We start from the raw sequence: 72089 nt of genomic DNA on the forward strand, positions 1-72089 counted from the left end.
TAAATGCCTTTATGTTACCTGAAAATCAAGTAGCTATTGGTTTAAATATATATATATGTGTATATATATATATATACACATATATATAAAATGGAGACAATATCTTAGCTCAAAGAGATCTTCTTTATGTATGTAAATTCATCTGCACTGTGACATACCTTATTTGTCAGGGCGATATGATTAACAGGTGAGGATTATATAATGTACGATGGAATACATACAATTTACTCCAAGTCTTGCCCTTTCTGCAGAAATAATATTGGGCCATCAGAGTGCTTGGGTATTTTTTATCTTCTAAGTTTTTTAGTTATTTTAATAAAATATGAATAAAACTTTATTTTGATATATATTTTCTTAAAATATTAATTTGACCCAAAGGGCATAATCATTATAATGGACTTCTACTAACTTGTAAGAATTCAAATGTACTTTGTTATGCAAGAACCCAGGGTAAAATGAGGAAATTTGAGCAACTTGGAAGAAAGAGAAGTCATTAGCATTGTTTTCATATCTTGAATATCATAACTTGCTTTGAATAAAGAGATGCTATGCTTTAAAAGGGTGCTGGGAGCCAGCACACGAGATCCCACCCATGACAAGGTCATGAGGGAGAAAACCTGACGGGCAAGGCGGATCAGGTTTTCAGGGATTCCGAAAAGCTGCCCCCGGCGCTCACCTTAAAGATGATATCTGTCGTTCTGGTGCTTGCTTCAATAGACTACTCCCTAATTTCTGTGACACAGGCAGAAGGCCTTCTCCGATCTCTTCCCAAATAAGAATCAATTTAGAACTTTAACCAATAAGTTTCCCGGGTGGTGGTATTTTATGAAATTATCCAGGGTGAAAGGAGTGTTTTAGTTTAAACTTCTTTGCTGGTATTTTAGTTTGTTTGGCAAATGCGTCTATGCCCTTGGTGCTAATATGCATGATTGCTTATAATACCCTAATCAGAAAACAGCATAAAGAACCTGATCACGTAAAGGCCCTAATAGGCACAGAGCACTTCGAGGGTGAGGAAGCCCTATTAGAGAACATAAAAATATTATTCTAAAAGTGGTTATAGTTAAAGATTTAGAAAAATAAGAGTTTAAAACTGTTAATTTTAACCGGGAATGCTAAACAAGGGCTGCCTCACTGGAGCTGCAGAGTCTTTGTGTGGTAAACCTTTTAGATAAATTTAACTGATAACTCCTGCAAAAGGACTGACCTTTGTGTTCACTAAAGAATAGATTACAGAAAACAGCTTTGCATTCACCTAGGTCATAAAAAGTCAGTAGGCCCCAAGACCAGAAGATAATGTACAAGACCCTCATAAACAAAGAAGTATGCAGAAAACACCCTGGTTTGGTGAAGAACAAGCTCATGTAATGTTAAACTATCTTCCCCTTAGAAATGTACTAATTTAGGGTTTAAAAGCCACGGTAAAAAATAAAGCATTGCCAGACTCTGCCAGAGCCTGCAAACACCCCCGTCTGGTCACTCTCTCTCTCTCTCTCCCTCGCAGACTTGGCCCTATCAAGGCTGGTCTCACGTGTCTTCTCCCTCTCTCTCACCGACGCCGTTCATTCTGAGAGCATCCCCTGGATCCTGCCGAGGCTGGACCCCGGCAAGGGGACTTCCCCGGTGCCTCAGTGTTAAAGAATTTGCCTGCCAATGCAGGAGACATGAGTTCAATCCGTGGGTCAGGAAGATCCCATGGAAAGGAGACAGCAACATACTCCAGTATTCTTGCCTGGAAAGTCCCATGGACAGAGAAGCCTGGCAGGCTACAGTCCGTGGGGTCGCAGTCACCTGGAACTCAGCAACTGAGCACAGCGCCGCTCAGTATGATAAAAACATGTTCAAAGTCCCTATGTGCGTAATAATGTGCTAGGGTGATGGGATAAAATACATACAGAATGGCTACACATGGGTCCTTGCACGCCATTGTAAATTTACATCTTACGCCAAAGAAATTCCTTCAAACTATAATACAAAACATAATTATTTTTATATCATTAAATAAAAATATATCTGAAGGTCCCTAATAATACACACATCAAGAATATAGCAGTGTAAGAAGTGGATGGCAGATTAAGGTAGATAATTGTTAAATTTAAAATATTGTGATCCTGAATGTTTCTTTAAAGAAATAGAAATGATACAGGTTAAAATAAAAATAACAGTGACAGTAATCTCTAAAGGATCTCTATAAGAAAAGGAATAAAAGCACAATTTTATAACATTACATGTAAAAATGATTACATGAAATCTGCATTTAATTCACTCAAAATACTGCTTACAATTTTATGACCTCTTAATCACCAATCTTGACTTGATGCATACACTTTTCTTATATCAGAAATACTGAAATGTGCATCACTAGAGAATAATTTTAGAAAAATATCTTCAATATATTTAATAAGAAGCACGCCAGGCCTCCCTGTCCATCACAAACTCCCAGATAAGACTGAGCGACTGAACTAAACTGGACTGAACTGAATATGAAACTCGTTTTTGTTTCTTTGGTTTGTTTTGTAAATATGAAACAGTGAGAAAATACAAACTTGGCAAATTTCAATTTTCCTGTAAATATGAGAAAAGATAGAAGTGTTTTTTCTTTTCTCTCACGCTTCAGCATTTTACAAAAACCAAATAGTTTTCTCAAAGTTTAATATCTTTGTTGAATACCAATTAATTTTTTAAAGCTAAACCTCATGAGATAATTATATATTTTTTGTCAGCTCTCACTTGAAATCAAAGAACATGTTGATCATTGTACTATTACCGTAAAACTGGCTACTTAAAAGTCTCTTAATATGCGAATAATGTTTTCTATGTCTCAGTGTGAGGTGGGAATTTCATTTTGCCTCATCAAAGGATCTGGAAAGAATTATACTTTTACATGCATTTAAATAATCATTAAATATTAAATTATGTTGAGGGAAGGTCACAAAAAAGCACATGGAGCACTAACTAACTAAGAATTCAGAAAGAGTTAAAAAAGAAAGACAAGACCCCCAGCTTCTGAGTTTTCCCAGTTTCTAAACATTCGCATCTCTTTTGTTGTTTGTCATTTGCTCTGCCCTCCGTTAGAGATATCATCGTTTATGCAAAACAAATATCATGGTAATGTTTCAAAGATGCTTTTCAGCATTTTGCCTGTCATCCTATGGACTAGCATGCAACATATTATTATGAAAAGACAGGAAGAGAGGTCCTATTCCTGCTCAGGAATTATGGAGTAGTGGAAAACAAACAAAACGGTATCAGAAATGGTCTCATTTTGCTTGGGCTTTGCCATTGAGCTAAACTAGAACTTTGAGTATGTCACTGAAACATTGTTGATATTGAAAATGAGGCATCACATGCAATATGCTGTCATTTTACCTGTAAAAGCATCTCTCATGACTCTCACCTGTATTCCTGACATGGCTAAGTGAGAAGAATTTATGGATTTCTTTCACTTTTTGAGATTCTCCCTGAGGAGATGCCAAGCAATTTGTTGATTATCCCTAAAGTATTGAGAGCAAAACAGCATGTCTAGAGATTGTCTTTTAATTGCCTGGGACATTTTTCTTTCCTTCCTTACTTCCTGACTTCCTTCCTCCCACCCCCCCTTCCTTCTTTGCATATATATACATACATTTATATATCTTTTAAATCTTGGTTGACTTTTCTTTTGTAGCACACACGACTCTTGATTAAATCTTGCATCTATAGGGCGTGCAAACCGAGAGTCAGTATTTCCACAGGTTCTTCTCAAATGTATGACTGTGGAGAAATTTTCAACATTGTTTTATTACAGTATTTAATATATTTAGGAAATTGAAATAATATATTATGCTAATATGAGATGTTTCCTCCTTGATTTGTTGCCCATGTGATTGTTTTTACTTATATCTCCGAGACAGAAATTAGTTACTTCTTATTTCTGGAGAAGGAAATGGCAATGCACTCCAGTATTCTTGCCTGGAGAATCCCATGGACAGAGGACCTGGTGTCTACAGTCCAGGGGTCACAAAGAGTCAGACACAACTGAGTGACCAAGCTCACCGCAGCACTTCTTATTTCGTCGTGAGCTTCTGTCACAGGCTGTTTACAACTTCTGCTTTTTTCTTTTTCTTCACTGCATAAACTACCATTTTAGTTATTACAGTCTGTTACCCCATTCCAATAAGGACCTGTGTCATCACAAGCTGCCTGCGCCTGCCTCTTTCCTCCTCTGCCACCATTCCCAACCCTTGGTCATCACTAAGCTTTTCCACTGCTACACTTTTTCATACAGAAAATAGGGATTGGAATTTTCTCTCAACATAAATCTCTTGAGATTCTTTGGCACTTTTGTGTGTATAGATCATCTGTTCCCTACATTGTTGAGTAGTATTCCATGGTATTGATGATAATCTGTTTAAACATTCACTTATGGAAAGACTTATGGGTTCTTTCACTTTTCTACTATGATGAATACAGCTACCATGAACTCTCACTTAAAATGATTGCATTTTTGGTGTTGAAGGTTTTCCTCTACTCTTCTAGGTTCTTTTGACCTCACATAGATGGACATTTCTGCTGTTTCTGAGCTTTGACCACGACACAAAAATAAATAAATGAATCAATAGCTAAAGGGGAGGAAAAAATCTTCTTTACACAGTAGCTTTTGCTTGGATTAATAATTAGATTGACAAAAGATTAACAGGATCAAACCATATATATTTTATTTAGTAATTGTACATGTAGACGGGAGTCATCATGAGATTAATTAAGATCCATGAAATGGGTAGGCTTAATTGCTTATATGGGCTTCACAGTTGGCCTAGTGGTAAAGAATCTGCCTGCCAATGCAGAAGACAGAAGAGAATTGGGTTCAATTCCTGGATTGGAAAGATTCCATGGAGTAGGAAATGGCAACTCACTGCAGTATTCTTTCCTGGAAAATTCCTTGAATAGAGGAGCCTGGTGTGCTAGTCTATAGGGTCACAAAGAGTCAGACACAATGGAGCAACTGATCACACAAATGTTTACATGCTATTCTGAACCAAAAGTAGCAATTATAGGAAAGTCACTAAATATAAATGGGAAAACTAAAGACAAAGGAACTTAATTCTGAATATTCACTAAAAGGACTGATGTTGAAGTTGAAACTCCAATACTTTGGCCACCTGATACAAAAAGCTGACTCATTGGAAAAGATCTTAATGCTGGGAAAGATTAAGGGCAGGAGAAGAGGGTGACAGAGGATGAGATGGTTGAATGGCATCACTGACTCAATGGACATGAACTTGAACAAACTCCAAGAGATAGTGAAGGACAGGAAAGCCTGACGTGCTGCAGTTCATGGTCACAAAGAGTCAGACATGACTTAGTGACTGAAGAACAACATTTAAAATGAAAAAAATATATATTAGCAAACTGTAAAACTCTACATATTTTGTTCTCTTTCTGGTTTATCTTTTGAGGGACTATACAATGCACAGCAAGATTTAATTTAGAAATGGGATATTGGGATATATATATAGTCACAGTTTATTTTTCTCAAATCCAAATATTAGATTCTTCTACTTTTTTCTGTTATAAAAGTCACACTTATTCACTGAAGATAATTTAGAAAAGTATATATCCAAAAATATTAATTTAAACATTTTCATGTTCTCAGAAGCTATCAATATTAATCATTTTACTGTATCTTTGTCCAACATACATTTTCCAAAAACCAAAATTTTTCTACATTTATATTTGGCATGTTTATATTCAGTACATATTTTTCTTAATAATTAAAAAAATCAACTATATAAATTCCTCACATTTTACCTCACTTGAAAGAGTACCTACAATTATTTTTTTATTCCAATAAATAATTTTAATTTGGATTTAATTGACTATATAAAGAATTTAATCCATGATGGTGGGGAAAAAATGTTTAATCTATGATGCAAATAAAGTTTCATGAGTGTTTAAAATACTAAATATAACCAATGAAAGTGGAAATTTAGAAGGGTTAGAAGAATTCACAAGACATAATATTTATATAGTGGTACTTATCTTACTACACTTTCACTAGAAACATACCATAGAACAAACCATGGAATTACCTTCTTTTGCTTCTTATAAGAAGAATTATCAAATTGATCTTAATAAAAATATATCATAAGCTCTTATGTACCAATATTGAGGAAAGTCACCCCATGAGAGAGATAGCAAGCCTAATTCAGTATAGTATAGACCACTTATGTAAAGATGCACAAATATTAAATAAGAAATATTCTTGATCTTCACAGACATCAGGAAATGCAACAACCTCATGAAATAAAGGTCCGTATAGTCAAAGCTATAGACTTTCCAGTAGTCATGTACAGATGTAAGAGTTGTACCATAAAGAAGGCTGAGAGCTGAAGAATTGATGCTTTCCTATTATAGTGCTGGAGAAGACTCTTGAGAGTCTCTTGGAGTACAAGGATATTAAATGAGTCAATTCTAAAGGAAATCAACCTTGAATATTTATTGGAAGGACTGATACTGAAGCTGAAGCTGCATAATTTGGCCAACTGATGGGAAGAGTAATCTCGTTGGAAAAGACCCTGATGCTGGGAAAGATTGAGGGCAAGAGGAGAAAGGGGTGGCGGAGAATGAGGTGGTTAGTCAGCATCAATGACTCAAATGATATGAGTCTGCTCAAACTCAGGGGGATGGCATAGAACAGGGAAGCTTGGCATGCAGCCATCCATTGGATCTCAAAGAGTCGGACATGACTTACCAGCTGAATAACGTCATTAAACAAAAAGAAACAGTTAGGAATCATAATCTCCAAAAGTTATAAATACAAAGTTGAAAGTGTCCATGGGAGACCTCAAGAGATTTATTTTTTCTGCATCTCTGAGATATAATTGGCTTACAGCATTGTGTAAGTTTGTGGTGTACAATATGTTATCTGATACACTTACACACTGCAGCATGATTACAACTTAGCATGAGGTAATACCTCCATCAGTAGAAGGAGAAGGGAGTGTCAGAGGATAAGATGATTACATAGCATCACTGACTGAATGGACATGAATTTGAGCAAGCTCTAGGATTCCCTGGTGGCTCAGTGGGAAAGAATCTGCCTGCCAATGCAGGAGATGCGGGCTCACTCCCTGGGTCAGGAATATCTCCTGGAGAAGGAAGTGGCAACCCACTCCAGTATTCTTGGCTGGGAAATCCCATGGAGTGGAGCCTGACTGGCTACAGTCCATGGGGTCTCAAATAGCCAGACATGACTTACCAACTAAACAATAAAGATGGGATATAGTGGCGGACAGAGAAGCCTAGAGTGCTGAGATTTATGGGGTTGCAAAGACTTGAACATGACTTTGAGGTTGAACACCACCAACAACAATATCTCCATCAAATTACCGTTTCTTTTGTGATGAAAGCATTTAAGTATTGATTTCTTAATCTTCAGGCATACAGTAGAGATTGCTAACTGTAATCAAGGAAATTGATCTTGATTGGAATGCCCACTGGTACAGAGAATGAACTGGTTGAAATAAAACATTGTGCTGATTTTGTGGGTTACTGAATTGCAAACTGTGCTGAGTTAATGGCTTTCTAGGGCTCATGTATGAGAGCAACTTCACGGATGAGAACAGGTCAGGACTCTAGCCTCCTCCATGCAGTATGGAAACACCTGGGAAAGTTCAGATAATCCCTGAGGTCCGATCATCGCGCTACACTGGGCCTCCTTGAAACCACAGTAAGTTTAAGTTTTGTGCTGTGTTCTCAGTCATGTCCAATTCTCTGTGACCCCGGGGAGTGTAGCCCACCGGGCTTCTCTGTTCATGGAATTTTCTGGCAAGAATACTGGAGTGGGTTGCCATGTCCTTTTCCAGGGAAGTTTAATTTTTCAGATGCCTTCGAAGTGTATGGGGGCTCAAACAGATAGATATCCTTACAAAAAAACATATGCATACGCCCAAATACAGACATAGTCATGGGGAAGTTCATTCTAGTAGCTGAGAATGTATGGCAAAACCAATACAATATGGTAAAGTAATTAGCCTCCAATTAAAACAAATAAATTTATACCAAAGAAAAAGAGAAAAGCAATAATCATTTAAACTCACTTTTTATATCTACCATTCTTCCTTTCTCACACACAGCATACCCACTTTCCTCACCTGCTTGAATATCTGTAGTGTCCTCACTAATTCTTGTGTATAATAACATTTATTTAATTATATTTGTGATTAATCTCTCTTGGTCAAATAAGGCAGATATTTTCTTGTTTTGTGTGCTAGTAAGTACAACACATTAAAGTGCTACTGGCACATAAAAGGCAATCTCTAAAAGTACATTGAACTTATTTGTGTTCACTATTCCATTTAAAGACACATAGAGAATCTAAAGGATAGGAATCTAAGGGAAGCCCAGAACCTAAAGGATAGGAACTGTACGTAGGCTTTAAGAGGAACTGTTACAAAGCTTATTCCACACCTTTTGTAGTGCATATTTTACATCTTTGTTCCTCAAACTGTAGATCAAGGGATTTAACATGGGGATAACAAGGGTGTAAAATATAGATGCCATTTTATCTGTATCAAAGGAGTGTCTAGACTCTGGTTGTGCATACATAAATATCAAAGCCCCAAAGAACACAGTGACCACTGTCAGGTGGGATCCACAGGTAGAAAAAGCCTTGTGCCTGCCTTCAGCAGAGTTCATCCTGAGAATGGCTACAAGGATGAGCAGATAAGACATAAGAATTATTGGAAGGGAGAGGATCCCATTAACACCTGCGAAGATCAGAATGATCAGTTCAATTTCTTGTGTATTTGAACAGAGCAAAGGTATCAAGGGGAGACAGTCACAGTAGAAATGTTTGATGACATTGTAGCCACAGAAGGACAAATTAAAAATCTTTACAGTGATTATAAGAGACACGGATATGCTATAGAGGTAGGGGATTGCCACCAGCACCCGGCACACCCTTTGTGACATGATGACCGTGTAGAGCAGGGGGTGACAGATGGCCACATAGCGGTCACAGGACATTGCAGCCAGAATAAAAAGCTCACTAATCATGAACATGATAAAGAGAGCCAGCTGGGCGGCACACAAGTAATAGGAGATTGAATTTCGATCCATAATAAAACTTGCCAACATTTTGGGTCCTACAGCTGTTGAATAGCCAAGATCAGTAAGAGCCAGGTGTCTGAGAAAGAAGTACATGGGTGTCTGCAGCCTGGAGTCCACCTTAGTGAGGATGACCATGCCCAAGTTGCCCACTGCTGAGGTCACGTAGATGATGAGGAAGAGTCCGAACAGTGGAGCCTGCAGCTCGGGGCGGTCTGTGATTCCCATGAGGATGAATTCATTTGGCACAGTAAGATTTTGTGTTTTCATGCAGTTTTATCAGGATATGTATTCTGGGTGGAGACATCAAGCATAGTAAGCAGATTTCAGGTATTATCACCTGGCAGATTTTTCATATGTGAAGCTTGTATAAGTAAAATACATCCTAACTTCCCAAAACAGGATATTTTTTAAAATCCCTTATCCTATGTATAATAATATGCATAAATAAAGATAGAGACAGAGTCTGAGATATTCATTAGTTCTCAAATAGGAGTTCTTTTACTAAGCAAATAACAGCTGTCAACATCTGAAAGACATACTGGTTATTGCAAGTGGGAGGTGAGCAGTGCGTGCGCATAATGGTCCGTGGTCAGTTATGCTTCTAAACATCTCATAGCACCCTTATCATCCCAAAATCTCAGCAGTGCTAAAGCTGAAAAACAAGAAAGGCATAGATGGTATACCTAGACATAAACACAGAGATAGATCAATATCCTCTGTCCATGGGATTCTCCAGACAAGAATACAGGAGTGGATTGCCATGCCCTCTCCAGGGGACCTTCCTGACCCAGGGACTGAACCTGTGTCTCTTATGTCTCCTGCCTTGGCAGGGAGATTCTTTACCACGAGGGCCACCTGGGAAGCCCCATATAAACATATAGATACACATATAGGTGTGGATACCTATAGACACATGGATAAAGATACAGAAATGTATGCATAGAAGTACATTAGAAATGAAATAAAGTTAAAAGTGTGATTCATCTATAAATTTATATGTATATAAACTTATATGATACACATTTAAAGTTTTCTGCTAGTCATTTATGTAATTCAACCACATTGTGATATTTATAAATTATACTTGATAATACCACTTACATATCGCTTAGCACATGTAAGAATTGTATTATTCAACTATGTGAGAATTATGATAAAAATGTAAAGCCATAAATTCCAAAAGCGTAAAGAACACGGCGGGCTTCCCCGGTGGCTCAAATGGTGAAGAGTCTGCCTGCCAGGCGGGAGACCCGGGATTGGTCCCTGGGTTGGGAGGATCCCCTGGAGAAGGGAACGGCTACCCACTCCGGTATTCTTGCCTGGAGATTTCCACGGACAGAGGAGCCTGGGGGTCGCAAAGAGTTGGACGCTTTCACTTCACTTTCATAGAACCTGTTACTTCAACGCCTAGCCCTCAAAATCCTTTGTTCAGGTGATACAGACTGAAATAGTTAACAGACAACAAATATTGGACAGTTGTATAAATAAGAAAAATATAATAGATTGCAGTGAGAATTACCCCTCTATAAAAATATGTGAGACATATATGTATATAGATATGCTGCAGCTGCTGCTGCTAAGTCGCATCAGTCGGGTCCGACCCTGTGCGACCCCATAGACGGCAGCCCACCAGGCTCCGCCGTCCCTGGGATTCTCCAGGCAAGAACACCAGAGTGGGTTGCCATGTCCTTCTCCAGCGCATGGAAGTGAAAAGTGAAAGTGAAGTCGTGTCAGACTCTTCAGGACCTCATGGACTATAGCCTACTAGGCTCCTCCATCCATGCGATTTTCCAGGCAAGAGCACTGGAGTGGGTTGCCATGTCCTTCTCCAATGCATAAAAGTGAAAAGTGAAAGTGAAGTCGTGTCAAACTCTTCACGACCTCATGGACTATAGCCTACTAGGCTCCTCCATCCATGCGATTTTCCAGGCAAGAGTACTGGAGTGGGTTGCCATTTCCTTCTCCAGTAAATATATATAATCTCTGCTATATTTTCTGTTATATACAAATGATTACTTTGGGCAAATAATTTATCTGAAAATCTTTATTTTCTTATGCAAAATTGATATTTCTTTACAGGGTGGTTGGGAGAGAAAAATGAAGATTAAAGGATTCAATATGTTTAGGCTTACCTGGAAATCAGATAAAAAACAAATATATATATATATTTCATGGTGGCAATAACTTAGCTCAAAGAGAGTTTCTTTATATATTTGTGTGTCAGTTCTTCTGTACTGTGACGTTGTCTTATTTGTCAAGGCTGTGATGTAATGATCAATAGGTGAGGACTAGGTTAAGTAGAATGGAGCACATTTAACTTACTCCAGGCCCTTCATTATTCCCCTCTGCAGGGCTAAAATTGGACCTCTGAAGTCTATAAAGTGGGTTCTTTATGTTCTAGTTTTATTTATTATGTTAGCAAAAATGAAAGTTCATTATGATGCAAATTTTCCTAAAAGATAATCTTTCCCTAGGAACATTTTCACTACAATTGGCATATATTAATTTGTATGTAACAATTCAAATATACATTGTCATGCAAGAACCCAGGAGAATGGGAGGAGATCTAAGCAAATGGAAAGAAAGAGTAGTCATTGTCATTTTTTCCACATAATGAAGATTCATTAAAAACTCCATTTTGAAAAGAAGATGCTGTGCTTTAAAAAAAAAAAATGTGTAAGGTTACTATGTCACACAATGCTACGCTGTTGTTTAGTCACTAACTCCTTTCTGACTCTTTGTGACCCCATGGGCTGTATTCTGCCAGGCTCCTCTGTCCATGAGGTTTCCCAGACAAGATTAGTGGAGAGTGATGCCATTTCCTAACCCAGGGATCGATCCTGCATTGACAGGTGCATTCTTTACCACTGAGCCTCCATGGAAGCCCCACACAATACTGTAGACGTGAATAAAATACATTAAATAGATATACATGGATTAGGGGTGTTACTTAAATTTTTTTGTATTTTAAGGTCACAAAACTCCACCAGATGATAATGTAACACAAAACACAAATCAACATTTTATAAAATCAAATAAAAGTGTATCTGAATATGATAATAATAAACATGGTACAAATATACCAGAATAAGAGGTGGGCTTTCCTGGTGGCTCAGGCGATAAAGAATCTGTCTGCAATGCAGGAGACCTGAATTCGATCCATGGGTTGGGAAGATCCCTTGGAGAATGGCAGGGATACCCACTCCAGTCTTCTTTCATGGAGAATTTCATGGACAGAAGAACCAGCTGGCTACAGTCCATGGGGTCTCAAAGAGTCAGATACATCTAAACAACCAACTCACAAGAGTAGGAGCTAAATGGCAGATCAAGGTAAGAGGATTATTAGGTGCAAAATATTGTCAAGATAAACATCTCCTTTAAAAAATATAAATAACATTGGTTACAATAAATTTTCAGTGAATGCAGTCTCTGAGTGCTTTGTAAGAAAATTAATTAAAAATTTATAACATTAAATATAAAAGTATTTACATGAAATTAGCATTTTGCTCACTTAAAATATTGCTTACAATTTTAAGACCTCCTGATAGCCTACCTGGACTTGATGCAAACAATTTTCTAATATCAGAAACATGAAATGTATATCACTCAACAATTACTGTAGAGGAATATCTTAAATAAATGTAATAAGAAGTAGTATAAATCTTGTTTTCTTGTCTTCGTTTTGCAATTATGAAAAGCTAAAAAAAAAAAAAATCAGACTGTAAATTTCAGTTTCTCTGTAAAGGTAGGAAATGATATAAGTCTTTTTGGTTGTTTTGTCACAAACTTTATCATTCTATGGATAGACCCAAATAGCTATCTCACAGTTTAGCATTTTTTTAAAATCCTGATTGTCAATTTTTTAAAGCTGTGCCCTCTGAGATAATTTTATCTAATTTCCGGTCAGATTCCACTTGAAATTGAAGCAAACGCTGAAAATTGCACCATTGCCATAAAACTAGGTACTTTAAAACCTGCTAATAACCAAATAGCAATTTCCACATCTCATTGTAAGGAGGAAATGCTCTTTTGTCTCATCAAGGGATCCAGAAATAATCATATTCATATACTGAAGTACATAATCATTAAATATTAAATGATATTGAAACAGTCACCAAAAGACACCCAGAGCACTAAATGAATAAGCATTTAGAAGAACATCACAATGAGAGGCTGAATACATGAGGCTTCTTATTTTTGCCAGTTTCTAAATATTCCTGTGTTTTTGGCAGTGGTGGTGTTTCAGTTGCTAAAGCGTGTCTGACTCTTGTAACCCCTGGACTGCAGCCCGCCAGGCTTATCTGTCCATGGGGTTTCTCAGGCAAAAATGCTGCCATGCGTTGCCATTTCTTTCTCTGGGGGTCTTCCTGATCCAGGGAAGGAACCAGGGTTGTTGCAGGCAGATTCTTTACCAGCTGGGCCACCACGGACACCCTCACGCATCTTTAGTTTTGCTTTACTTACTCTTGGTTTTGCCTTCCACTGGAGATATCGTTATTTGTATAAATGGGCATCACGATGACGTTTCAGAAATGCTTTTCAGAGTTTAGTCTGTAAATATGTGAATATTTTCAAATAATTAATATGAAAAGACAGAAGAGGAGTCCTATTCCTGAGAGAACTGAATCAGAAATGGTTCATTTTGCTCAGGCGTTGCCAGTGAATTAATGTGAAACTTTGAATTTGTCACTGAACCGCTGTCAGCATATTGGAAACACGGCATCACATGAAACACTCTGTCACTTTACCTGCAGTGAAGTCTGTCGTGACTCCCCCATGTGGCTCGCACATGGCTAAGGGGGACAATTTATGGATCTCCTTCACCTTTTGGTACTCTCCCTGAGGAGGTGTCAGAGAATTTGCTGATCATCCCTAAAGTCCTGAGACCACAGCAAAATATCTGGAGATTGGCTTTTCAGTTTTCTAGGGCAATTATTTCTTTCCTCTTTATTCTTTCCTACCTTTTTTTTTTTTTAAACTCTTGGTTAACTTTCCTTTTGTAGTATACAAGTCTCTTAGTTAAACCTATCTCTAGAGCAGGCCCATTAAGTCTGCAAGTCCACAGTGGTCTTCTCAAATGAATGATGGTATAGAAATATTTAAAAAATTGTCCTATTTAATTATTGAAAAGTAGGGAATTATATATGGGCTTCTTAGGTGGCTCAGTGGTAAAGAATCCGCCTACCTAGCAGGAGACACAGGTTCTATTCCTGGGTCAGAAAGAGCCCCTGGAGAAGGAAATGATAACCCACGCCAGAATTCTTGCCTGGAAAATCTCATGGACAGAGGAACCTGGTGGGCTACAAACCATGGGGTCTGAAAGAGTTGGACACAGCTGAGGGACTGAGCACCTATGCATGCTATGAGCTCTTCACCAGACCTAGATCCTAGATATAGATTCCCCCCTATTGCTTTATCTAAATATTTTATTTGTGGCTGTTATTTAGTTGCCAAGTCATGTCCGACTCTGTTGTGAACCCATGGACCGCAGCCTGCCAGTCTCCTCTGTCCATGGGATTCTCCAGCAAGAATACTGAGTGGATTGCCATTTTCTTCTCCAGGGCATCTTCCCAACCTGGAGTCTCCTGCACCACAGGCAGTTTCTTTACCACTGGGCCACCAGGGAAGCCCCAAGTATTTCATAGTTTAGCATTTGACAGTCAAGTTGTTCTTCATTTTGAGCTAACTATTGTATTAGGTCAACATTATTTATTTGCTTTCTTAGTTTTTCCCCCATATCCCTAACTACCTCTGCACAATGATTTTAAAAGGCTACACCCCTTCTTCTGAATTACCTTTGCAACTTTAGGAAAAATTAGTTGAACTATTTGTAAAAATCTATTTCTGTGTTGTCTATTCTGTTCCATTAATTTATATGTTTGTGTTTCTACCAATATCAAAATCTTGACTATTTGGTTATATAATTAATCCTAACATGAAGGAGTGTTTTTTCCTAGTTATACTAAATTTTAAAATGTGTTTTCATTTATGTTCTGCCCTTAACCTTTCAATAAAATGCAGTATAAAATCACCTCTGCACTAAATCTTGCTGAGATTTTATTTAGGTTTGCATTAAATCTATGGATCAATTTGAGAAGAATTTTATGTTAAATATACAGATCTGAGCTAAATGTAGCTACTAAATTATTCAAATCTCCTTTGATTTTTAAAATTGGGATTTATACTTTTCAGCATACAGATCCTGTGCAAGCTTTGATAGTTTTTATGTACATTTTCATTAGCTATAAAGTGACTATAAATCATCTTGTTTTATTAATACCTATATGTATATATAAATATTTTTATATAATTTTTGTTAATCATATATCTTGTCTTCTTTGTGAATTCATGTTTTCCAGATTGTTTTACTTTCCATAGTTTTGTGGAGATTATCTATTAGAAAGCATATCTTTTGCAAATAGGAATGTTTCATTTCTTTCTTTGAAATTTCTATGAATTTTATTAGTGTTTTTTTTTTCTTTTTCTTTTTTTTCTTACACTTGAACACTACTGAAGCAGTTAACAGTTTCACTTTCACTTTTCTGGGAATATAAAAGCAATAATTTCAATGAGCCCAGTCTCTTGCACATTTCCAGTAATAAAAAGATGCTAATTTATCAATTTGAGACGTCCACTTTTTCTTTAATTTAACAATAATCTGGTAATCTGATGATGTTCCAACTACCCATGTTTTGGTTTAAGTGTCTAGGATAGGATTTTTTAGAACGTTGACTCTAAATTTGAATGTCATCCAATGAGGTATGTGATTTGTTTGAGCCTTCACTGCTTTATCTCAGCAATCAATTTTGTACTGAAAGCTCATTGCAGGTTAAATGCAATATGAAAGTAACACCTAAAGACAAAGTTGGAGTATTCAAACTCATGTTTTAAAGATATATGTCCACTTTAGCATATAAGTGATTGCACTCACTGAGTATTTAAGAATCACACTTTGTTTATTCACCTATTCGTTTGCTCAGTCATTAAGTGGCTCCCACTCTTGCAACCTCATGGATTGTAGTCTGTCAGACTCCTCTGTCCATGAGGTTTTCCAGGCAAGATTATTGGAGTGGGTTGCCATTTTCTTCTCCAGGGGATCTTCTGGACCCAGAGACTGAACCCAGGTCTCCTGCATTGGCAGGAGGATTCTTTACCACTGAGGTACCTGGGAAGGCCCAAGCCTTTTTATTAACTCAAAAGTATTAATAATAGTCCTTTGTATGGCATTTGTATGGGTTTCTCTGATGACTCAGTGGTAAAGAACCCACCTGCTAATGCAAAGGCGCAGGTTCAATCCCTGGGTCGGGAAGATCTCCTAGAGAAAGAAATGGCAACCCACTCCAGTATTCTTGCCTGGGAAATCCCACTAACAGAAGGAGCTTGACAGGCTGTAGTCTATGGGGTCATAAAGAGTAGACACACTTAGTGACTAAACAATGATGACATGGCTTATCTATGGAAGCAAGAGACATTCTAAAAAAAGGTAAAATGTGCAGCTTCCTCTCCCAAGGTCCAAAGTTCTTTCCAAAGATAGCCTAAGAAAGCAAAGTCCTTTGTGTGCCTCCAGCTATGACAACAGGTAGGCAATACTGGGATTGGATTTTTCCAGAACTGGATATTTTCCAGCAATGAAGATAAGAGTGACAAAGTTCTCTTAAGGATTGGAACTTGTTCTTAAGGGTAACTCCCCTGAGAACCGGTATGGCTGGACAAGGGAATGCTGCCTCTCACGTCATGACTCTGGCCCCAGCCAGCTGGCTTGCCTTGATACAAGTCCGACAACCAGCATCTTCAGCCAGCAGAAACCAGAGGGAATGCCCCCACTGGTTACAAGGTCTCAGGACAGAAACAAGATGAAAGGAGAACTTGAAAGTCTATGCTTTCTCCACAAAATGGCTTTTTTCTGTTTTTCTCTTTAACTTATGGAACATTTATTATTCATACACACATGAATCTATTTCTGATCTATCAATATCTCTTCATTGATATATATTGCAAATTTTTATATCAGGAGCAGACTTTTAAAAAAATAACTGTAGCTTTGGAATAAGGCCGTATACCATTACTGTTTGCCTTAATGCTAATATTGCAAGTTTATTCCTGCTTTTAAAGTTAGTTCAGCTATTCTAGATCTTTTGCTCTGTATGGTTTGATTTTAGCTCCTTTATGTATTTTGGTTTCAGCTTCTCAATTCCTATCAAAAAAGAATTTCTGCTTAAATTTTAATTGTGCTTGATTTGAGAAATTGTGATATTTACCTAATATTGAATAAATCAGTAAATAAATATGGTAAGATCTCATTTGTTTATGCCTCCATTAATATATTTCAGGAATATTTTCTAATTTTTACCATACAGGCTTGCATATTTTGTATGTATCTTTAAACATTTCATAATTATGATGAATTTATAACAGGTATTTAACAATTTAACAAGGTTTTCCAGTAGTCATGTATGGATGTGAGAGTTGGACCATAAAGAGCCTAAGAATTGATGCCTTTGCACTGTGGTATTAGAGAAGACTCTTGAGAATCCCTTGGACTGCAAGGAGATCAAACCAGTCCATCCTAAAGGAAATCAACCCTGAATATTCACTGGAAGGACTGATGCTGAAAATGAAGCTCCAAAACTCTGGCCAGCTGATGTGAAGAGCCGACTCATTGGAAAAGACCCTGATGCTGGGAAAAATTGAAGGCAGAAGAAGAAGAGGGTGACAGAGGATAAGATGGTTGGATGGAATCACCAATTCAATGCACATGAGGTTGGCAAACTCCAGGAGATAATGAGGGAGAGAATGGCCTGGCGTCCTGCGGTCCATAGGGTCATGAAGAGTCAGACACGATTTGTTGACAGAACAATAACAACATTTAACAATCCCATTTCTAATTTTTCATTTGTAGTATATAGAAATAAAAATTATTGTGTGTACTGATCTCTCTTTGAAACATTCTTAATTCACCTTTTAATTCAATGCTTTTTTTTATAGTTTAGATTTCCACTTGTACAATCTCATCATGTACTAATAGACAGTTTAAATTCCTTCTTTCCAATATGGACTGTTTTTTTTTTTTTCTTTACCATATTGAATACCACCTCCATTAAAATGTCAATATCATGGGAAAGATTAGTCCTACTTGCCTTTTTCTTGATTTAGTGAAAATGTTTTTGAGTTTTTAAGGATGATGAACAAAGAACAGTGCAGTCTCTATATGATGTAAATACAGTTTCATAAATGTTAAAAATAAAAAATTAAACAAAAAAGTGACAATTTAGAAGAGGATATTTTTATACATATTATATATATAACAAATTGTTACATATCTTATTACATTCTTCTTAGAAATATTGACCAAATCATGGAATTTTGTCTTGTGTTTACTACAAAGAGATGATCAAATCATGGCAATCAAACAATAGAATAAAAGTTATAGAATATAATAAAATATATTAAATACAATGTATAATAGAGTACACATATATGCATACATATATAGTAAAGGAGTTTTTACACACTCTTATGAACCAATACTGAAGAAGGTTATCCCATAACAAAGGCACAAAGCTAGTTCAGCATAGAGTAGACCTCTGATGCAAAAGTACAAAAATAATTAAAACACCAATTTTAAATAAGCAATATTTTTGCTTTTCAGACAGATAAGGAAATGTAACTATCTTGTTTGATCAAAAAGCAGATAGGAATGAAGATCCCAATAAAATATAAAAATATAACTCAAAGCTTCCATGGCAAACTCTCAAAGAAATTTACCTTTTTTCCCTCTGGGTTTGTTGTGACATAATTGACAGTTAATATGGTATAAATTTAAAGTCTACAACATGTTGATTTGATGAATTTATATAGTTCAATATGGCCACAATTTAGCACTAGCTAACATTTTCATGCTACATGATTACCGTTCCTTTCTCTGAGGTGAAAATACTTAAGGCCCACTCTCTTAGTGACTTTCAAGTATAGAATATTGTGAAAACAATTAAGAAAATGTATCTGGTTCAGAGAGTACTTTGGCCACCAGATGCGAAGAACTGACTCTTTGGAAAAGATTGAAGGCTTTCCCCTGCTGGGAAAGATTGAAGGTAGGAGGAGAAGGGGACGTCAGAGCATGAAGCTGTTGGATGGCATCACTGGCTTGATGGACATGAGTTTGAGCAAGCTCTGGGAGTTGGTGAGGGACAGGGAAGCCTGGTGTGCTGCAGCCCATGGGGCAGCAAAGAGTTGGACATGACTGAGCGACTGAACTTGAATTTACAGAGAAACGGTCTGATTTAGATAAATATGTTGTGAGTTACTGAATTGCTAAATGTGCTGAGTCTAAGGACTTTCTAGGGCTCATGTATAAAATCAACTTCACTGACCAGAGCAGAGCAGGATCCTAATATCTTCCACGTGATAAGGGAGCATCTGTATCAATTGAGATGAATGATGAATTCAAATCACTGTACTACACTGAGCCTCCTAGAAACCACCATAAGTTTAATTTTAACGCATGCCTTAGAAAAGCACAGCGAATAGAAAACAGAAGTATGTGCTTACATAAAACCACATGTACATGCACAAACACATGTAGACACTAGGAAATTTATTCTAATAGTTGGGAATAACAAAAATTCTTTGAATCCTTTTGTATATGCTATTGTTCCTCATTTGACTCTCTTTACTTGCCCTTACAGAGTCCTAACTCATTCTAAGGTATGGTGCTAGTTGCTTAATTATATTTGTAATTCATCTCTTCCCCTTGGGAAAGGCAGATATTTCCCCCCTCTGGGTGCTAATGTATATATAGCACATAGAAGTATGATTAGCCCTTAGAAGGCAATTTCTAAATATGTGTTGAACATTTCCATACTTTTATTCTTTTTAGAGACACACAGGGAACATCTTGAAGCCCATCACCTAAAGTATAGGATTCATATTTTACAGAAACCTGAAGAGAAAGAATTGCATAGTCTTTTCCACATCCTTTGTAGGGCATGTTTTACATCTTTGTTCCTAAAACTATAAATCAAGGGATTTAGCATAGGGATAATGAGAGTGTAAAATATAGATGCCATTTTATCTGTGTCAAATGAATGGTTGGACTCTGGCTGCACATACATGAATATTAAAGCCCCATAGAATACTGTGACTACCGTCAGGTGAGACCCACAGGTAGAAAAAGCCTTGCGCCTGCCTTCAGCAGAGCTCATCCTGAGAATGGATGCAAGAATAAGAAGGTAAGATGCAAGAACTATCAGAAGAGAGAAAATCAAATTAAAACCAGCTGAGATGAGAATAATCAGTCCAATTTCATTTGCATTTGAGCAGAGCAAAGATAACAAGGGGAGACTGTCACAGTAGAAGTGCCTGATGACATTATAGCCACAGAATGATGAGTCAAATATCTTTACAGCGATAAGAAGAGACTCAAATACGCTATAGAGATACGGCATTGCCACCAGCACCTGGCACACCCTTTGCGACATGACCACTGGGTAAAGCAGAGGGTTACAGATGGCCACGTAGCGGTCATAGGCCATTGCTGCCAGAATGAAAAGCTCACTAATAATGAAGACAAGAAAGAACGTGAGCTGTGTAGCACAAAAGTAATAGGAGATTTCATTTTGATCTGCCACAAAATTTACTAACATTTTGGGGCCCACAGTTGTTGAATAGCCAAGATCAGTGAAAGCCAGGTGTCTGAGAAAGAAGTACATGGGTGTCTGCAGCCTGGGGTCCACCTTAGTGAGGATGATCATGCCCAAGTTGCCCACCACGGACGTCACGTAGATGATGAGGAAGAGCCCGAACAGTGGAGCCTGCAGCTCGGGGCGGTCTGTGATCCCCTTGAGGATGAATTCGCTCAGCACGGTTCCATTCTGTGTTTCCATCCAGGTTTATGAGGAAACCTGTTCTGGGTAGACACAGCAGCAGGGCCAATAGATTTTGTGTAAAATATCCTCTTAGATGGGCTAGTATGCAGAACTGGTAAGTAAGATAAATTTAAGTTTCCAGTTTATAATATTTAAAAGTAAGTCCACCTGCCACACATTAAAATACACATAAATAGAAACAGAAGGAAATACGAAGGTAGATCAGCTATTCTCAATTAGAGTGACTTTGCTCCCCCAAGAATATTTTTCCACTGTCGGAGACATTTTGGCTCTCATAAGTGAGAGTTGAAATGCTATTGGATTCTAATGTTTATAGGTCAGTTAAAGAGCTCAATATCTTAACATGTCAAATATGCAACCTGAAACAATATTGAGCCAGTAGTCACAATAGTATCCGGGTTGACAAACACTATAGTATAGGTATAGAAACATAGACAACTAGATAAAATAATAATAATAGTAATAATTAATAATAAATAAAAAAAGAAACACAAACAACTAGACAGGCATATGCAAATATAGATAACAAAGCAAAACTGAGAAGCTAAGCAATCATAAAACTTTAGGTATTATGGATAATTATTGCACTATTCCTTAAAGGTCTATTTTTATTCTTTATAAGATATAACCACATAATGGCATTTTAAAAATTCATCAATCTTAGGATATAGTTCAGTTCAGTTCAGTTGCTCAGTTGTGTCTGACTCTTTGCGACCCCATGGACTGCAGCACACCAGGCTTTCCTGTCCATCACCAACTCCCGGAGTTTACTCAAACTCATGTCCTTTGACTCAGTGATACCATCCAACCATCTCATCCTCTGTTGTCCACTTCTCCTCCCAACTTCAGTCTTTCCCAGCATCAGGGTCTTTTCAAATGAGGCAGTTCTTTGCATCAGGTGGCCAAAGTATTGACGTTTCAACATCAGTCCTTCCAATGAATATTCAGGAGTGATTTCCTTTAGGATGGACTGGTTGGATCTCCTTGCAGTCCAAGGGACTCTCAAGGGTCTTCTCTAACATCACAGTTCAAAAGCATCAATTCTTCAGCGCTCAGCTTTCTTTATAGTCCAGTTCTCACATCCATACATGAGTACTGGACAAACCATAGCCTTGACTAGGTGGACCTTTGTTGGCAAAGTAGTGTCTCTGCTTTTTAATATGCTATCTAGAATATAACGCATATACTAAAGATACAATAAATTTTCAATCCAAAAATTCCCAACATTCATATAACCCACTACTCAAAACATAGTCTGTGAAAGATATTTCTCCTTCAGATGGTACTGACTCAAATTTAGCACACCTGACAGGTATGAATAAGTGTATGAATAAGAAATGCATAATGGACCACAGTGGGAATTAAATTTTCTTACGTGGTGAATCATACCAGGACATACCTGACTATTATAGGACATGTATGTCCGTGTATAGGACATATATGTCTGTAAATTCAGTTTCTGCAATGCCTTCATTTATGGTGAGAAGAGGGCAGCAGAGGATGAGATGGTTAGATAGCATCACCAACTCAATGAACATGAATTTGAGCCAACTCCAAGAGACAGGGGAAGATAGGTAGGCACAGCATGCTGCAGTCCATGGGGTCGCAGAGAGTCAGACAGGGTTTAGCAGCTGAACAGCAACTACTAAGGGTTAATCTGGGTCAATAATGTGGATTATTAAAACGCTTTATGACCATGTGTAATGGAAAACAGTGTGCACAGTTTTGGGGAAAGATTCACGAAGAGTCAATAATTCAATGAGTCTATCTTACCTGGAAAGAGTTCTCAGATGTCAAATACATAGTTTTGTGGAGTTTTTTAATGTTTATTTGTTTCTAATAGTGATAGTAACTTACCTGAAAGAGATTTTCTTCCTCATATAAACATATTCTCTGGACTGTGGTTTTATGTCTCCGTCAGGGCTATAGTGATGGGTAAGTGAGGAGCTGGTCAAGTAGGATATAATACATGTAATTTATTTCAGTTCCCACCCCATCCTCATCCCATAATAAATGTAGATTCTGTGTTATAGAATTAAGGTGGAACTTGGCAAATGTCACTGAAATATTGTGGATACTGGTAGCATACTGTATCACATGAAATATTATGTTTACCTGTAATGAAGTTTCTGTGTTGACTCCTTCCTCTATTTGTTACACATCTGTGAGAGCAATATATGGATTCCCTCACCTTTGAGACTCTCCCTGAGGAGATGTCAAGCAATTTGCTGATTAGCCCTAATGCCTAGGAGAACACAACAAAATGTCTGGAGGTCTTTCAATAATCGCCAAGGACAATTTATATTCACCAGTGAGAAAGTTTAGTACTTATTTGACTCCTATTTTTCACTCTTAGTTAACTTCCCACTTTTAGCACATGGGGCTCTTCATTCAAATGTTGTATTAATACATTTAGGAAAGACCCGTTTCCACAATGTTCTCCTCAAAGGGGTGACATGGTAGAGGCATGTCAAAATTCTTTTTTAATATATCATTTTTTAAAAAAATTAAAGGGAGTTAAAATTACACATTAGGTAAATGTGGCTTGTTATTTCCTTGATTTAGTTGGTTTTGCTGTTTTTCTTCACTTCTGAGGCAGACATTAGTTGCTCATTTTTCTCATTTCATAATTAGTTGCCATTTTCGACTAGTTACAACTTCTTTTGATTTTTTTCCCCTTAATGGCATAGTGCAGCATTTCATTTATTTCATTCTGTCCAATTCCAATCCCTATTCTAATTTTCTTTCCCATCTAGGAACATTTTATACTGTGAACTCAGTACGTCTTATAATGTGTTCAGATCTTTGATTTCTTTAACCAGCATACCTTTCAACATACACATCCTGCACATTTTCTGAGTTTCTTACTATTTCATTACCCTTTGTATTGTAAATGGCATATGTATATGTATACACCCACATGTATACATAATCAGTTGTTTCAGTCGTATCTGACAATTTTCAACTGTATGGATTGTAGCCCACCTCTGTCCATGGGATTTTCCTGGTGAGAATACTGGAGTGGATTGCCATCTCCTCCTCCAGGGGATCTTGCGAACCCAGTGATCAAACCCACGTTTCCTACATTGCAGGCAGATTCTTTACCACTGCACCACCTGGGAAGTCACATATATGCATATTTTTGGTTCTTGCTTGTTATACATTATATAAATATATTCATATATATATATGTATATATAATATATGCATTGACAAGATATTTGCTTGTTGAGTTTGTATACTTTTATCTTGCTGAACTCACAATTGTGAGGGCATTCCTGAGCTCACATTTATGACAGGGTTGCTTGAGGTTTTCTGTTAGAAAACATGACATTTGAAGTTATGAGAGAATCTAATTTCTTTTTTTCCCCCACATTGTATACCTTGTATGACAACTTTTGTTAATTTCTGAGATTTCTTGTTTGATCTGCTTTGTGTAACTATACATGAATCTTCATTTTAGAATTTTTTTGCAACTAAATTTTAGATTATCTGATCTTTTAAGTCTGTCATCCTTTACTATGCTTAATAATTTTGAGAGTCATTATATTTTTGTGTGTACCAATAATTTATTACTCTTTATAGCAGCATGGAATTCACTTGTCATGATTTATTCATTCATCTGCAGTAAAGAAATATTTAGATGGTTCCCAGGGTCTGACTAATGTAAATAAAGCTTCTATTGATATTTGCATGCAAAGAAATCTGTTGTCCTTTCTCTTGGGTAAGTACAAGGCAGTGGAATGGATAAATATTATATCACAGGTGAGATATGTTTAAAATTTTAAGACAATTCTTTTTGTATTTTTATTGAAGAATAATTTACTTACAATGCTGTGTTAGTTTTAGGTGTATAGCAAAGTGATTCAGTCATAGGTAAACATTTATATTTTTTTCATCTTCTTTTCCCATAAAGGCTATTACAAAACATTGAGTATAGTTTTCTGTACTATGCAATAGGTACCTATGGCTATCTATTTTATACATAGTCATGTGCTTATGTCAATCCCAGACTCCTAAACTACCCTCCTTTTCCCCACTCAGGTAGCCATTAGTTTCTCTTCTATGTCTGAGGGCCTATCTCCATTCTTTATGCAGTGTCATCCACATTACTTCTTTTCATATTCCACATATAAGTGACATCATACAGCATTTGTCTTTCTCAACCTTGTTTATTTTACTGAGTATGATTGTCTCTAGATCCATCCCTGTTGTTTCAAATGCCATTATTTCATTCACTGTTACTCATTTTTATGGTTGAATACTATTCCATTCTATAAATATACCACATTTTTTATCTGTCATGTCCAATAGTTTGTGACCCCATGGACTGCAGCATGCCAGGCCTCCCTGTCCATCACCAACTCCTGGAGTTTGCTCAAACTCATGTCCATCGAGTCAGTGGTGCCATTCAACCATCTCATCCTCTGTCGTCTCCTTCTCTTCCTGCCTTCAATCTTTCCCAGCATCAGGGTCTTTTTCAATGAGTCAATTCTTTGCATCAGGTGGCCAAAGCATTGGAGCTTCAGCTTCAGCATCAGTCCTTCCAGTGAATATTCAGGACTGATTTCCTTGGGCTTCCTGAGGAAACCAGCTTGAGCTTCCCTGTGACTCACCTGATAAATAATCCACCTGCATTGCAAGAGACCTGGGTTTGAGCCCCGGGTTGGGAAGATCCCCTGGAGAAGAGAAAGGCTACCCACCCTAGTATTCTGGCCCAGAGAATTCCGTGGACTATATATATACATATATCCCGATATAAATGTGCAGAAGGTCTAAATAAACTTTTCTCTAAAAAGATATACAGATAGCCAATGGGCACATAAAATCATGCTCAACTTTGATAATTATTATAGAAACACAAATCAAAATAGAATGAGATACCATCTCACATATAGTCATCATCAAAATCTCTACAAACAATAAATGCTGAAGAGGGTGTGGAGAAAAGGGAACCCTTCCACATTGTTGATAGAAATGAAATTGGTATGGCCAACATAACAAACAGTATGGAGTTTCCTCAAAAAACTAAAAATAGAGCTCCTGTATGTTGCTGAAGAAAAAAATGAAACTTAAATGGATTTAAAATATTTATACCATTTTATTTTCTACTAACAATGTGTAAGTTTAGTTTCCTCCAAATACAAACTACTATGTATTCTAGTTGACATATAGTATTATCTATTTGAAATCTAAATTGAAAGTATTCAATATGTAATGGCACTGAGCATTTTTTTATGGTATGTAGCAGTTCCTGATTTTTACATTTTTATATTCTATAGAAAGTAGCATATTTTCTGATATATTATGTATCAAATTAATAATATGATTAAGTTTTAAATGAATGAAAAATATACAAATGTGTAACTCAGTATTTTTTTTTTGGTTTATAATCTGAAGGATAACCAAAGGTGCTCTAACATGTATTCTAGGAGTGGGACATCAGGTTATGTTTATTCACAGTCTGTCTTTTCAAATACATGTGCTGTTTGCATTCCTGTGGATTTCTGCTCATTATACATCATCTCAGATGTGCATATTTTTATGTTTATATATGAAAAATGAGACATATATATGTTCATTCATTAATAATTTAAAATGACCTATAAAGTATAACTAATAATTATTCTCACTTGATTATTCTTATAAATTATTTTTATTCAAATTTGATTTGTAGCATTGATTATTTTAAATCCTGATGATGTACATAGAAAACAGCCCCATATCTCTATGATGTAAATAAATCTATTGAATGTTAAAAAATAATCAAAATAAGCAAAAACGACATTAGGAAAGTTAAAGAGAGTTATGTAAGAAGTATGTTCAAAAGACATGGCAGATTTATAGATTACAGAATATTACACTACACTTTCACTAGAACTATCACCATTCAAATCATAGAATCATCTCATGCTGCTTTCTCTAAGCAGGATCACCAAATGCATAGAGTCAAACAATGTATCTTAATCAAAACATGATACACATTTTAACCAAATTTGTGGCAAGTGACCCAAATGAAAGAGAGGCAAGACTCCTATTTGTCATAGAGTAGACTTCATACTGCAGTCCATGGGGTCGCACAGAGCCGGACACGACTGAGCGACTTCACTTTCCCTTTTCACTCTCATGCATTGGAGAAGGAAATGGAAACCCACTCCAGCGTTCTTGCCTGGAGAATCCCAGGGATGGCGGAGCCTGGTGGACTGCCGTCCATGGGGTTGCACAGAGTCGGACACGACTGAAGCGACTTAGCAGCGGCAGCGGCAGCAGCAGACTTCATATGTAAGGAGACAAAAACAACTAGAATGTTGCTCATTTGTTAAATGTTCAGAGCACTCAGAAGTTTAACTGGTGCACAGAAGTCAGTCTCTAAATGTATGTTGAAATCATTTATCCTTGCATTTCCCTCTGAGAAAACATAAAAAATGTCAATGTTCATGGCCTAATTCAAGGAACCACACAGCAAAATGAACTTAAGAAAAGATATTACATACTTTTTCCCATAGTCTATGAACAGCATATTTTACATCTTTGTTCCTCAAGCTGTAGATCAAGGGATTTAACATGGGGGTAATCAGCATGTAAAATATAAGTGCGCTTTACCACCATCAAAGGAATGACTGGACTCTGGTTGAACATATGTAAATATCAAACTCCCATAGAACACTGTAGCCACAGTCAAGTGGGGTCCACATGAAGAGAAAGCCCTGTGCCTTCCTTCATCAGAGTTCATCCTGAGAATAGCTGTAAGATTAAGCAGGTAAGACACAAGAGCTATTAGCAGGGATGAAGTTAAATTAAAACCTGCAAAGATCAGAGTAATCAGTTCAATTTCACATGTATTTGAACAAAGCAAAGATATCAAAAGGAGACAGTCACAGTAGAAATGTCTGATTACATTGTAGCCACAGAAGGATAAATTAAAAGTTTTATAGTGATTAGAAGAGACAAATGTGCTATAGACATAGGCGATTGCCACCAGCATCCAGCATGCCCTTTTTGACGTGATAACTGTATAGAGAAGAGGGTGACAGATGGCCCCATAGTGGTCATAGGAATTTGCTGCCAGAATAAAAATCTCACTAGTAATGAACATAGTGTAGAAAGCTCCCTGAATGGCACAAATGTTGTAAAAGATTTTATTTTGATCCACAAGAAAATTTACCAACATTTTGGGTCCCACAGTTGTTGATAACCAAGATCAGTAAGGGCCAGGTGTCTGAGAAAGAAGTACATGGGTGTCTGCAGCCTGGAGTCCACCTTAGTGAGGATGATCATGCCCAAGTTGCCCACCGCTGAGGTCACGTAGATGATGAGGAAGAGCCCAACAGTGGAGCCTGCAGTTCGGGACGGTCTGTGTTGTTTTAGTACACAAAACTTATACAAATATGATAAATTTGAATTTCTAGTTTGGGGTATTTTAAAATGTTATATATATATAAATATATATGACAATGATAGATACATGATAGATAATCAGTGATGATAGAAATAGGGTTGGCAATAGAAATAAATCAGTGGTTTTTCAACTGTTGAAGATTTGTTCTCCAAATAATTTTGATAATCTTTTGAGAAATTTGTTTTCAGTAATTACAGATATTGGAGGGAGGCTACTGCTGGTCTCCAATGGTTAGAGTCCAGTGATGCTACTGGAATCAGCATCCCAACACCAAAAACAAAAATTTACCAAATACAAAATATCAATAGGGTCAAGATTCACAAAGACTTTTATAGACAGATACAAATAGATACAAAGATATAGGAGGTAAAAATGAAAAAAAAAAAGGTAACTACTTTATATGTTAATTTTACAGAAGATAATTAAAAATTTAGGATGTCATTTATATAATGATAACATAATTAGGGCATTCCAGGTGGCTCAGTTGTAAAGACTCTTTCTGCTAATGCAAGAGAGCTAGTTCGGTCTTTGGGTTGAGAAGAACTCCTGGAGAAGAAAACGGTAACCCCTCTAGTATTTTGGCCTGGTAAATCCTGAGGACAGAGGAGCCTGGTAGGGCGACAGTCCATGGAGTTGCAAAAGATTCAGGCATGACAGCGGCCAAAAATCATCAACAACATAATTACATTATCAAACTACAGGCCCTGATGGCTCAGACAGTAGAGAATCTACCTACAATGTGGAAGACCTGAGTTCAATCCCTGGGTCAGGAAGGTTCCAAGGAGAAGGAAATGGTTGCTCATTCTAATATTCTTGGCTGGAGAATTCCATGGACAGAGGCTACAGTCGGGCCGCAGAGTCAGACACAACTGAACGACTAACACTAACTAGCTAATATATGTTGGTTACATAATAAAAACTAAACTCAAATTTTAATAATCTATGGAAACATTCAAACAGTTTATAGTAAAAGTCTTGTGAGACCCTTTGTGAATGCAGATGGTGCAGGATGAAGCAGTTAACACTTTTGACATAGGACTTAAGTCTTCAAAAGAAAACTCTAACAGATTGTAGTAGAAATTACTTGTATATATCCTGGGAAATACTCCAGGAAATAGACATAGATAGATAGAGTCAGCTGTACATACAATTGTGGTATATGTAAAGGAAAGCTTTAAAAAAATGATATAACTAATCTTACTCTATGTTTCCATATTGGAAAAACCAGCTCTTCCTTTATTGCAGAATTTCTGGGAAGATAAATGAGAAATGTTTCAGCGTGTCAATAGTATTTGGAAATATGCCTCAAATATCATGTATTTAGTGTGTTCTTAATGTGTTTATTTGGGGATCAATTATCTGATTATTATTTTTTAAGACTATCCATTTTGAGAAAAATATATGTATTTGTTTCCGATTCCCCTGGAAACTGAACATGTTATATATCATAATACAACCATAAGCCTGAATACTTAAAAAATTCCTAACCACCAAAAATTGTTTTTCATGTCAATATAAGATAGAAATACCCATTTTTTGCTTTTAAAATGTCAGAAAAAAATCAAATTTACAGATTTTTAAAATTTTGTATTAATTCCCTGGTAGCTCAGCTGGTAAAGAATCCACCTGCGATGCTGGAGACCCTGGTTTGATTCCTGGGTCAGGAAGATTCGCTGGAGAAGGAATAGGCTACCCCCTCCAGTATTCTTGGGCTTCCCTAGGGGTTCAGCTGGTAAAGAATTCACCTGCAATGCAGGAGACTTGGGTTTCATCCCTGGGTTGGGAAGATACCCTGGAGAAGGGATAGGCTACCCACTCCAGTACTCTGACCTGGAGAATTCCATGGACTATATAGTCCAAGGGGATGCAAAGAGTCAGACATGACTGAGTGACTTTCATTATTAATATTTCTGAGAAGAAAATAAGAAAAATGTCTGAGACCAAGATTGACGAAAATTTAACTAGAAACTAACCATTGCATCTTCATGATTCTGCCATGATTTTCATTTTTATTCTTAACCCTTTAGTTAGGCTTCTTGTGTTACACTTTTTATTTCTTATCTGCATATTTAAGTATTTATAAAAGCATAAATATTACATAAACAACATGGCACTGATGTTTCAAAGATGCTCATTTGTGTTTGTGAGAATATTTGTATAATTAGTTTGAAGAAAAAGTGTTGAGGTCCTATTCTGCTTGTATATTAACAATAGCAAGGTGTACACAGAATTAAATCAGAAATTCTCTTATTTTGCTGTGGTTTATCATAAAATAAAAGTATTTTCTTATTAATATCTTCAGAATTATTAATAAAATATGACACTACATGAGCTATCCTGCTTACCTGTCATGAAACTTCTGTCTTGGCTTCCTCATATCCTTTATGACATGCATCGTAAGAACAATTTATGGATTCTTTTCCATCCTCTGAGACTCTCCCTGAGGAGATGCCAAGCAATTTCTTGATTGCCCCTGAAGCATTTGAAAGCCTAATAGAAACAAGGGAGTGGGTATTTTTATTAGTGTTCCAGGACAATTTATATGCACCAATGAGTTAGAATATTTACAGGTATTTTTGTGCTCCATTTTACTTTTTACTCTTGATTAATTTTCTTCTTCACATGATGCTAAAGTTTATTTTCTGTGTCTATGTGGCAAGACTATGCTACCCAGTTGTTTAATTAAATATCAGTCAAGGTGTCACTTTTTTAGAGGCGATAAACTTTTTGAGCAGTAGATTTTGAGTACAGCTGATTTCCTTTCAGAATATGGTGAGACTCTTTCAATCAAGAGTGAGGAATCCCAAAGAAAAAGGAAGTTTGTTTTCAGATTGCCACAAAAAAGTCTGCCTCAGTTTCCTGCATTTGTCCTCAGCATCAGCTAGTGCTGTCTGCCAGCCTGGCCCACAAATTTCTGCCTTACCAGCTCCCATTATAACATTGCACACTTTCTTAAAAACATCTATGTATCTGTCTATCGTATATCTATATTATGCTCCCTGGAATACCCTAGTACAGCCATATAGGAATCTGGATTAAGATATTTCATCCACAAGACAAACCCGGCGGCATTCCTCTAGCCCTCCAATAGTCTCTCTCGTTAGATGACAAAAGCTGTGCTGAATTGCTGTTCTATGGGGGTTTTTTTAAATGTTTAAATGAAATAAAAATAATAAATTTTGTATATATACTCTTTCCTTTTTCTAACTCTATGGAGGGAAATTAGTTACTCTCATTTCTCATTCCCACTTCACACTGAGTCATCATCACCTGTCTGTTTTGGACTTCTCTTGCCCTGTATTTGTCTTTGTACTTGCTGACTGCCGTCATGTCCGACTCTTTGAAACCCTGTGGACTGTAGCCAGACTCCTCCGTCCATGGGATTCTCCAGGCAAGAGTACTGGAGTGGACTTGCCTTTGACATATTTCAGTATTTCTTGCTTCTCCATCATGTGCAATATCCTCTCCAGCTCTTCTTGTCTACCTTGACATATGTTCTGACGTGTCTCACATAATCCATGTATTCCACAAGAAGGTAACTTGTTAATGAGCTGTAAATGTGCATTGCTGAATGTAATTCAGTAGTTATTTGTGGTTTATCTATGCTGTAACTTTTCGCTATTTATTAAGCTAAAATTCATGGATTTTTCTTTATTGATTTTGCCTTTATGGCCAATTAATCTACAATCAAGTAGGAAATAACTCTGTAATGGAGAAAAGATGGTCTCTTCAATAAATGATGGTGGGGAAAATGGGCAACTGTGTGTAAAAGAATTAACTTAGAACATTCTCTATCACTATACACAGTAGATTAAAGGTCGAGATGTAAGACCAGATACTAAAAAACCCTTAGAAGAACATATAGGCAGAGTACTCTTTGATTTAAACCACAACAATATCTTCTTCAATCCATCTCCTAGAGTTATGGAAATATAGACTACTGTTTCTTATCCCACATTGTCCCAGGTAGCCTTAAACTTGATATTTAAATATTTTTATGTTGAAGTAATTATAGGATCACAAGAAGGTTTCAATAAAAGAACACAGAGTCTTCTGTCCATTTTAGTTCTAGTGGTAACAACTTGCATAAACCGGTACAATTTCATAACCATGAAACTATCAATGTAAAATCCACTGAGTTTGTTCAGACTTCATCAGACTTGCATGTACTAATTTGTGTATCTTCATCTACGTAATCACATGCCCTCCTCAGTGTTATCATATATGCACAGCTGTATAACCACACCAGAGTCGGCACGCAGACTTACTTCATCACATGAATACCGCTCATGTCATTTCTTCACAGCCACACCCATTCTCTCCTCTAATTCTTGTCTTTAACCTAAATGCTAAGCAGGTTTTCATCACTATAGGTTTAACCATTGAGAATGTTTTATAAAGGAAATACCATGTGTAATCTTTACCAATAGGCTGTGTTCACTCAGCATACTTTTCTTGAAGTCCATTCAGGCTTTTAGTATATCAATGCCCGTTCCTTTATCAGGGCTGAATATTATTACATGATGATACACCTTATTCATTCATTGAAAGACATGTGGCTTGTTTTCAGTATTAAACTATGTGAAGTGAGAAAGTTTACCAACCATTCAGTTTGTCTTTGGTTTTGTTACTCAGCCCTTTGTACTTTTCAGTATACTGATCTTGTTTATGTATTTATTTATTTGTTTGTGTCACCAAAACATTTCCTTTAGCTTGGGTAATTTACGTGCCTTCTTAGTTTCTACTCAATTATTTCATTAAATTAATATTGTGGAGATTTAAGTGCCATGTAAATAAATTGATTTTTTAACGTGAAATATATTCTTTTCTCTTTATGCATTATTGTTTCCATATTTTGCTAGAATCAGTTTGGTACGATTTTGTTTAGAATTTTTGAATATATGTTAAGACTGATACTATTATTTTTTTCTTAAAATAGCTTCTCTTGCACTTTTAAAACAGGAAAGCTTTCCAAGTAGAGTTAGGAAATGTACCTTCTCTTTAGTTTTCTGAAAGAATTAGAAGCTATTTGTTTACTTCTTTAGCCCTAAACACTATGTAGAATTTTGCAATCAAGGCACCTGAATCAGATTTTGGAGTGGAGTTATGTTAACACAAATTTCTGCTTGAGATCATCTTAATTCTTGACTTTTTAATAGTGTGTCCTGGTGTCCAAACACATCAACATATATATTTAAATTATATCCTTTCATATCATTCTCGCCTTAAGCACAAATTGCTATTTCAAAGAAATAATGGCATTGGTAAAGTTTCCTTGTAATTTCCTTTTTATCTAATTCCATTTATTTTAAAAAATATTATTGTATTATGCATTAAATTATATTGACATCAAAAATGTCCATTCAAATTATCATTTGTGTAAAACTGTTAATTTTCAATGTTTGCATTCTGTGGAAAATTAGCCAACTTCCTTAAATAACTGATATGTCTACTGAATATAACAAAGTAGCATAAAATAAATGAAATATATGGGATATTATGTATGCTTAGTCACAGTTGATTTTTAAAATTCAGATATTAGACACTATATCTTTCTTCATTACGAAAGTTATAGTGTTAGTTGCTCCATCCTGTCTGACTCTTTGTGACCCCATGAACCATAACCCATCAGGCTCCTCTATCCATGGGATTCTCCAGGCAAGAATACTGGAGTGGATTACTGTTCCCTTCTCCGGAGGATTTTCCTGACCCAGGAATTGAACACAGGTCTCCTGCATTGCAGGCAGATTCTTTACCATCTGAGCTATAGGGAAGAACATGAAAGTTATAACTATTCATTTAAGATGTTTTGGGGAGAATATATAAACAAAAATATAAAATTAAGCATTTTAATCATCTCAATAGCCACCACTATCTCAGCTATTTTACTGCATTTCTGTCAACATAATTTCCTAGAAATAAATATTTTTATTTTACTTATATGTGTATTGTTCATACTTTTTTCCTAATTAAAAATCAATTGTAAAAACTTTTGGGAATATTTATTTTATATGTGTATGTGTGTTAGTTACTTAGTCATGTCCGACTCTTTGCAACCCCAGAGACTCTAGCCCACCAGGCCCCTCCATCCATGGGATTCTCCAGGCAAGAACACTGGAGTGGGTTGCCATTTCCTTCTCCAAAAGAAACTATAGAAAGAAAGAAAGTGAAGTCGCTCAGTTGTGTCCTACTCTTTGCGAATCCATGGACTGTAACCTACCAGGTTCCTCCATCCATGGAATTTTCGAGGCAAGAGTACTGGACTGGGTTGCCAAGTCCTTCTCCATATTTTTATATGACATTATGCATATTTCCTTGATGCTGGGCACGATTGAAGGAAAAAGGAAAAGAAGATGAGAAAGTAGTAGATGAGATGATTAGGTAGCATCTCTGACTCAATGGACATGAATTCAAGCAAAATCTGGGAGATAGTAGAGGACATAGGAGTCTGGTATTCTGCAGTCCATGGGGTTGCAAAGAGTTGGACATAACTTAGCAACTGAACAGCAGAAACAGCATACACACAATTATTTTATTTCAATAAGTGTTATTTATTGAAATTTAGTTGACTACATAGAAAATTCTACTTCTTGGTTGGTGAACAAAGGAATGAGTCTAGTCCTTCCTTGATGTAAAGAAAATGTCTTGAATGTTAAAAATACTAAAAGTAAACAAAAAATGGGGGATTTAGTGACGGTTTGAAGGAAGTTAGTCCAGATATCATAAGATATATATCAATTGCTACAGTTCACATTACACTTTCACTATAAGTGCAGCATAGACAAAATCATGAAACTGCCTCTTTTTTACTTCTTAAAAGAGGAATTGAGGTTGCTTTTAACACACCTTGTGGAAGAACATGAAGACCGAAATGGAGTGAATATGCTAACACAAAACACACACGTGTACACAAACACAAATAGATACTTTAAAGTTTACTCTAAAGGCTGACTACCCTAAAAGTCATTTCATTCTCCTTTTGTACCTACTGTTCTTCATCACTCTTACATAGCTTACTCTCCTTGACTGCTCTTACGGTCTATTGTGTCCTAACTCATTCCACTGTATTCTAAAATTGATTTCATATTTTGCTTATGTTTCATCTCTTATCAAAGATGGCAAATATTTTTCCTGTTTTTTCTTATACTAATAAATTTATAGCACATAGAAGTGTGAATGGCACATAGTTATTCTCTAAATATCTAAACTCTTGTGTTTGTTTTCCCCCTTTGAAAACACAAAAAATGAGGTATAAAGTCCTTAACCTAGCTTGTAGAAATCACATTGACACTGATCATTACGAAAAGATGCTAAATAGTTTTCTCCACATCTTCTGTAGTACATATTTTACATCTTTGTTTCTTAAGCTGTAAATCAAAGGATTCAACATGGGAATAACAAGAGTGTAGAATATAGACGCCACTTTATCAGTGTCAAAGGAATGACTGGACTTGGGTTTCACATACATAAATGTCAAAGTGCCATAGAACACGGTGACCGCTGTCAGGTGGGATCCACAGGTAGAAAAAGCCTTCCACCTGCCTTCTGCAGATTTCATCCTGAGAATAGCTGCAAGGATGAGCAGGTAAGACACAAGAACTACCGTAAGGGTGAAAATCAAATTAAAAGCTGAGAAAATCATTATCATGAGTTCAATTTCATGTGTGTCTGAGCAAAGCAAAAATAACAAGGGGAAATCGTCACAGTAGAAATGATTGATGACATTATAGCCACAGAAGAATGAATTAAAAAGCTTCATGGTGATCAACAGAGACACGAATGTGCTATAGACATAGGGAACTGCCACCAGCACTTTACACACCCTTTGTGACATGATGACCGTGTAGAGCAGAGGGTTACAAATGGCCACATAGCGATCATAAGACATTGTCACCAGGATAAAAAGTTCATTAATAATGAACATGATGAAAAAACCCATCTGGGTAGCACACAAATAATAGGAGATTTTATTCTGATCCACAACAAAATTTACCAACATTTTGGGTCCTACAGCTGTGGAATAACCCAGATCAGTAAGGGCCAGGTGCCTGAGAAAGAAGTACATGGGTGTCTGCAGCCTGGGGTCCACCTTAGTGAGGATGACCATGCCCAAGTTGCCCACCGCTGAGGTCACGTAGATGATGAGGAAGAGCCCAAACAGTGGAGCCTGCAGCTCGGGGCGGTCTCTGACTCCCATGAGGATGAATTCACTCAGCATGGTTCTGTTGTGTTCTTCCATTTTATCAGAAAACATATGCTGGATAGAGACCTCAGAATAGTAAATAGTGTTATGCTTTAAATCCTGGTGATTTTTTTAGCATTCAAAGTTAATATAAATATAATAAATTGAATTTTAAATTCTATTAAAATGATTGCCTCCTGGAAGTAAAGCATACATTTATAGAAATAGAAACGGTTACAGAGATAGCAATACCGTTGGAGAGAGGGCTAAGTTTGTCATTTTCCAATGGGAAAAATCAGTTCCCCAAAGAACATTCAATAATATCTTGAGGCATTTTGATTGTCACCGATGGAGGAAGGGTGCTGCTGGCTTCAAATGGTTATAGTCCAATGGCACTTGTAAATATAATACTGTATTATGGTAGACCCAACCAGAAAGAATTATGACGCTTCCCTTGTGGCTCAGATGGTAAAGAATCTGCCAGCAATGCAGCAGGCCTGGGTTCAATCCCTGAGTCAGGAAGATCTCCTGGAGAAGGGAATGGCTACCCACTCCAGTATTCTTGCCTGGAGAATTCCATAAACGGAGGAGGCTGGTGGTTAGAGTCCATGGGATCACAAAGGGCCCACCAACAGATACTTTCACTTTTGCAGGCTCTGCTGGTAGCTCAGATGATAAACAATCTGCCTGCAATGCAGGAGACCCTGGTTCAATTCCTGTATTGGAAAATTCCCCTGGAGAAGGTATAGATGAAGCATTCCACTTTTCTTGGGCTTCCCTGGTGGTTCAAATGGGAAAGAATCCGCTTGCAATTCGGGAGACCTGGGTTTGACCCCTGGGTTGGGAAGATTCCTTGGAGAAGGGAACAGCTACCCCTTCCAGTATCTTGGCCTGGAGAATTCCATGGACAGAGGATCTTGGCAAGCTACAGCCCATGGGCTTGCAAAGAGCTGGACACAGCTGAGCAACTTTCCCTTCTCTCAAATGCCAAATGGCTGTTTTTGGCAAACGTTGACACATCTGTAGATATTAGATTGATATAAAAGTAGATAAAGGAAGCAGAAAGGAAACATACTGACATAACCTTTATTTCTTGACAACTTTTTTATTATACATTATATGCTCTCAATTCTGTAACTATAAACCTTAATTTGCAAGCTTTCTAAGAGGCAAGCCTGCTTTCGTGTGTACAGTTGTGTAAGTTAGTTCAGGGGTCTGGCGTACATTACAACGCCCCTGTGTCCATGCGGCTGTGATTCTTTTGTACTTTACTGTACAACAGCTTGTACTATAATACAGCATCTTTACTTCTATCCTAGGATATCTGGAAGCAAGTGTACAAACAAGGTGATGGGTGCTATAAACCTATTACAGCTCAGTACCACATAGTCAATTGCATTAGTTGGGGACCTAGAGTAACTTTGCTGATGAAAAAAGAAAGTGCTAGCTCCTCAGTCCTGTCTGACTCTTAGTGACCCCGTGGACTGTGGTCCACAGTCTCCTCTGTTCATGGGATTCTCCAGGCAGGAATACTGGACTGAAATGCCATTCCCTTCTCCAGGGGATCTTCCAGACCCAGGGATCAAACCCTGGTCTCCTGCATTACAGGCAGGTTCTTTACCATCTGAGACACAAGGAATCCTGCAGACAAACTCACAAACATGCTCTAAGAAGGAAACCCGTTATTATGTAGAGGACTTACTGTAATTATAATTATACTTGCATAATTACAATCATATAGTATAACATAGTCATGTATGAATTGCATACATTTTTAAAATCCTATTTGCAATTGTGTGTGGACACATTTAGTAGCCCTTGTATACAAGCATATTTATGTGAAAGACCATATGTCTCTTGATAGTACAAGATGGATTGACTAATATTGGACAGAGGTGTAAAAGTAAAGAAATTCTATCAGAACATATTAGACATTTGTTTTCATATAAGGAATTTTCTAAGAAATATACATAAGTTATTCCTATATTTTGGTATAAACAAAGGAATATTTAGCAAGTGCAAATTTTGCAAATATCTTTATATACATCACCAAAATCAACAGTTTCTTGCAGGGTTGTTGTGAAGATAATCAAAAATAAAATATTTCAAGATATTCATGGTAACTGAAATACCCTCAAAATTAATTACACAGGAATTTTGTTGTTTTTAACTTCTTAGTAGAGACAGCAGTTTACCTAAAATAGATTATGCTTACACAGGTACGTATAAATTCATTTCTTGGTGACTTAACTTTTTGTCATGATTATCATGATGATGAATTGGCTGAATACCTATGTTCAGGTAACAGGGCCCAGTTTCCCTCACTGTGACCCAACTCCATGACTACAAGGGGACCATCACTTCTTTTGAATAATTTATGGACTACCTTACCTCATATATGTAATGTATATTTAACTAAAATTTAGCACATTTCTTCCCTCAAGATTATTTTAAATATAGCTAGTGAGAGGGTAACAGGCAGGAAGGCAGGGGTCTCCAAATGGAGGAAATAGGCTGCAAGTGCCAGACATTCTTCTCTCTCATAAGTGGCAGGAGGAAACAAACTAGCGATATTTTTTTCCTTCTCTATACAAATTGAAAAGAAGGTTTCTCTTAAAATGCTGTGCTGCCATGACACCTGGTTTCACCTGAAGCTAACTATTCTCAAACCTTGAGTTAAGCAATACATTTTTTCTTATGGAAATATTTGTCTTAAGCTATGTTAATGTACCCCAGACTCAGACTTCAAGTTCCCCCAAATGGCTCAGAACCTACTTGACAAACCAGTATGTTATACTCAGATATTGTTCCCCTAATCTATGTAAACAAAACTATCTGTATGGTAATCTGCCCTTCTACAAGATTCAAGTCAATTTTCTTATGGCCTGGGATGAATCATCTGGTGCCAGGATTATCACAAAAGGCAATTTATGGATGAGGGGCCTGGTGCCATTCTGAGTTTTAAGACATTTCTTTCTTTCATTAACTGACTGTGAGTGACTATATAACATCCAGCAGAAGACTAGCAGGGGTGCTCTCTGCCCCCTTCTGATGCCTGTGTCAGAAGCTTCCTCTATCTCCTTTATACTTTAGTAAAACTTTATTACACAAAAGCTCTGAGCGATCCAGTCTCGTCTCTGGCCCCAGATTGAATTCATCTCCTCTGGAGGCCAAGAATCCCAGCGTCTTATCGTTCAGCAGCAACCTTTCATCTTAGGGGCTCGACCGGGATTCTTCAGGACAAGATGGGAGCTAACAATTCCAGCCTCACTCCTTTGATCTGTATCCTGAAAAACTGGGATGGATTTGATCCCCAGGACTTAAAGAAGACACACCTGGTCTTCCTGTGTGATACTGCATGGCCGCGGTACCCACTGGAGGATGGCGAATGGTGGCCAGTTGGAGGGTCTCTTAAGTATAATACTGCTTTACAATTAGACCGGTTCTGTAGAAAATGAGGGAAAAGTGATCTTAAAAGATAGATTTCTCACTCAGTCAGCTCCAAATATTCGCCATAAGTTATCAAAACGGGCCTATGAACCAAATCAGTCTTTAGATAATCTGTTACAACTGGCTCAGACAGTCTATTATGGAAGGGAATATGAGGAAAAGAAAGAAAGGCAGAGAAAGACGAAGGAACAGGCAGAAGCCTTCGCAATGGCTATGAAAACCGTTCTTAAACAGCCTGAGAAAAACCCCCAGAAGAACCCAGGTGAAAACGGATGGGCTTGCTATTGCTGTGGAAAGGAGGGGCATCTCAAGCGGGATTGCCCTCAGGCATCTAAGCCGCCCTGGCTCCTTGTCCGGTCTGCAAGGGACCACACTGGAGGAGAGACTGCCCCCCGAGGCGTAGGTCTCAGGGGTCTGACTCTCAAGACCATCAGGACTGAAGGTGCCCGGGGGTCCCCACACAAGCTCCCGTCCTAATTACACCTGAGGAACCCCGGGTATTGATAACAGTGGGAGGCCAATCCGTCAATTTCCTTTTAGATACTGGGGCAGCTTACTCTGTGCTTACTGAAGCCCCGGCCCAATTTCTTCCCGATCCGCTTCCATAATGGGACTGTCTGGATGAGCCAAAAGGTATTATTTCCGTTATTCTTTATCTTCCAACTGGGATTCTGTGCTATTTTCACACGAGTTTCTTATCGTGCCAGAATCACCCTCACCCCTTTTGGGGAGGGATATACTGAGCAAGGTCCATGCCTCTGTTTTCATGAATATGGAGCCCTCCCTTTCTCTCCCTTTAGTTGAACAAAACGTGAATCCTAGAGTATGGGCTGATGGAAGATCTGTGGGTCGAGCACAAAATGCTATTCCTATAGTGGTCAAGCTCAAAGACCCGAACTTATTTCCACATAAGAAGCAGTATCCACTGAAACCTGAGGTTAAGGGAGGGTTAAAACCCATCATTGAGAATTTAAAGGAGCAGGGACTGTTAGTTCCCTGTAACAGTCCATGCAGCACGCCTATTGTGGGTATAAAGAAATCAAATGATAAGTGGAGATTAGTTCAAGATTTGTGAATAATAAATGAGGCTGTGGTTCCTTTACACCCCGTGGTGCCTAATCCTTATACTCTATTGTCTGAAATTCCTGAACGAGCCAAATATTTCTCAGTAATTGATTTAAAAGATGCCTTCTATTCAGTGCCTTTGGCAGAGGAAAGTCAATTTCCATTTGCCTTTGAAGACCCCACGCAGCCAGCTTCTCAGTTAACCTGGACAGCTTTGCCCCAGGGATTTTGTGAGAGGCCTCACTTATTTGGCAAAGTGTGTCACGGAATCTACAAAACTTTAATAGCTCTGAAGCGGTGGTGTTACAATATGTAGATGATATTTTGCTCTGTGCCGAGACAGAGGAAGCTTGTTCACAAGCCTCAGAAGATTTCTTAAACTTTCTGGCAGGCTGCGGTTACAAGGCATCAAGAGAGAAGGCTCAGCTTTGTCAACAATCTGTTAGACATCTGGGCCTAATCATATCAGAAGAGACTAGGGCCATAGGCCCTGAGAGAATTAAACCTATACTAAACCATCCCCTACCTATGACTTTAAGACAATTGAGAGGATTTTTGGGAATCACAGGCTACTGTCGTATTTGGATTCCAGGCTATGGGAAACTTGCCCGGCCTTTATATAAACTTATAGCTGAAACTCAGCAGGCCCAAACCGGCAAACTGGCTTGGTCTCCAGATACTCAAAAGGCTTTTAAGGTTCTTCAGATTGCTCTCCTGCAAGCTCCCACTTTGAGCTTGCCCACAGGGTCAGAATTTAATTGGTTTGTCACTGAAAGAAAAGGTATGGCCTTGGGAGTTTTGACACAACCAGTAACCTATTACTTATATAAGCAAAGAATTAGATGTAATTTCATGTAATTTCACTGCCTAAGAGTAATCGGGGCACCGGTTTTATTAGCACCTGACGCTTTAAATGGCAGAGAGTGAAGAGGAACTGAAAAGCCTCTTGATGAAAGTGAAAGAGGAGAGTGAAAAAGTTGGCTTAAAGCTCAGCATTCAGAAAACTAAGATCATGGCATCTGGTCCCATCACCTCATGGGAAATAGATGTGGAGAGAGTGGAAACAGTGTCAGACTTTATTTTTGGGGGCTCCAAAATCACTGAGGATGGTGACTGCAGCCATGAAATTAAAAGACTCTTACTCCTTGGAAGGAAAGTTATGACCAACTTAGATAGCATATTGAAAAGCAGACACATTACTTTGCCAACAAAGGTCCGTCTAGTCAAGGCTATGGTTTTTCCAGTGGTCATGTATGGATGTGAGAGTTGGACTGTGAGGAAAGCTGAGCACCGAAAAATTTATGCTTTTGAACTATGGTGTTGGAGAAGACTCTTGAGAGTCCCTTGGACTGCAAGGAGATCCAACCAGTCCATCCTGAAGGAGATCAGTCCTGGGTGTTCATTGGAAGGACTGATGCTGAAGTTGAAACTCCAGTACTTTGGCCACCTCATGTGGAGAGTTGACTCATTGGAAAAGACTCTGGTGCTGGGAAGGATTGGGGGCAGGAGGAGAAGGGGACGACAGAGGATGAGATGGCTGGATGGCATCACCGTCTCGATGGACGTGAGTTTGAGTAAACTCTGGGAGTTGGTGATGGACAGTGAGGCCTAGCGTGCTGAGATTCATGGGGTCGCAAAGATTCGGACACGATGGAGCAACTGAACTGAACTGAAGCTTAAAAAATAATTAATGGATGAAACCTTACTGTACTGACCTCTCATGATGTAAGTGGAATCTTAAATACTAAGGGTTGTATTTGGATGACAGACAGTAAACTTCTTCAATATCAGTCATGCTGTTAAAAGGACCAGTAACTAAGCTTACAGTTTGTGGAAATTAAATCCTACCACTTTCCTTCTTGAGAAGAAAAATGATACACCTGATCACAATCGTTCCCAATTCCTAACTTTAAACTCTGTAGCTCGGGAAGATCTAATGGATACCCCATTAGACAATCCTGGCATGGAAATATTTACAGATGGCAGCTCTTTTGTGCGGGATGGAAAGCGTAAAGCAGGTTATGCCATGGTGACTGCTGAACAGGTTTTAGAAGCAAAATCTCCCCCAGGGAACCAGGGCCCAGTTAGCGGAGTTTGTGGCTCTGACCCGAGCTCTAGAGTTAAGCAAAGGGCAGCGAGTAAATGTCTACACTGATTCTAAGTATGCTTGACTTTACATGCTCATGCTGCAGTATGGAAAGAAAGGAAGTTTAAAACAGCAACAGGAGGACCTATTAAGCATTTCAGAGAGACTGAGAGACTTTTAGCTGCTAACCCTAAAGAATTAACTAGTTATGTAACTCAACTCTCAGCTTTTCAACAGGCATTAACAGAACTCCAGGAGATGACTCTTGACCCAGCCTCTGAGTCAAGCAAGCCTCTATTTGAGCCAGGAACCGAGGTCCTCATAAAAACCTTGGGGTCTGGGGGCTCATCCCTCGAGCCCCTCGGGGAAGACCCTTACCGGGTTATTCTTTCTTCCCCCACAGCTGTCAAAGTGTCAGGAATTGATTCATGGGTACATCACACTCGAGTCAAGAGGTGGCATCCTGACCAGAACTAAGTGACGTCATTTTATGTCTTTACTTTCTATGCTCTGACTTTGTATGTTTCAGATGGGCCTGATAGTCTATGTGAGCCTACTTCTGCTGACTCCAGAAATCCTGAGTCTGCCCTTTGATCCTCAAGACAATGCCTTCCTGTCCTGGGCTCACTCCTATGCTGCATTCCACAATCAGTCTAACTGCTGTGTCTGCGGAGTGCTCCCCTCTGCAATGGTGGAAGGCTTCCCGTGGTGGACATCTCCACTTCAAGGAAAAGACTTTCTCCAAGTCTGCGAACAACTTCAACAACAATCACATGTGATGCCTCTTCTTCATCTGATGACATCTAACAACCCTAGAATGGACTGGTGTAATACTTTGTACCTTAACTATGGACATAACGTGACTTTTAATTTTGATTATACACTGTCTCAGTTTAATGACTATTTTGCTGCATATAAGACAAATAGGTCTAGATCTGATGGTTTTTTACCCAACATTTATCAAATATGGGATGAGGTTATATGATTAACTCCTGAAAAAGGACGTCTAATATCTACTGCCCCTATATGCTGGGAACAAACAGAGCCATCCCCCAAAGTTAGCCAACAACTTAATTACAATGTTGGAAACAATCGGGATTTTTGCCTCAGGAAATATGTAACGCAATCATTCCCGTGTTTTCCAACCCCAGTTCAGGACCTCCCTTTGTCTGGCCAGGCACTGATTGGGACTGGGTATCTTAGTCACGCTGGCTTGCTCCAAACGGGACTTCCTGGATATGCGGCTCCTACCTATGGGCTTGGCTTCCCCCTGGCTGGATAGGGAGATGCACCCTGGGTCTAGCCTTTACTCACGGCTTTATATTTTCAGAGCTTCCAGAGAAGCCTGCTAACTTACCTCACCTTAAACCTTAGTGGGCAAGGTCTGTATTTCACTGGTATGATTATTTGGCTGCAGTGTCTGTACTCTCTTTGGGAACTACAGATGTTATGCTACAAGTGGATGCTTTGACTGATTTTACTCAACAGGCATTACAAGATTCTCAAAAAGTGATTTTAGCTCTTAATTGCTGAACAAGCACAAATTAGAAAGGTGGTTTACAAAACAGATTGGCTTTAGATATTCTGACAGCTGCGCAAGGAGGAACTGGTGCCATCATTCATACTCAATGCTGCACATATATACCTGATATGAGCACTAATGTTACTCATTTTACTAAACACATGAACAAGATGATCGGGGCCATGGATACTCCTGAAGCCTCAGTTGCCTCACTTTGGGAGACGTTAACTAGCTCCCCATGGTGGAAAACTATCTTAATTGCAATAATTCTGATTGTTTTGTTTTTGCTCTTTGCTCCCTGCATCTGTAACGGTGTAACTGGATTTGTTTCTAGTCACATGAAAGCTTTTAAGTTACAGATGGTTGCTCAAACTCTTGCTATCCCTAACTGTATGGCAATCTGCCCTTCTACAAGATTCAAGTCAATCATTTTATGGGCTGGGATGAATTATCTGGCACCATTCTGAGTTTTAAGACATTCCTTTCTTTCATTAACAGACTGCTAGTGACTATGTAACATCCAGCTGAAGACTAGCAGGGGGTGCTCTCTGCCCCATTCTGATGCCTGTGCCAGAAGCCTCCTCTATCTCCTTTATACTTTAATAAAACTTTATTACACAAAAGCTCTGAGCGATCCAGCCTCGTCTCTGACCCCAGATTGGATTCGTTTCCTCCGGAGGCCAAGAATCCTGGCCTCTGGATCAGCAACAACCTTTAGCTAGCATATTCCAAGTTGTTTGTAACACGTAATATATATTTTGTCAAGGAGGAACCAAAGATATTGTAAGGAAATTGAGCAAATTGAGAGAAAGTGATGTCACTGGAATTTGTTTTATATAATAAAATTTTGTAAACATTACTTTTGGATAAAGACATTTTCTACATTATATACAAATAAGTTTTAAATCACTATATTACACAATAGGATACTGGGAAAATAAAATACATGTATGTGTTAGTTGCTCAGCCATGTCTGACTCTGCAACCCCGTGCGCTGGAATCCACCAGGCTCTTCTGTCCATGGGACTCAAGGCAAGGATCCTGGAGTGGTTTACCATGCCCTTCTCCAGGGTATCTTCCAGACGCAAGGGTCAAACCCAGGCCTCCCACATTGCTGGTAGATTCTTTATCATCTAAGCAACCAGTGTCTACCCTTATATATATACTCCTTGCTGCCCCATGAACTGTAGTCCATCAAGCTCCTTCATCATGTAACTTCCTAATTACAAACAAAACAGTGGTGTGAGGAATTTCTGAATTTTAATAATTCAAAAAATTTATTAAAAAATAAAAATACTTTATAATGTTAAATTATAAATATGTTTATGGGAAATAAACATCTCAAATAAATCTTGTGTACAAGGCTGTGAGCTTCTGATGACATGTCCTTGTGTACATTAATTTCTTATGTCAGAAATGCTGAGCTATAATTAATTTTTTTTTAAGTAATGAAAGAAGGCATATAAATCTTGTTTAAGTGCAATTTTGAAAGGCTAAGGAATAAATAATTACACTGGCATGTGCTGATTTTCCTTTAAGATAATTAAGGACTTATTCTTACAATAAGAAAAGCTTATTCTTAACAGCATCAGAATTATATGGAAAGCATCATATTACTTTTTCCTATTTGCTATCTGTGTTGATCTTCTGATGATTCATTTTTGAAATCATAGTCTGAGAAAATTATATGTGTTTTCTATCTGATTCCAGTGGAAACATGCTGGACATTATATCATCACCATAACATTAGATAGTCAAAGTCCCTTAGGCTCCAAAAATTAATTTTCACATCTCAATGCAAGGGGGAAATCCCCATTTTTCTCATCAAAAGATCAGGGAAAAAAATTACATGTCCATTTAAATGTTAATTAAATATACAATTTTTGAGAGGAGACTAAGAAACACTCAGAATCAGTAACTAAAGATTTGGAAAGACAATAACCTGGAAATTGACTACTTGCCACTTCATAATTCTGCATATATATATATAACTTCGTACACTTTAGGCTGTCTTATCTATCAGTTTTGTCCTTTCTTATTTGAATTGTTTGCTGAAAAGGCTTTTAAGAGTCTCTTGGACTGAATGGAAATCAAACCAAACAACCATAAAGGAAACAAACACTAAACATTCAATGGAAGGACTGATGCTGAATCTGAAACTTCAACACCTTGGCCACCTGATGAAAAGAGCTGATTCATTGGAAAAGATGCTGATGTTGGGAAAGATTGAGGGCAAAATAAGAAAAGGGTGGCAGAGTGTGAGATAGCTGACTAGCATCACCATCTCAATGAACATGAATGTGAGCAAACTCCAGTAGACAGTTAAGGACAGAGAAGCCTTACATGCTGCAGTCCATGGGATCGCAAAGAGTTGGATACAACTTAGCAACTGAACAACAAATTCATATATTGAAGTCTTGATATAAAACATAAATATTACATAAATGTTGTGGCACTGATGTTTCAAAGGTTGTCATCAGCACTGGTGAAAATATGTGTAAATTAATCTAAAGAAAAAGGGGAGCAGTCCTGTTCTGCTTGTGCATTATCAATAACAGGATGAACACAGAACAACCAGAAATCTTGATATTTTGATATGCTTGGTTATAGAATAAGTGCCCTACTGCAGATTACCAAATTACTTGGATATTGGTAAAATATGATACCACATGAAGTATATTATCTGCTTACCTGTCACAAAAGCTGTGTCTTGACTCCTCCATGTGTTTCAGAATATGCGTAGTGAGAGCAATTTACAGAAACTTCTTCACTCTCTGTGTCTCTCCCTGAGGAGATGCTAAGCAATTTTGTGATTGTCCCTGAGGTATTGGAAACGTTAATGAAACTAGGGAGTAGATGAACTTGTTACTAGTCCAGAACAATTTGTATTCCCCCAAAATGAGAAAGATTTAGCTGTGTGTTTCTCATTCTATGTTTACTCTTAGTTCGCTTCCTATTGATTCTGTTTCTCGGGTGTACTCTAATCCCACCAGACAGGGATCAGGTATAATGCATTCTGCCTCGACAGCAAGCCTGTCAGTATTCCCTTCGTTCTGTAATGGTCTCCTCAAGTGGGTGACGCAAAGGGGATCTTTTGTGTCTTCTTGTGTTACATAAAATATGTAAATAAACTAAAAATAATAGTACATTGTGCAAGTGTAAAATGTTTTCTTTGATTTTTCTTTCGTTTTATTTTTTAACACAGGGGATTATTCTTTAAATTGGTGTGCTGTGCTAAGTCACCTCAGATATGCAGATGACACCACCCTTATGGCAAAAAGTAAAGAGGAACTAAAGAGCCTCTTGATGAAAGTGAGAGAGGTGAGTGAAAAAGTTGGCATAAAACTTAGCATTCAGAAAACTAAGGTCATGACATCTGGTCCCATCACTTCATGGCAAATAGATGGGGAAACAAAGGAAACATTGAGAGACTTTCTTTTTGGGGACTCTAAAATCACTGCAGATGGTGACTTCAGTCATTAAATTAAAAGACACTGGCTTCTTGGAAGAAAAGTTATGATCAACATAGACAGATTATTAAAAAGCAGAGACATTCCTCTGCTGACAAATGTCCATCTAGTTAAAGCTACGGTTTTTCCATTAGTCATGTGTGTATGTGAGAGTTGGACTATAAAGAAAGCTGAGCGCTGAAGAATTGATGCTTTTGAACTGTGGTGTTGGAGAAATCTCTTGAGAGTCTCTTGAACTGCAAGGAGATACAACCAATCCATTCTAAAGGAAACCAGTCCTGAATATTTATTGGAAAGACTGACGTTGAAAACTCCAATACTTTGGCCCCCTGATGCGAAGAACTAACTCATTTGAAAAGACCCTGATTCTGGGAAAGACTGAAAGCAGGAGAAGAAGGGGATGAAGAGGATGAGATGGATGGATGGCATCACGGATTCAATGCATTTGAGTTTGAGTAAACCCAGGAGTTGCTGATGGACAGGGAGGCCTTGTTTGCTGCAGTCCATGGGGTCGCAAAGAGATGAAGATGACTGAACGACTGCTCTGAACTGTGTCTATAGAATATCTGCTGAAACTTCATGGACTTTACATTAAATCTATAGATCACTTTAGAGAGAACTAGGAGTTTTACCACATTTAGTCTTCCAACTCTAAACTGAATATGTTTAGCATCTCATTTTGATCATCTTTCATTTTGCTAATCACTATAATGGGTGAATTTAATTCTGATGATCATTAAATCTACTACTGTGGGCAGGAATCTCTTAGAAAAAGTGGAGTAGCCATCATAGTCAATAAAAGTGTCTGAAATGCAGTACTTGGATGCAATCTCAAAAATGACAATGCAAACCATTCAATATCATGGTAATCCAAACCTATGCTCCAACCAGTAACACTGAAAAAGGTGAAATTGAATGGTTCTATGAAGACGTACAAGACCTTTTAGAACTAAAACCCCAAAAATATGTCATTTTCATTATAGGGGACTGGAATGCAAAGGTTGGAAGTCGAGAAACACCTGGAGTAACAGGCAAATTTGGCCTTGGAGTATGGAATGAAGCAAGGCAAAGGCTAATAGAGTTTTGCCAAGAGAATGCACTGGTCATAGCAAACACCCTCTTCCAACAACCCAAGAGAAGACTCTACACATGGACATCACCAGATGGCCAACACCAAAATCAAACTGATTATATTCTTTGCAGCCAAAGATGGAGAAGCTCTATACAGTCAGCAAAAACAAGACCGGGAGCTGACTGTGGCTCAGATCATGAACTCCTTATTGCCAAATTCAGACTTAAACTGAAGAAAGTAGGGAAAACCACTAGATCATTTAGGTATGACCTAAATCAAATCCCTTATGACTATACATTGGAAGTGAGAAATAGATTTAAGGGATTAGATCTGACAGACAGAATGCCTGATGAGCTATGGACAGAGGTTCGTGACATTGTACAAGAGACAGGGATCGAGACCATCCCCATGGAAAAGAAATGCAAAAAGGCAAAATGGTTGTTTGAGGAGGCCTTACAAATAGCTGTGAAAAGAAAAGAAGAGAAAGGCAAAGGAGAAAAGGAAAGATATTCTGATTTGAAAGCAGAGTTCCAAAGAATAGCCAGGAGAGATAAGAAAGCCTTCCTCAGTGATCAATGTAAAGAAATAGAGGAAAACAACAGAATGGAAAAGACTAGAGATCTCTTCGAGAAAATTAGAGATACCAAAGGAACATTTCAAACAAAGATGGGTTCAATAAAGGACAGAAATGATATGGACCTAACAGAAGCAGAAGATATCAAGAAGAGGTGGCAAGAATACACAGAAGTGTACAAAAAAGACCTTCACGACCCAGATAATCACAATGCTGTGATCACTCACCTAGAGCCAGACATCCTGGAATGTGAAGTCAAGTGGGCCTTAGAAAGCATCACTACAAAGCTAGTGGATGTGATGGAATTCCAGTTGAGCTATTTCAAATCTTAAATGATGATGTTGTGAAAGTGCTGCACTCAATATGCCAGTAAATCTGAAAACTCAGCAGTGGCCACAGGACTGGAAAAGGTCAGTTTTCATTCCAATCCTTAAGAAAGGCAATGCCAAAAAATGCTCAAACTACCGCACAATTGCACTCATCTCACACGCTAGTAAAATAATGCTCAAAATTCTCCTAGCCAGGCTTCAGCAATAGGTGAACTGTGAAATTCCAGATATCCAACCTGGTTTTAGAAAAGGCAGAGGAACCAGAGATCAAATGGTCAACATCTGCTGGATCATCAAAAAAGCAAAAGAGTTCCAGAGAAACATCTACTTCTGCTTTATTGACTATGCCAAAGCCTTTGACTGTATGGATCACAATAACCTGGAAAATACTGAAAGAGATGGCATTCCAGACCACCTGACCTGCCTCTTAAGGAAACTGTATGCAGGTCAGGAAGCAAGAGTTAGAACTGGACATGGACCAACAGACTGGTTCCAAATAGGAAAAGAAGTACATCAAGGCTGTATATTGTCACCCTGCTTATTTAACTTATATGCAGAGTACATCATGAGAAACGCTGGGCTGGAAGAAGCACAGGCTGGAATCAAGATTGCCGGGAGAAATATCAATAACCTCAGATACGCAGACAACACCACCCTTATGGCAGAAAGTGAAGAGGAACTAAAAAGCCTCTTGATGAAAGTGAAAGAAGAGAGTGAAAAATTTGGCTTAAAGCTTAATGTTCAGAAAACTAAGACCTTGGCATCTGGTCCCATCACTTCCTGGGGAATAGATGGGGAGACTGTGGAAACAGTGTCAGACTTTATATTTTGGGGCTCCAAAATCACTGCAGATGGTGATTGCAGTCATGAAATTAAAAGACGCTTAGTCCTTGGAAGGAAAGTTATGACCAACCTAGATAGCATATTAAAAAGCTGGGACATTACTTTGCCAACCAAGGTCCGTCTGGTCAAGGCTATGGTTTTTCCAGTGGTCATGTATGGATGTGAGAGTTGGACTGTGAAGAAAGCTGAGCACTGAAAAGTTGATGCTTTTGAACTGTGGTGTGGAGAAGACTCCTGAGAGTCACTCGGACTGCCAGGAGACCCAACCAGTCCATCCTAAGGGAAATCAGTCCCGGGTGTTCATTGGAAGGACTGATGTTGAAGCTGAAACTCCAATACTTTGGCCACTTCATACAAAGAGTTGACTCATTGGAAAAGACCCTGATGCTGCTAAAGATAGGGGACAGGAGGAGAAGGGGACGACAGAGGATGAGATGGCTGGATGTCATCACCAACTCGCTGGACTTGGGTTTGAGTAAATTCCTGGAGTTGGTGATGGACAGAGAGGCCTGGCGTGCTCCGATTCATGGGGTCGGAAAGCGTCAGACATGACTGAGCGACTGAACTGAACTGAAGTGAACTGATTTTGTACTTTTCAATATACAGATCTTCTTAATTTTTTTCTTAGTTTCACAAAAGTATTTCACTACACTTGGGTGATTTCCATATTTTCTTAGATTTTACCTAAGTATTTGATTGTACTTGAGGTGAATTAAATGGTATGTATATAAACATTTTTTAAATATTAAACTTATGATACTTTTTAGGGATAAGCTAGTCACTGATGTATTATTATTTATATATTTTGCTAGATTAAATTTGTTAAATTTTTGTGTAGAATATTTGAATATCTATTAAGATTTTCTTTATTTTTTCCCTTAATACCTTTGCCTGCTTTTCATACTATTGAAAGCTTTGCTGAAAAATTTGGAAAATGCAATATTTTTTGTTTTCTGAAAGAAAAGAAGAAAATCAGTTACTTCTTTTCCCTCAATATCAAGCAGAACACCCTAGTCAATGCACATGAACCCGGTTTGGGTTTTGAGGGAGTTATATATATAAATGTATGTATGTATTTATGTATGCACACTAAGAAACACTAAGGAATTTATAAATTTCTATTTGAGAGAATCCTTTTCTGCAACTTGTTGTAAAGTGTTCCTTAGTGTGCATACATAAATACATACATACATTTATATATATGTTTAAATTACAGCTTATATTTCTGAATTAAAACTCAGATTGCTGTTCAAATACAATAGTACTCTTGTTAAATCTCATTTGTATTTATTATTTTAATATTGTAGTGATCTTTTAAAATCAATTTTGTATTATGTATTATTATGTATTATGTATTACTGATGCTCAAAATACTCTAATTATTCATTTATGCATCAACTCCTGTTTTTTCAAGTATTCATATTCTATTAAAAACTGGAAAACTTCCTTAAATAAAGTGCGTGTGTGCTATGCTTCTTGTTCGAATCTTTGCCACCTGTGGCCCGCAGCCCGCCAGGCTGCTCTGTCCAAGGGGTTTTCCAGGCAAGAATACAAAAGCGGTTTGCCGTGCCCACATCCAGGGGATCTTCCTGACTCAAGGATTGAACCCGTGCCTCTAACCTGCATTTGATCGGTGGGTTCTTTACCGTTAGCACTACCTGGGAAGCCCAAATAAAGTATTCATTCATATAATAATGAAATAGAGAGTAATTTATAGGATGAATAAAATATATCAGAAACATCTGTGAATCTGAATACATTTTTTCCCCTTTTGTACATCATTTCAAGGGGACCATCATGTGAAGTACACTAAGACTGATTTTAGAAAAGGTATATAGCATTATGTTTACTAATGATTTTTTTCAATTCCTTATATTAGAAACTTCTCTTTATCATAAAAGTTGCAATTATTTGCTAAAGATATTTTGGGAAGAACATAAAAGCAAATTTATTAAACATATTAATAATCTCAACAGCCATAAATAACTAAAATTAGCATTTCTTAGGATCACTGCCTAACATAATTTTCTAGGAAGACAGTTTGCATTTATAAATACATATTTCTTAGATATATTATTTTTCATAATTAAAAAATCAACTATAAAAGCTTATTAGTAATATTTACTTTTACATGATAATATAACATAATTTTAATCCAAATGAATTTTGTTTATTCAAATGAAAAATTTTTAATAGTTTTTTAAAAGAAAATTTAATATTTATTTATTTTTGGCTCTTCTGGGTATTTGTTGCTGCATGCAGTCTTCCTATAGTTGCAGCAGGTGGGGACTTATGCTTTTGTGAAGCACAGGCTCTAGGTATGCTGGCTTCAGCAGTTGTGGCAAAAGGGCTTATTTCATCCAGAATATAAGGGATCTTCCACGACCAGGGATTGAACCTGTGTCCCTAGCATTGGCAGGCAGATTCTTAGTCACTGGACCATCAGAGAAAGCCTGATCACATGCAAAATTTTAGTCGTTGACAGTAGCTGAAGAGAAGAATCTAGATCCTCTCTGATGTAAATAAAACACCATTAATGTTAAAAAAAATACTACAAGTAAGGAGAAATATGGAAGACTGTAATGGTATTTTATAGTTAGTCCAGATATCATAGCATGCACATCAATTGTTACATGTCACACTATACTTTCACTAGAAATACAGCATAGACCAAGTCATGGGAGTGCCACTATTTATTTCTCAGAAGAGAAACTATCAAATCAATGCAGTGAGATAATGCATCCTTATCAACATGTAATACACACTCAGTCAAATCCTAGGAAACAGCAACATGAAAGGGAAGCAACAAATAATTTATCATACAGTGGACCTCTTATGCAAATATAGTTTGCATATGACCCTCCTATGGTCAATTTGCAAAATGACCATTAAACAAAAATTATTTAAAATCATTTTTTGTCTTTAAGAAATCTGTCTTAACTGACATATTCACAAGTGTAGACAGAAAGACTGAGTAAGAAAAAAACAGATACTGTGCTGATCTTCTGAGCTGCTGAAATGCCATGATGTTGAGTGAATAGGTTCTGTAGAACTCAGATGGGATAATAATAGAACTGAGGAGAAAAAAACAGGACCCTGAGATCCCCGTGTGGAACGAAGGTGTTTGAGCAAATTCATATGACTGCTGAGTTTAAGTCCTCCCACTCTAAGGAGCTTGCTTGAAACCACAAATAAGTTTGCCATTAACATGAACCATGAAAGAGTATGAACAATAAATCACACCAAATGTTAATAAACAAAACCCCATACACGTACACAAGCAAAGGTAAATAAGTAAAACAGAAAGGAAAAGAAATAATATACACTTTAGCTTCTTTATGGGTGGGGACATTTAGAAGCCCTCACTTTAAAACATACTTATGTGAAAGACTTTATGTCTACTGAATGCACAGGATGAAATGATGAATACACTTGCCTAATACTGGAAAGAGATCTGAAGTTAAAGAAATTAAAGAAATTCTATCAGATCATGTTAAACATAATTGACTTTCATTACAGGAAACATTTTGAGAAGTGTGCATAGGTGGTATAATCTGTTATATGTGCATTTTTGGTACATACAAAGCATTATTTTGGAAAATATAAACGACCTTAATCTCTATGCATGTGTGCCTGCTCAGTCACTTGAGTTCTGTCTGACTCTTCCCGACCCCATGCATCTTGGCTCACCAACCTTCTCTGTCCACAGGGCTATCCAAGCAAGAATCCTGGAGTGGGTTGCTGTGCCCTCCTCCAGGGGATTGAACTCTTGTCTCCTGCAGTGCAGGTGGAGTTTTTGCCACTGAGCCATTGGTGAAGCTCCTAATCTCTTTATATCCATCACTGAAAGGAACTATTTCTTGCAAGTTTGTCGGGAAGATAATCAAGAATGAAATCTTTCAGTATATTCATGGAACCTGGAAATGTCTTCGTATGACAGCTAAATAGGATTTTTCTGTTATTTATTCTTCATTTCTTAATAGAGACAGCAAGTTACCTGAAACAGATTACTTTTACGCATGTACACGCAAATTCTTTATGGGTGACAAAAGTTTTTTTCAGGGGTGTGATGATGAATTGATACCGTGTTTCCAGGTAAGAGTCCTCCGTGCCCCCACCATGGCCCAACTTGATGCCTACAAGGGGCGTAGAATCAGTGCTATATTGCAAATAATCAATCTGGATATTGGTAAAATACAGCACCACACAAAATACACTATGTTTACTTGTAATGAAAACTCTGTCTTGGCTTTCTCATGCGCTTCGGAAAACACATATTGTGAGCAATTTATGAATTATTTTCCACCCTTTGAGACTCTCCTTAAGGAGATACCAAGCAGTTTCTTGATCATCCCTGAAGTTTTAGAAATCTTAACAGAAACCCCACTCACAACTATGGATAGATCAACTAAACAGAAAATCAATAAGGAAACACAAACCTTAAATGATACAATGGACCAGCTAGACCTAATTGATATCTATAGGACATTTCACCCCAAAACAATCAAATTCACCTTTTTCTCAAGTTCACACGGAACCTTCTCTAGAATAGATCACATCCTGGGCCATAAATCTGGTCTTGGAAAATTCAAAAAAATTGAAATCATTCCAGTCATCTTTTCTGACCACAGTGCAGTAAGATTAGATCTCAATTACAGGAAAAAAATTGTTAAAAATTCAAACATATTGGAGGCTAAATAACACGCTTCTGAATAACCAACAAATCATAGAAGAAATCAAAAAAGAAATCAAAATATGTATATAAACGAATGAAAATGAAAACACAACAACCCAAAACCAATGGGACACTCTAAAAGCAGTGCTAAGGGGAAGGTTCATAGCATTATAGGCTTACATCAAGAAACAAGAAAAAAGCCAAATAAATAACCTAACTCTACACCTAAAGCAATTAGAGAAGGAAGAAATGAAGAACTCCAGGGTTAGTAGAAGGAAAGAAATCTTAAAAATTAGGGCAGAAATAAATGCAAAAGAAACTAAAGAGACCATAGCAAAAATCAACAAAGCTAAAAGCTGGTTTTTTGAAAAAATAAACAAAATTGACAAACCATTAGCAAGACTCATTAAAAAACAAAGAGAGAAGAACCAAATTAACAAAATAAGAAATGAAAAGGGTGATATCACAACAGACAACACTGAAATCCAAAGGATCATAAGAGACTACTACTAGCAGCTCTGCCAATAAAATGGACAACTTGGAAGAAATGGACAAATTCTTAGAAAAGTATAACTTTCCAAAACTGAACCAGGAAGAAATAGAAGATCTTCACAGAACCATCACAAGCAAGGAAATCGAAACTGTAATCAAAAATCTTCCAGCAAACAAAAGCCCAGGACCAGACGGCTTCACAGCTGAATTCTACCAAAAATTTAGAGAAGAGCTAACACCTATCTTACTCAAACTCTTCCAGAAAATTGCAGAAGAAGGTAAACTTCCAAACTCATTCTATGAGGCCACCATCACCCTAATTCCAAAACCAGATAAAGATGCCACAAAAAAAGAAAACTACAACCAATATCACTGATGAACATAGACGCAAAAATCCTTAACAAAATTCTAGCAAACAGAATCCAACAACATATTAAAAAAAATCATACACCATGACCAAGTGGGCTTTATCCCAGTAATGCAAGGATTCTTTAATATCCGCAAATCAATCAATGTAATACACCACATTAACAAATTGGAAGATAAAAACCATATGATTATCTCAATAGATGCAGAGAAAGCTTTTGACAAAATTCAACAATCATTTATGATTAAAACTCTCCAGAAAGCAGGAATAGAAGGAACATACCTCAACATAATAAAAGCTATATATGACAAACCCACAGCAAGCATCACCCTCAATGGTGAAAAATTGAAAGCATTTCCTCTGAAATCAGGAACAAGACAAGGATGCCCACTCTCACCACTACTATTCAACATAGTGTTGGAAGTTTTGGCCACAGCAATCAGAGCAGAAAAAGACATAAAAGGAATCCAGATAGGAAAAGAAGAAGTGAAACTCTCGCTGTTTGCAGATGACATGATCCTCTACATAGAAAACCCTAAAGACTCTTCCAGAAAATTACTAGAGCTAATCAATGAATAAAGTAAAGTTTCAGGATATAAAATTAACACACAGAAATCCCTTGCATTCCTATATACTAACAATGAAAAAACAGAAAGAGAAATTAAGGAAACAATACCATTCACCATTGCAACAAAAAGAATAAAATACTTAGGAGTATATCTACCTAAAAAACAAAAGACCTATACATAGAAAACTATAAAACACTGATGAAAGAAATCAAAGAGGACACAAACAGATGGAGAAACATACCATGTTCATGGATTGGAAGAATCAATATTGTCAAAATGGCTATTCTACCCAAAGCAATCTATAGATTCAATGCAATCCCTATCAAGTTACCAACGGTATTTTTCACAGAACTAGAACAAATAATTTCACAATTTGTATGGAAATACAAAAAACCTCGAAGAGCCAAAGTAATGTTGAGAAAGAAGAATGGAACTGGAAGAATCAACCTGCCTGACTTCAGACTTTACTACAAAGCCACAGTCATCAAGACAGTATGGTACTGGCACAAAGACAGAAATATAGATCAATGGAACAGAATAGAAAGCCCAGAGATAAATCCACGAACCTATGGACACCTTATCTTTGACAAAGGAGGCAAGGATATACAATGGAAAAAGACAATCTCTTTAACAAGTGATGCTGGGAAAACTGGTCAACCACTTGTAAAAGAATGAAACTAGAACACTTTCTAACACCATACACAAAAATAAACTCAAAATGGATTAAAGATCTAAATGTAAGACCAGAAACTTTAAAACTCCTAGAGGAGAACATAGGCAAAACACTCTCTGACATAAATCACAGCAAGATCTTCTATGACCCACCTCCCAGAATATTGGAAATAAAAGCAAAACAAAACAAATGGGACCTAATGAAAATTAAAAGCTTTTGCACAACAAAGGGAACTATAAGGAAGGTGAAAAGACAGCCCTCAGATTGGTAGAAAATAATAGCAAATGAGGAAACAGACAAAGGATTAACCTCAAAAATATACAACCACTCCTGCAGCTCAATTCCAGAAAAAATAAATGACCCAATCAAAAAATGGGCCAAAGAACTAAACAGACATTTCTCCAAAGAAGACATACAGATGGCTAACAAACACATGAAAAGATGCTCAACATCACTCATTATCAGGGAAATGCAAATCAAAACCACAATGAGGTACCATTACACGCCAGTCAGGATGGCTGCTATCCAAAAGTCTACAAGCAATAAATGCTGGAGAGGGTGTGGAGAAAAGGGAACCCTCTTACACTGTTGGTGGGAATGCAAACTAGTACAGCCATTATGGAAAACAGTGTGGAGATTTCTTAAAAAACTGGAAATAGAACTACCATATGACCCAGCAATGCCACTTCTGGGCATACACACTAAGGAATCCAGATCTGAAAGAGACACGTGCACCCCAATGTTCATCGCAGCACTGTTTATAATAGCCAGGAAATGGAAGCAACCTAGATGCCCATCAGCAGATGAATGGATAAGGAAGCTGTGGTACATATACACCATGGAATATTACTCAACCGTTAAAAAGAATTCATTTGAATCAGTTCTAATGAGATGGATGAAACTGGAGCCCATTATACAGAGTGAAGTAAGCCAGAAAGATAAAGAACATTACAGTATACTAACACATATATATGGAATTTAGAAAGATGGTAACGATGGCCCTATATGCAGGGCAGAAGAAGAGACGCAGAAGTACAGAACAGACTTTTGAACTCTGTGGGAGAAGGTGAGGGTTGGATGTTTCAAAAGAACAGCATGTATATTATCTGTGGTGAAACAGACCACCAGCCCAGGTGGGATGCATGAGTCAAGTGCTCGGGCCTGGTGGGCTGGGAAGACCCAGAGGAGTCGGGTGGAGAGGGAGGTGGGATGGGGGACCGGGAAGGGGAATACGTGTAACTCTATGGCTGATTCATTTCAATGTATGACAAAACCCACTGAAAAAAAAAATTAAAAAAAAAAAAAAAAAGAAAAGAAACAAGGGAGGAGAAGTGGCTATTAGTCGTCTTGAACAATTTGTGTTTCCCAATAGCCTGGTCAGATTTATTTGAGCACATTTCATTTTCCTTTTCCTCATACTTGCTGCTGCTGTTGCTAAGTCACTTCAGTCGTGTCCAACTCTGTGCAACCCCATAGACAGCAGCTTATACTTAGGTTCATATTAATTCTGTTCCTATGCTTCACCCTAATACAATCTCATAAGGATTTGGATTAAGATATATTTTACCCATAGTACAAGCCCTTCAATGTTCCTGTAGCTCTGCAGTGATCTCCTTAAGTGGATGACATAAGGGAGATGTTTTAAATCATTGTCTTATTTAAAATGTTTAAATGCATTAAACATAATAATATGATGTGTCTAGATAAGCTAGTGTTTCCTTTTTTTTTTTTTTTCTTTTTAAAACTCTAGGGAGAGGAATTAGCTATTTCTATTTTACATTCTCATTCCATACTGCATTATCATCATTTTATTACAGAATTCTCTTTCATTTGCTTTGTATTCATTACATTTCAATGTAATAAAACATTCAATTCAGCATTTTCACTACCACATGGAATACCCACTCTCATTTTTCTCTCAATTCACAGATTCTACTGTGCTTCACTAAAGTCTTGCATGATCAATATATTTTGCAATATTGCCATGTTTTTTGCACATACGTTTTACTATGTCTACATATTATTGAGCAGTAAAATTGCATTGTTGAATATAATTTGCTAATTAGTTGTCATACACCATGAGGTGACTTTTTTCCTCTTTATTCATTACAGCAAAAAAATACATAAAGTCGTAGATCTTTTCTTTATTAACGCATATGTTGTTTTTCCTTATCCTCAGCTATCATGAATACTACCACAACACATAGGCCAAGAAAAGTCTTGCGTTTGACATGTTATTATGTTGTGAACAAATTCCACATGATACACACATCACATATCTGCCTCTGTGAGTGTTCCTGTGTAGACAGAGATATAGACAGGACTTTTGAGTTTTTATGGCAGGCTGATTTGAGAGTCCATACCACAGATCATGGGAGAAGTGCTTGCTTTTATCAAATGCCTAATTTTTAACAAAATATCACAGGACATCCCAAAGAAACACACAAAAAGATCACAAAGAAACAAGGAAAATAGATCAATTCAAACAAACATAACTCTCCAATATATAAACAAACTGAGGACCTAAACAGAGGTAGAAAGTAATTTTAAAAGAATAAAATAAAAAACTCAAAAGCTGAAAACACAACAATTGAATTAAAATTTTACTACCTGGTTTCACCAACAGATTAGAACAATCAGATGTTAATAATCAGGGGATTAAACTCAAGTCATTTTAAAGTATTAAGTATGAGGAGTAAATAATAATAATACTAATAGTAATAATAATAAGTGAATAGAGACTAAGGGGCTTAGAAGTCACCACTAAAGAAGTTTATTTACAGAAATAATGGGCAAGGATTTCCCAAATTTGAAGAAAGTCTGATACAAAAGTACAAATGCAAGAAACCAACACATGTAAGTGGGGGAAAATTTTTCAGATTTCACACAGAAACTTATTATGATCAAGATGTGGCAATTAAGCCATTTGGCTCAGAGATTAAAGCGTCTGCCTGGAATGTGGGAGACCGGGATTCAATCCCTGAGTTTGAAAGATCCGCTGGAGAAGGAAATGGCAACCCGCCCCAGTGCTCTTGCCCGGAGAGTCCCATGGAGGGAGGAGCCTCGTAGGCTACAGTCCATGGGGTCGCAAAGAGTCGGACACGACTGAGCGACTTCATTTTCTTTCTTTCTTTCTTTCCTTTTCTGTACCTACTATTCTTCCTTACCCCCACAGAGCATGCGCCCAGTCCTTGATTGCTCTTATGGTCTATTCTACTGTCCTCTAAAATATACTTACTTGTTATGCTTACATTTCATCACTTCTCAGAGATGGAAAAGGGTTTTGCCTTTTTCTTTTAGCCAATGTGTTTATACCACTTAGGAGTATGACTATCAAATAGAAACTCTAAATTCATGATGATCTTATATGTATTTGCTTTTCCCTCTGAAAGCACCCACAGCAAGGCAGAAAGTACCTAACCTAATTTGTAGGAATGACATGGATGGTGACTTTTAAGGATAGATATTGCAAAGTTTTTTCCATGTCCTTTGTAATGCATATTTTACATCTCTGTTTCTTAAACTATAGATCAAGGGATTTAACATGGGAATAACAAGGGTGTAAAATATGGAAGCAACTTTATCAGTGTCAAAGGAATGACTGGACTCTGGTTGCACATACATAAATATCAAAGCCCCATAGAACATGGTGACCACTGTCAGGTGGGTCCCACAGGTAGAAAAATCCTTGTGCCTGCCTTCAGCAGAGCTCATCCTGACAATAGCTGCAAGGATGAGCAGGTAAGACCCAAGGACTATTAGAAGAGAGAAAATCAAATCAAATCCTGATAAGACCAGGATAATTAATTCAATTTCATGTGTGTTTGAACAGAGCAGGGATAATATGGGGAGACTGTCACAGTAGAAATGACTGATGACATTATAGCCGCAGAAGGATGAATTAAAAATGTTTACAGTGACTAGAAGAGAAACAAATGTGCTATAGAGGTAGGGGATTGCCACCAGCGCCCGGCACACCCTTTGTGACATGATGACCGTGTAGAGCAGGGGGTGACAGATGGCCACATAGCGGTCACAGGACATTGCTGCCAGAATGAAAAGCTCACTAATGATGAACACAATGAAGAGAGCCAGCTGCAAGGCACACATATAATAGGAGATTGTATTCTGATCCACAACAAAATTCATCAGCATTGTGGGTCCTACAGCTGTGGAATAACCCAGATCAGTAAGGGCCAGGTGCCTGAGAAAGAAGTACATGGGTGTCTGCAGTCTGGGGTCCACCTTAGTGAGGATGATCATGCCCAAGTTGCCCACCGCTGACGTCACGTAGATGATGAGGAAGAGCCCAAACAGTGGAACCTGCAGCTCGGGGCGGTCTGTGACTCCCGTGAGGATGAATTCACTCAGCACGGTTCCATTCTGTGTTTCCATTTTATCAGAAAACCTACTTTAATAGAGACATTGTGTAGTCAATGATATCATGAATGAAATACAGTGACTTCTTTCAGTTTACATACATGCATAAATAAATCTAAATTATATCTTAAACACAAAGAAGGACTTCTGTGTCCTTTAAATAAAACAAACAAATATAAATAGAAATAAAAAAGAGAGATGAATATACATCTGGAGAAAGAGAGAGACCTGTAGTTTTTCACTGATGAAGATTAACCCCCCAAAGAACATTTAACAATATTTTGAGGCCATTTGGTTGTAAGCATTGGAGGTAGTTAGAAACCAGTGAGACTGGTATTTATCCTAATATATTAGGGCTGCCGCCAAAACAACAAGGGGGCTTCTCCATGGTTTAGTGAGTAAAGAATCTGCTTGCAATGCAAGAGACTCAGGAGACATGCATTCAATCCCTGGGTTGGAAGATACCCTGGAGGAGGAAATGGCAATCCATTCCAGTATTCTTGCCAAGAAAATTCAGTGGATACAATCTGTGGGGTCACAAAATGTTGGACATAGCAATAAGGAATTATACAGACCAAAATGCCAAAGGGCCAAGACTGACCAGCAGTGGTATATGTGTGGATATAGATATGGATTGATATAAATATAGATGAGGGAAACATATCTAAAAAAAAATTTATAAATTTTAGGTGCTATTTTATAGGTGAAGGCAATTTTTTCTGTCATCTTTTGTGTAATGACCATCACACCATTGCTTTCACAAAATTAAATTCACATAATACTACATAGTACACATGCTAAACTTTACCTCATAGAAAATGAAACCCAAATTGCAATATGCATAGAAACATTTAGAAGCCCTTACATTAAAATAAGTTTATCTGAAGCCCTTATGTCTACAGGGGGTGCAAGGTGATAAAATTAATACATTTGACCAATATTGAACAAAGGTGTAAACATAAGAGAATTCTAACATATGATACCACACTGTTGTTTTTTTTTTTATTCTTATTCCCCCCCCCCCACAGGGAAACATTCCATATAACATACATGGGTTGATATAATCTCTGCTATAGCAATACTTTTTGTATATGCAAATGAGTACCCTAGCAAATATGGTAGGTTATTTCAATCTCTTCCTTGCCAGGTTGTGGGAAGATATGTGAGATTTAAACATTTAATTGCATTGATGTTATCTGAAATACCCTTCAAATATCTAATACATAGAATTTTTGTGTGCATTTGCTTTTAATTTCTTAGTGGAAAAAGCATGCTACCTGAATTGGATTCTCCCTACACATGCACGTATAAATTCTTTTGTGTGACTTCCTTCTTGGCTGTACGATGGTGCACAGACTGAGTGCTATGCTACCCAGGAAACAGCCCTCAATGTCTCCACTGCCCCCATGGCTGCAACTGGGACTATCCGTGAGCTCTTGCTCAAGTTTTTTAACCTTCTACATAGCTTAAAATATGTAATATGTATTTTCTCAAAATGTAACATTTTTTCTTCCACCCCAACTGCATTTTCACTGAAACTGACAAATATTGAATTGTTTGTAACACAGGCGGTATATTTAGCCAGGGAAAAACTAAGGTCACAATGAGGAAATTGAGCCACTGGAGAGACTGTGATGTAACTAAAATTTGTTTTAGATAACGAAGTTTCATAAATACTTCCTTTGGATAAAAGGATTCTCTATAGAAAAAGAAAAGTTTTAAAATTATTATATATTACAAAATATCATACTGAAAAAAATTTTTAAAAAGGATATACAAGCATACATCTATATCATCTATCTATATATATTTATATGTATCATATATTTCCAGAATATTATTTTGTCTGATTTCACATTAAGGCTGCAAATTTCCTCCATACAACATTAAATGCAGAGGTATAAGTACAGTGAATTAAAGATATATATGAATACTCCTAAGAAAACATCATTCTTTTTTTTTTTTTTTTAACATCATTCTTATCATGAATATTATTAACAAAACAGGATACCAGAGTAGAATGTAGATTTTTTTTAATGTAGATTTTTTTAACGTAAAAGAATTCACTGAGGTTTGCAACACTGTACAGTAGGTGGTGATCAAAACCATCCTCAAGAAAAAGAAATGCAAAAAAGCAAAATAGTTGTCTGAAGAGGCCTTACAAATAGCTGAGAATAGACGAGAAGCTAAAGACAGAGGAGAAAAGGAAAGATACAGCACCTGAATGCAGAGTTCCAGAGAATAATAAGGACAGATAAGAGAGCCTTCCTAAGTGATCAATGCAAAGAAATAGGGAAAACAATAGGATGGAAAAGACTAGAGATCTCTTCAAGAAAATTACAGATACCAAGGGAACATTTCATGCAAATCTGAGCACAATAAAGGACAGAAATTGTATGTACCAAACAGAAGAAGATAATATTAAGAAAAGCTAGGAAGAATACACAGAAGAACCAAATAATAATAATAATAATAATAATAATGACCCAGATCACCAAAATGGTACGATCACTCAATATGCCAGCAAATTTGCAAAACTCAACAGTGGCCGCAAGACTGGAAAAGGTCAGTTTTGATTCCAGTACCAAAGAAAGGCAGTGCCAAAGAATGTTCAAACTACTGCACGATTGCACTCATCTCACAGGCAAGCAAAGAAATGCTCAAAATTCTCAAAGCTACAATTCAACATTACGTGAACTGAGAACTTCCAGAAGTTCAAACTGAATTTAGAAAGAGCAGAGGAATCAGAGATCAAATTGCCAACATCATTGGATCATAGAAAAAGCAAGAGAATTACAGAAAAACAACTACTTCTGCTTCATTGACTGTGCCAAAGCCTTTGACTGTGGATCACCACAAACTGTGGAAAATTCTTAAAGAGATGGTAATACTAGACCACCGAACCTGCCTCCTGAGAAACCCATACGCAGGTCAAGAAGTAACAGCTGGAACCAGACATGGGACAAGGTGTCCTTTGCCAACAAAGGACTGTATAGCCAAAGCTGTGGTTTGCCAGTAGTGATGCACATATGTGAGAGTTGGACCATAAAAGAGGCTGAGCACTGAAAAGTGATGCTTTTGAACTGTGGTGTTGGAGAAGACTCTTGAGAGTCCCTTGGACTGCAAGGAGATCCAGCCAGTCAGTCTTAAAGAAAATCAATCTTGAATATTCATTGGAAGGACTGATGCTGTAGCTGAAGCTCTAATACTTTGGCCACCTCATGCGAAGAGCTGATTCATTACAGAAGACCCTGATGCTGGGAAAAATTGGCGGGAGGAGAAGGGAATGACCAAGGAGGAGTTGGTTGGATGGCATCACCGACTCAATGGACATAAGTTTGAGCAGGCTTCAGTAGATGGCGAAGGACTGGGAGATTTGGCATGCTGCAGTCCATGGGGTCACAATGAGTCAGACACAATGGAGTGGCAATAATTAAAAGAAAAGCAATAGCAAAAAAAAAAAAAAAAAGATTTTTAAAAAATATACTAATGCTTCACTAAAAAAATAAATAAGAAATAGAATTGATACTATTACAAGAAAAATAAGTGTCAGGATTCTCTGTGAACTCTAGGAAAGTAAATAAAAATATAATATTCATAAAATTAAATTATGTATGTGTTGATTGGAAATCCACATTTATCTCATCAAGTGCGTTGCTTATAAGATTTTGAACTTCTGATATCCTAACCTATCCCCATATACATGCTTTCTTGTATCAGAAATATGGCACTACAAATAGGAAAACATGAAGTGACATAAATGTTTGTTTAGTTTGCTTCTGAAAGGCTACTGAAAGAAAAAAACTCTACACTGGTAAATGCTGATTTTCTTGTAAGATAAGGTGGGGGGTATTGAAGAGAATTTTTTGTTTGTTTCAGCAGCTTTAGAATTGTATGAAATGTATGAAATTACTTTTCCATAGTTTACTACCTGTGCTGATCTCCTGATTATTATTTTTAGAACTATACTCTAAAAAAGTTATGTGTTTTCTGTCCAGTTCCACTGGAAACTGAACTTGCTGGATTGCAGATTTACCGAAACACTGGGTACTCAAAATTCCTAGCCTCCAAAAATTTCTTTTCACATCACAATGCAAGATGGAAAACTCTGCTTTTGCTCATCAGGAGATCAGAAATATTCCCATGAATACCTTGATTTAATTATTCATTAAAAACACAATATTTTGGGGAGGCAATAAGATCCCAGAGTCACTAAATGACTAAGAATTTTGAAGAATATCAAACAAGAAGGTGACCACCAGCAGCTTTGTAATTCTGACTTAATTTTTTTCTTTTAATTCCTGAATCTTCAGGTTTTCTTGTCCCACTGTTGTGTTCTTTCTTATTAATAGAATTAAGCATTTATAGAAAACATCTGCTACCATTGCTCAGTTCCTAAGTCATGTCAGACTCTTTGTGGCCCCATAGACTGCAGCACACCAGGCCTCCAAATATTAAATAATATGAAACTGACATTTCAAAGATGCTCCTTAGTGTCTGTGAAAATATTTGAATGGTTATCGGCAGGAAAATGGATGCAGTTCTTTTCTGGTCATACATTATCAATAGAAAGTTGTACATGGAAAAGAACCAAATATCCTCATGTTTTGCTGTGATTTGACATAGAATAAAACTGCTATCTTGCAAACGTCACCAAAGCTATCCATCTATTGTTAAAATAAGGCACCACATGAGGTATGCTATTTACCTGTAATGAAACCTCTGATGTTCTCATGTGATTTGCAACACAAATAGAACAATTTATGCATTTTTCTCTCCCTCTGTGACCCTCCTTGAGGAGTTGCCAAGCAATTTTTTGACTGTCTCTGAAGCATTAAAATATAACAGAATGCAAGTAATGAGGTGTAGTTATTAATAATCCAGAGCAGTTTATATGTACCTGTAAATAAGTTACATATATTGGTTTCCTATTTTTTTTACCCTTTATTAATGTTCTCTTTTTTCCTGCTTTGATGGTTAATTTCTGTACCCATTTGAATAGGCTGTGGTGCCCAATTGTTTAGTTAAATATCAGTCTAGTGTCATTGTGAAAATTATTCTTTTTAAAATTTTTATTAACACTTAAATGAATAGACTTTCAGAACAGCCAATTGCTCCTCAAAATATAGGTGGGCTTCATCTAACCAGTTGAAGGTCTTCAAAAGCAAATACTGAGGTCCTTTAAAGGAAAAAGTGTCTGTCTCTAGACATTATGTAAGTAATTAAAAAAACTGAAAGTAACAATGGATCATGTAGATTTTATATATGTATACACCTATATATAAAGGACAGGGAGCTATATTTAATATCCTGTAATAAACCGTGAACGAAACTGAACTGAATAAACCATAAACGATATATATATAGTCTTTATCTGCTATTTCCAAATTGATCCTTCCCTCCACTTACCACTTGAACCATAAGTTTTTTTCCATGCCTCTAGTTTATTTCTGTTCTGTTGCTAAGTTAGTTTGTAGCATTGCTTTTAGATTGCACATGTAAGTGATATCACGCGGTATTCGTCTTTCTCTTTCTGACTTCACTTAGCATGATACGCTCTACATCTATCAATAACGGTCCAAGTGGCATTACTGCCTTCTGTTTCTATGGCTGAGCAGTGTTCCGTCATGCACATGAACCACACCTCTATCTGTCCACCCCTCAGTGGACAGCTGTCTCCCAGGTCTTGGCTTTTGTTGGCAGTGCTTCTATGAACCTTGAGGTTCATGTATCTTTTTGAATTGCTCTTCTCCATGCATGTGCTCAGAAGCGGGATTGCTGGGTCACATGGCAACTCTATTTTGCACTGTTTTCCATAGTGGTGATGGGGGTTCAGTCGCTAAGCTGTGCCCATCGTGGCAGCACCGAATTATATTTCCACCAACAGTGTAGGAGGATTCCCTCTTCTTCACACCCTCTCTAGCACATACTATTTGTCGACTTTTAAAATGATAGTCATTCTGAACAGTGGGAAGTGATAACTTACTGAAGCTTTGATTTGCATTTCTCTAATAATTATCAAAGTTGTGCATCTTTTTATATGCCTATTGGCCATTTGCATGTCTTTTTGGAGAAATGTCTATTTAGACCTTCTGCTCATTTTTTGACCGGGAGCAGTCTTCCCCTAAACATACACATATTCCATTCACTCAACTTCTCAAGTGCTTATTTAACCAATATTCTTACAGAGGGCTACCTGACAACTTTAATCAAATTTAAGTTCCCTCCTGGCTACTTCCTCTTTTTCATTCTCATATTGCTCAACAACACCAGCCATGCTATAGAGCTCACTTTTCACTCTTCAAATTTTCTGTATTTTCTCTAAGCCTCATGAAGAAAGAGTCTTGGTTGTTAAAATAGCAATGCATGTTTATTTTCCTGAATGAATCATTTATGTAATATTTATCAGCCATTCTTTTTGTTCCTTTTACTCTGCTAGTACTACAGAAAAGCTGTGAATGTACTATACATTTTCTGGTTTATAAAAATAAGTGCTTTAAGAAAGAAACACGTTAGTAGGTCACACGTGAGAACACGTGGGAATGGCAGTTAGATGCGGGCCTGAAACCAGGTATGGGTGAGTATCTGAGCAGGGATTAGTCATCTGTTAATGATATATTTTGTTTCTAAGTATGAAGAGTTTTCTTTATTTCTATGCTTCTCATACATCAATTCTTGTTCATCCAATAGAGGCAAATTTACAAGGCTTAAACAACACCAATAATAGTATACATTCACTAATACATCGTCCATTGTTAGCATATCCTAGAGTGAATTTTAAATAGTATATTTGCACATATTTTCCAGTTTCTAGAGAGGGCATTTTTCACCTCTTTGTTCCTCAAACTGTAGATCATCGGATTCAGCATGGGTATTACTAAAGTATAAAATAAAGATGCCATTTTATCAGTATCAAAGGAATAACTGTATTTGGGCTGCACGTACATAAAGAAGAGAGGGCCATAGAGTATGATCATCACTGTCAAATGAGATCCACAGGTGGAGAAAGCCTTGTGTCTGCTTTCTCCTGAGTTCATCCTGAAGATGGCGACAAGGATCAAGATATAGGACACGAGAACTATCAGAAGAGAAGAAACCAAATTACAAATTGAAAAGATCAGAATTATCCATCTAATCTCACCTGCGTCTGAACAAAGCAAAGATATCAAGGGCAGACTCTCACAATAGAGATGATTAATGACATTATGACCATAAAAGGGTGAAATGAAAATTTTATGACGGTCAGCAGAGACAAAAAGAGGCCGCATAGATAGGGAATGGCCACTAGTCTGTGACATAACCTTTGTGACATGATGCTTGCGTAGAGCAGAGGGCTGCAGATGGCCACGTAGCGGGCATAGGCCGTAGCAGACAGGATGAAAACTGCACAGACCATAAACGTACTGAACAAAGTGAGCTGGGTAGCACACCAGTGATAAGAGATTGTACGCTGATCTACGGCAAAATTTACTAGCACTTTGGGCCCTACAGCTGTTGAATAGCCAAGATCAGTGAAAGCCAGGTGTCTGAGGAAAAAGTACATGGGTGTTTGTACCTAGAGTCTATCAGGGTGAGAGTAACCAAGCCCAGTTACCCCCACTGAGCCCAAGTGAACAGTGAGGAAGAGTCCAAACAAAGGCGCCTGTAGCTCCCGGAGATCCGTGATTCCTACGAGGATGAATTCAGTCAGCAGCGTCCAGCCAGGCCATTCGGGAAACATAAACTGGGAATAAATGTAAAAATAATTATTAACCTTCATGAGCTATGATGAGATTATCATTGTAATAAGTGGCTAAAATCTTAAATCTCATGCTTATGGTTTGTTAATTTAATTGGCAGCTCAGTTCTCTCTCTCCCAAATCACTTAGTTCCTGACAGGTGTCTTAGATATGACACATAAACAGTAAAAAAATAAAAATAAACAAAAATAAACAAATTGACTTTAATCTAAATGAAAATTAAAACAAAGTTTTGTCTGTCAAAGGACAGTCTCAAAGTTTTAAAAATGTGACCCTCACAATGGAAAAAGTTGGGAATCATATGCCTGATGTGTCTAATGAATTGAATAACGTTTTGTATAAAGTATTGAATAATGTTTTGTATAAACACTTTTATAATTCAACAACAGAAAAACACCCAAATTAAAAACAAAGGTTGTGAACAGAAATTTCTCACAGGAGATATAAAAATGACCAATAATCACCTGAAAATATGTACAAAATACAATGGACAAGAGTGAACATTGGACCTTCATGTAAAACTACACGAAGTACAGAGGCTAGAGAAGCCAAATCATCCCCAATCCTTCTCCCCCAACCCCTCTGCCGGTGCCACCAATTATACCTTTCAACAGTAAATGCACGAAAGTAAATGTAATCTCCAAAGAGAGATCAAAAATATATATTTAAATGCATATATTTAAATATCAAAGCAAGTTTTGAGAGACAATAAAGTGAGTTTTGGTAAGAGCTACTAAATAAATAAAGAATGGAAAATAATCTAAATTTTAAGCAAAAGATGCATTCCCACTTCATAATTTTGAAAGGACTGTCCTGTGCATAAATTTGTAATTATACAGGTTTTCTTTTTCATTCCAGTCTCCAATAGATGTCCAGTCAGTCATTTAAGGGATGATTTGACAGCCTCAAAGATTTGTAGGTGGGAGGGAGTGAGAGTCCTCTAACTAATTAGATATTATGGTGTGATGAAGCCACAGTGTAGTGAAATGAATGCTTTAATATTTTATTTTGACCTCACCTCTAGCAAAAAATAAACAATGATGACTTTCAAATGGCATTGATCCTTGCAATGATATGGATATATCTGGGAAACTCATGTTATATTAGAAGCAGGTAAATTACAAGGACTATAAACACATGGATATAACGCCTTTAATTCAGACATAGTTGAGAAACACTGTGGGAATCTGTCATTATCTGGTGTTAAAATTTTGAAGTAAATTCAATTTATATCAAATCTGCCCTCAATCTTTTCCAGCACCCGGGACTTTTCCATTGAGTCATGTATGCATCAGACAACTGAAATACTGGAGCTTCAGCTTCAGTATCAGTCCTTACAATGAGTATTCAGTTGATTTCCCTTAAGATTGAGTGGTTTGATCTCCTTGCTGTCCAAGGGACTCTCAGGAGTCTTCTCCAGCACCACAGTTCTAAGGCATCAATTCTTTGGAGTTCTGTCTTCTTTATGGTCTGGCTCTTACAACCATACATGACCACTGGGAAGACAATAGCTTTGACCATATGGAACTTCGTTGGCAGAGTTAAGTCTTTGCTTTTCAACACACTATCTAGGTTTCTCATAGCTTTCCTGCCAAGAAGCAATCATCTTCTGATTTCATGGCTTCAGTCACCATCCACAGTGATCTTAGAGCCCAAGAAGAGGAAAACTTTCACTACGTCCACCTTTTCCCCTTCTATTTGCCATGTACAATATTATGGACCTCTGCCCATAGTTCTTCAGGCACATTGTTTACTAGATCTAATGCCTTGAATCTATTCATTATCTCCACTGCATATTCACAGAGGATTTAAGTCATACCTTAAAAATGAACATTCAGAAAACTAAGATAATGGCATCCTGTCCCATCACTTCATGGCAAATAGATAAGGAAACAATGGAAACAGTGAGAGAATTAATTTTGGGGGGCTCCAAAATCACTGCAGATGGTGACTGCGGTCATGAAATTAAAAGATGTTTGCTCCTTGGAAGGAAAGTTGTGGCCAACCTAGGCAGCATATTAAAAGGCAGAGACATCACTTTGCCAACCAAAGGTCCATCTAGTCAAAGCTATGGTTTTTCCAGTAGTCATGTATGGATATGAGTTGGTCTATAAAGAAATCTGAGCACCAAAAATTGATGTTTTTGAACTGTAGTGTTGATGAAGACTCTTGAGAGTCACTTGGACTGCAAGGAGATCCAACCAGTCCATTCTAAAGGAAATCA

At 37.4% G+C, this 72089-nt stretch overlaps 4 protein-coding genes and 1 pseudogene across 4 annotated transcripts; 1 reads left to right on the forward strand and 4 right to left on the reverse strand.

Moving 5' to 3' along the window:
* Positions 1 to 8418: 8418 nt before the first annotated feature.
* Positions 8419 to 9360, reverse strand: LOC136174683 (olfactory receptor 8K3-like). The gene has a single exon (XM_065944864.1). It carries the CDS (start codon positions 9358 to 9360, stop codon positions 8419 to 8421), a length of 942 nt encoding a protein of 313 aa, XP_065800936.1.
* Positions 9361 to 20015: 10655 nt separating this feature from the next.
* LOC136175675 (olfactory receptor 8K3-like) lies at positions 20016 to 20975 on the reverse strand. Its single transcript, XM_065945924.1, has one exon. The coding sequence runs from the start codon at positions 20973 to 20975 to the stop codon at positions 20016 to 20018; it is 960 nt and encodes a 319-aa protein (XP_065801996.1).
* Positions 20976 to 35674: 14699 nt separating this feature from the next.
* LOC136174712 (olfactory receptor 8K3-like) lies at positions 35675 to 36616 on the reverse strand. The gene has a single exon (XM_065944895.1). It carries the CDS (start codon positions 36614 to 36616, stop codon positions 35675 to 35677), a length of 942 nt encoding a protein of 313 aa, XP_065800967.1.
* Positions 36617 to 43689: 7073 nt separating this feature from the next.
* On the forward strand, positions 43690 to 45149 carry LOC136175676 (endogenous retrovirus group PABLB member 1 Env polyprotein-like; annotated as a pseudogene).
* Positions 45150 to 61199: 16050 nt separating this feature from the next.
* On the reverse strand, positions 61200 to 62141 carry LOC136174846 (olfactory receptor 8K3-like). The gene has a single exon (XM_065945099.1). It carries the CDS (start codon positions 62139 to 62141, stop codon positions 61200 to 61202), a length of 942 nt encoding a protein of 313 aa, XP_065801171.1.
* Between the last annotated feature and the right edge of the window lie 9948 nt (positions 62142 to 72089).

Source organism: Muntiacus reevesi, chromosome 9 (genome assembly GCF_963930625.1).
Source record: "Muntiacus reevesi chromosome 9, mMunRee1.1, whole genome shotgun sequence".
Lineage (NCBI taxonomy): Eukaryota > Metazoa > Chordata > Mammalia > Artiodactyla > Cervidae > Muntiacus > Muntiacus reevesi.

Bases quoted from the DNA above. Each gene is read 5' to 3' on its own strand.
- LOC136174683 (XM_065944864.1), bottom strand. From the start codon at position 9,360: ATGAAAACACAAAATCTTACTGTGCCAAATGAATTCATCCTCATGGGA.
- LOC136175675 (XM_065945924.1), bottom strand. From the start codon at position 20,975: ATGGAAACACAGAATGGAACCGTGCTGAGCGAATTCATCCTCAAGGGG.
- LOC136174712 (XM_065944895.1), bottom strand. From the start codon at position 36,616: ATGGAAGAACACAACAGAACCATGCTGAGTGAATTCATCCTCATGGGA.
- LOC136174846 (XM_065945099.1), bottom strand. From the start codon at position 62,141: ATGGAAACACAGAATGGAACCGTGCTGAGTGAATTCATCCTCACGGGA.